The sequence below is a fragment of the Larimichthys crocea genome, chromosome I (assembly GCF_000972845.2).
Source record: "Larimichthys crocea isolate SSNF chromosome I, L_crocea_2.0, whole genome shotgun sequence".
Lineage (NCBI taxonomy): Eukaryota > Metazoa > Chordata > Actinopteri > Sciaenidae > Larimichthys > Larimichthys crocea.
In genome coordinates this window covers 6,314,748-6,386,836 of record NC_040011.1, presented here as the reverse complement: position 1 = coordinate 6,386,836, position 72,089 = coordinate 6,314,748, and the positions used below count along the sequence as shown (strand labels likewise).

The window sequence follows — 72,089 nt, the reverse complement described above, 5'->3', positions numbered from 1 at the left end:
CTCTCTCTGCAGGACCTTTTATATGTGGTCAAACCATCCATGAACAGTAAACACTACGTCCCTCTCCTCATGTGCTCTGTGGAGGGCGATTTACGCACAAATTCATCGAGCTTTGAGGTAATCTATCCGCTTGATCTTTAATCGAATCAAATCCGTACACTCTCACAGTTCCTATAATGTGGAAGTCAAAGGCTTAAACTAACCGAGGAGCTCTCCGGTTTCTGCGGATACCTCCAGTGGACGGTTTCTCCTCCATGCGTTTTGTCAGCGGTCCACCTCTTCATCTGTCATGTCATGTTTTCCCTACACAGCGGCGGCGCACAGGTGGCTCACATTATGGAGCTGAATTTATCCACTGCCAAAATGCAGGGTTTGTCCAAATCAGCTGACTGACCTCTAGAGATTTCAGTTGTTCTATATTGTTGTGGGTTTTTTTGGTGATATCCAGTTTCCATTTGTTTCTACAAACTGCAAAAATATCATGTCAGAAGTATTATTATTATTTATATGTTTATTATTACAGGAAAAAGAAATATGCAAGATGTTTCTTAAAAATCAACCACACATTTTTAACATTCAAGGAGTGATCTGCTCAATTGTGTCTTTATTTATAAGAAAATGATACTTATATAACAATATTGAAATACTACATCTAAGACTGAAGATTTAACAGAGTAGGCTATTTAACCCACAAAAACAGAGTATTGGATAATGTTTCTGACATTGTTAAGGAAACAAGGCTTCGACTGTAAAAGTGAGTCTATCATTCATCAAATTGTACTGAATAATTGCCTCTTATTAGGAAGCAATTTCACTAATTTACACTGTAGCGTACACTTTAGTTCACCAAGAGTATCTGAAAATAATCAAAGTGCATGTGTCCGTGTTATGTGTGTTCTACATGTCCGGGGAGACTGGTCACTGTAAATGGGGCAGAACCAAAAACCTCCTGAAAGTTGAACATTGTTTAAAACCCATGAGTGCTCACTTGGTATTGGGACATATCCTGGTTTTCCCTTGAAAGCTCCCTTGGCCTGCAGGAAACCCTGGTCTGCTTTGTGTTTTTGGATTCCACTGGTAATGGTGACTGTCATACTACTTTTACTCTGTGCCAGAGCTCTTAGTTCAGACTGTGGCATGCCTCAGTATAGGTCGAAGTGTGGTTACATTTTGCCGATCTAGTTCATACAACCTCTTTATAGAAAAAGGTAATGTTTCACACATGCAAATATGAAAGTAATGCTCAAATATGTGGGTGCATTGCATGAAAGAGAAAACATGCAGCAGACACACACACACTTTCCCTGATTATGCCCTCTGACCTTCTGCTCCCTGGCTCAGCTGCAGGAGGCCTCCACGCCCAGGGGAGAAGGTTCTGACTTCAGAGTGAGAGGCTGATCCTGCACAGCGTCTGCGAGGTAGGCTCCACATGTACACACTTCACAAGAAAAAGAGCACAAGGGGCCCCAGGCCAGCACTTTTCCATCCACTGTACGCGCTCTGGGCAATGATAAGCATGCTCTTATTCAAAAAGGCAAGCAGGGGATGATGAGGATGACAGCCTGCTCTCGACTCAAACTGATTAGACTTATTTTCCGATCATATTCCACTGCAAAACATAGAGCAGAAGTAATGTGAAACTTTGTGAGAGACCTTAAATGTAAAAAATGAAAATACATTCTTGCAAACTTTTTTCATTTAACTATATTTGGGTTGTAAAATCGTTCTAATTTTGAGCGTCTCACATTGAAGTAGAAATCCATTAATTAGATATTAAACTAACACAGCAAGGTCTGTGAAACCTTTTTGATATGGAAATATAAACTGTAATATCCGTAAGTTCCAGTAACCGTAATCTTCTAACCCCCATGGATGTGGGTAAGTGATTCATGTATGTCTCACCCAACGCTCAGAGTTAAGAGGAATTCTTGGTCCCTGTGGTTCTCTTGAGAACCCCCTGAGAGAGATGATGGGAGGCAGAGCCATAGAGGCAAAAGATGGCAGAATCAAGAGAGAGAGAGAGAGAGAAAGAGAGAGAGGGATGGCCTGCCTCTCAGATCAAAGATGCGCTCCAGCCATAATTCAGCAGAGCAGAATGACGCACCTCTGTCTTGTCTGACACCTTTAAAACCCGCTCCACATGGGTCCAGGGCATGGCCTTAATAAGCCCATATCCTCTGTGCTGTCACATCAGTGAAAACACATCCTTGTCGTATGCACGGCCTTCCTCCTTCACATCAACCTCGTAAACAGAGACAACTGCTCACGAGAGGAGAAGTGGGAGCGAGAGGTGTTGAGAGATAAAAAACAGGTTCAGAGAGAAAAAGAAAGGATACAGAGAGGGAAACAGAGGAAAGAGGCCAAATATATGGATGCGTGATGATTCTCTAGTCTTTGATCTGACAGCAAGGGCTATGGACGTGTGAGGAAAGTTATGGAAGAGATGATTTGTTAGACGCTGTGATGAGGGGAATTTTACTGTCCATGTGCCTGCCAGGATCAGTTACCTTTGACTTCAGCCTCCCCAAACACTTGTGAGGTTCACCCCAAATGATCTTGGCAAGAGGATCTAAAAGCCAAGACTTGTGTGTGTGTGTGTGCTTTTAAATGCATGTACAGTATACATTATCACCTGATTATTGTGTGCATCATACGTGCACTTGTATGTGTGTGTATCTGCGTGTGTGTATGTGTCAGAAAGTGGTTCAAGATGAACCAAAGATGTTGAGCAGAGGAAAGGCCCAGCTGGTTTTCATTGCACAGAATACAGTGTCTATTACCAGCAGTGCAATCGCTTTAAAGCTACTTGTAGCCCCACCGTTTCCATTAGAGGAACCATTTAAATATCTGTACTCCTACCCAGCTCTGTAATGCAAACAAGGAACACCTGATGATGTGCACTGAAGAAACTGGATTTACCAAACGTAACTGGGATCTGTACATGGGATCTCTGAGTGTACTGAATTACTGAATTAATAATAACTTTTATACTATAAAATAACAGGTTCAAAATTATTTGGATATTACACTGATTTGTAATCAGATAAATGGTGTCTCTCTCATTCTCACTCTGTACCTAAGTCACATACACCAACTATAATTTAAAAAACTGGATCATATTTTCATGGAAAAAATCTTTTCGGGTTTTTTCCTCTGATGTCCTCCGGCTGCTGCGCATCAACTCTCGTATACTGACAGAGTTTCCTGTTAAACAGTAAAGTAAACTGTTGCAAACTATAGTTGCTGTTAGCTAATGTTAGCTCAGTTTGTTAGCCGGGACTGCCTGGACTGTGGGCTCAGAGCACAGGGTGATTGTAAGTGTTTGTATCACAGGCGATTGGACAACCGGGAAGAGGAGGAGATTTTCAGGCCAGAGTGTAGCCGGTGTTGTGCCAGAACTGGAGTTTGGCAAGCGAGCAATGTAACTGGGCTCAGCAGCTTCTGTGGACATAATGACAGAGGTAAAAGACCGAAGAGGACATTAACTGAAGTAGTTAAGAAGTGAAGCCACCAGACAAGAGAAAATCGGGGGCTGACTTTTAGTCATTTGCGAAAATGTAAACTCAGAATCTGTTGCCTGACACCAATGTAACTTTTCAGTTTTTTAAAGTTATTTGCATTCATATGTAAGTATTTGATATCAAAAAACAAACAAAAGGCCAAACACAAATGTTGAAATCATAAATACTAAAAATAATTTGAGTCTATCATGAACTTACTTTTTACTGTTCTTCCAAGGGAAACTTTCCAAAGAACCAAAAGCTATGTTTTACTGTGCAGCTCTTTTCCTGTAAATGTGACTCACGTCATTTCATCACAGGAACTCACTTCCAAGACTTGATGACAATCTGAATTTAAACTGCTACAAGATACATATAAAAAAACTTTATTGATTGCCTAACTTCTAAAGAACATGACATCAACCAGAACAATGAAACGTTATTTTATCTTCTTGATAAATATAGATGTCATTCATGTTCTTCTTCAGCTGTTGCAATGTCCCAAAGCACACAGACAGAGGCTTTAATTCATCTGAAATGACAAAACTTAACATGATCTGGGACAGCCTGTACTTAGCAGAGGCCTCTAAAAGGAATTAAACAAGCATTAACAGTGAGAGGTACATATTGGACAATAAAGCCATAGGCACCTCCACTCTGAGAGTCATTCTTCAGTAACGCCGAGAGCCCATTCATTCATATATCTACACTTCTCCATTCTGCTGCTCCAGGGCTGATGACAAGGTGTTTCTGAAATCGCATTAGGGGCCCTTTCATAAAGGTTTCATTGGGGAGTGTGTAACAGCTTGAAGCATTTAGGCTTTGTTTAATACGATGCAGACTCACTGCTCGATGCTTTGTCTCCTGTGTGGAAAGGGGCCCGGGATGCCAGAGACCCCACTGTCAGACTTTGCTTTGATATCTTGAGATGGAGGGGCAAATAGGGCAAAATAACTCCCCCCTTTCGCCCCCCCGAAAAAAAATGCTCAATACCTGACTCTGCCCTGCTGCCCTATAGAGTTATGGCCATCCAATGAACAAGCCAAGCTTTGAAGTGCAGCACTCCAAGGCTTTATGCCCTATGGGAGATGTGCGTGGAGAAAAGAAATCATGATATACAGTACTGTGTCCATTTCAGGCACATGCTGTATCTGTTAGGGAGGGTAACCTTGGAACTAGGTTACCTTAAACATTAAACATTGATCAAAATAAAACTTAAAAAATATAAATACATGAAAAGTTATTCAATGTACAGAAATTTCACAGCCTTTATCCAAAGCCACTCATACTTTTTTACACATTGGGAAATGTGCATGAGGAAACTTGCTCTACCACCTAAACGGCCTGAACTACATATGTATACACACATTTATTGGTTGTGGTAGGTGCAGATCAGCACGCTGTTTATTTTACGAGTTTTGTCCAATAAGAGAGAGCACTATGCAAAAAGTAACAAACCTGAAATTCAACCAAAACTCAACTCAAATGCACTTCATTGACTTGACAGTTACGAAAAACAGTGTTGCCGACCAATTATGTTGGCTATAACACAATTATATTCATTATGCATGTACTACTTCCAGAATCTGAACTTTAACCAGGCCAAACAAGAGGGGGAGGAGGGGCCCCGTCATGTTGATAGGGTCAGAGTAAATTTGCTGAACAAATGACAGGGAAACTGTGCACTTGGGTGCTGATAGGAGAGCCTCCTGCACAAATAATGTAGCGTAATTAGTCCTGCACTTGTGACCCTGGTGCCAAGGTTAGCAGGGCGGTTGGTCCAGGTTCACAGTGCGATGTGTGAGCCAGGTGGCCCGACTAGATTGAGCTGCAGTGAGCTTAAACTCGGCTCAGGCAGTTTGGGGGAAGGCACTGCAGGAAGGCTGGACAAACAGTAGTGTTGTTTGTTCTGCTGATTGGCCTAGGAGAAGTAGGGTGAAGATCAGCGGATGTCAACACAGGGGTGGCATTTACAGTCCACTGTCACTCCCTCAATGTCACCTGTGTCACCAACAACATCCTCACCTCTGCTAAAGACTTAGTTTATTCTGAAGTTGCTGCATAATGAATCTCCTCTGTGTGGCCCAAACTAAAAGAATTACACATGAAGCTACATTATAATGCATGTTTCATTTCACTGGTTAACCCTAATAGCTCCCCCATCACACACTTCAACACCTCAGTAGTTAAAAAGCTAACACTGTTTACTTCTCTCCATGCAGTGTGTTTGCTCTGGCCACCAGGAGGGCTGCAGTTCTAATCTGAGGAGGAAATTATTCAATGTTCCAGTGCTCATCTGAGAAGGCTTCAAATGCATGGCCTCCCACTGCTCAGGACCATCGAGCACAGGCCCCTGGGACTCATTGCAAAGATGACACCACATTTCTCCTTCACACACTCTGATCTGAGTTATTAGCTCTGAGGCTAAAAGTGTGGTCCTGTGAAGAGGAGCTGTAATGAGAAAAACAGTTGAGCTATTTAACTAGAGTTTCACAGCTATTAAAGTGCCAACACAATGGGTCACCATGGTGATCAGTGCGAGGCTTCTGGGGAGTCAGCAATTTTTGTTTTTCGAGAGTGGTTTGTTTTTGTATTTAGGTTATGTGTGTTTTGTTTATGATACGAAAAGTTGGCTGCTACAGTTTCAGGTTCCGTAATCTCTATGAGCAGATATCTGCACATGAATGAAAGATTTGTAGGAAGGGGACCAAGATTTTGGCTTCCATTTGTAGTCCACGCGGTATTTAGCAATCACGTTTGAGCTGGTTTTGGTTGCAGCAGTCCAGTGTGGAGAGCTAAAGAGGTGGAACGCATCTGCATATGAATGCAGATATCGAATAAAAAGTTAAATCATCATCATGCAACAGATGAGATCGTATTTTGACCAGTGTGCTCTAGCAGAGTGTCTTCATCATCATTCTCACATATCGAGTTGCTAATTGGACTCAAGGAGAAGTCTTGGCCCGTTTTCCGGATATCCACTGGCTACACCAGAGGTCCTGAAACATTTAGTAGTGTTCTGCAAACTGAATTTTTAGGATGCCGAGCATATGACATACAGTAGTTATCACATTTTCATGAGTGTGTGGAACAGGGAATACTTCACTCGCATAATGTTTTGGTTGTCTCAGCTAGAACTCAACAGAATTGATTGCAAAATCTGCACTTCTTCAGTAGCTAATGTTGGTTTCGTAATTATCCTTACTCACTGCAGCACAAAATAAGGGCAAATACTTCTGGCCCATTTTTTGGGTGAGATAAATATGTAATAGTCTTACATGTCACATTTATCCTTTGCTGGAAGGCTGCTTTAAAAAAGGAGGGCATAAATTGAGAGCATACCCAGCATTCCATCACTGCACTCTACGATATGTGGGTTTTAATTTCATTGTCAGAAAAAAAACAGTTCAAACTTGTTAAATATTTTAGCACAAAATAGTCTAGTCTAACTTTGACAGGAAAGTAGATAGCAGAGGAAGAGCAATTGCACAATAAAAGCTGTGTGCAATATGAACACTGTTGCACAATTTAGAAATGTCTCAATTCTAAAAAAAAGAAAAAGGAAAAACGGCACTTTTTATGCAGGATGTGGTTAGCACTGTCACAGTTTAGGATGAACAAAACAAATTTGTTGCAGATAATATGTTTGTACACGAAGACTTTTGTTGTAATAAAAGAAGATTCAACGAGACGCAGATGAACACTGTCAGTATAAAGACAATCCCTCTGCACACAAGTGCTTACTGTACTTTTCAAGTATTGTTCTACATCAAGTAACCCCAGACCTTCCAAGATCTTTTTAGTCTGGCTTTCACTTGAACTATATCGTCTATTTATACACATGGATAGGATCCATTATTGAGCAAGACCTTTGCACTCAATCTAAAGTTGTCATGCTGGATGACAATGACAGCTGAATGCTTGAAATTTGCCCTAATTGTACTAAAGATCACACCATGGACATAGAGATTTACACGGTTGCTGCGGGGCTCGATATTTGTCTTTCTCACTCTGTCTGACCCCGGAGTGCGACATTGTATCTGTGTTATAGCAGACATTTCTTCGCTTTCAAACGATGTTTCTTCGCATAGCACACAAATGTTTGCCAACGCTGAGTCTACCTCAGATAACACTGCAGGCGGTGTATTTTCTGGTGATATTTATGAGATACTTAGGTATTTTTATACTAAGATATGTGTGGCCTAAACTCAGACCTCATACAAAACATCCATGTGACCACATGAGGGTTTTTTTTTTATACATTCTGGTATAAACTTTTAGCCACAGAGTCACATGACAGAGGATTTACTGACAATATGCCACATGTAAAAAAATGTTTGACCTTTCTGCAGGGCTGTGGCAGATCTCCTCCATCCAGAAACCTACATTGTTCCAACAGGATGTGATGCACTAATTATATTTACAAGTGCAAGGCCCAGACTCCAGAGTTAAACTAACATGATAAACACACCTGCCGGCTGATGGCAGAGCAGCCTCACAGTGTTTGTCAGTGTATGTCTGCCGGATGTTAAATCAATAAACTAGCTCAACGTAGAAAAGAAAGAAAAAAAAAAGAAGCCTGATTCAGTCCACAGGCTGGAAGAATGTTACTCATTCTGGCCCCCAAAATTTTCCTCTTGGCTGAATCATATCTCATCTGAATGGTATTCAGAGCTGTTTTTGGCGGGTCAAGATCTCGTGATCTATGGCTAGAGAACAGTGTCAAGTGACATTGAATTTCTAAACTTTATCTGTTCAGTGTTATGAATCCATAAATAGATACAAGTGACTAATTACATAGTTTGAAATAGTTTCTATAAATAAAAAATAATAACTTGCTTCCTCTATTATCTCTAAAATGCTTTAGTTATTATAATTTTATTTTTGTGTCAAGTACTTGATAAGTGCTTTTTTTCAGCTTTGAATCTGAAATATGTCTGAATATATATCAAAACATAACATAACACATTGAATGCATCAGAAACAACTACATGAACGAGAAGTCTGTGAAGTCTGTGTCCAGGTCATCTTTTGTTGTTGTTGTTCATTCTGGGGCGTATAGATTTGGTTGTAGATCTGTGAAGATGTTTCACCGCTCATCCGAGAGGCTTCTTCATTTCTCAGCTTCAGCTTGAAAGAACACATGAGTGAGCACCTGTTGGAACTCCCTAAATAGATTTAGCCAACCAAATCCACCAGGGGTCACTGAGCATCAGAGTGCCACAAAGGTCATGTCCACGACAATACTATACAACACTTAAATCAAGTTCTAAATTAAATTTCTTATGTTTTTTCTTAAATCATGTACTTCAGCACAGCCTCATAAACCACAGAAGTCAGTTGTAGATCCATGAAGACGTTTCACCTCCCATTCAAGAGGCGTCTTTAGTTCTGACACCAAGTCCAGTTGCAGCAGAACTCTTCTCAAAATACATCAAACAGGTATGCAGTATGCAGAAAGAGTCATGACAAGACTTGTAACACCTGTAAGAGCAGTGAATCACTGAAGTACTTGAACCCACACAAAGTAACCGACTGAAATGTTTCCAAATAGGACATTTTTTCTCAACAATATCTACTATTTTCCTGAGTGCTAATAAATCTTTGATGTTTATTTAATCCTATTTTACTGTAACTGTAAAATGTGTGGAATGTTGTTCTGGCACACAATTGCAAGTACATGAAAAAAGTTTGAATCTCATTAATTTAGTTTCCAGAATAACTAGAGACCCACTTTTAATTTACTGTGACCAAAACTCCCAAACCACAAATTCATCAACAATACATTGCCCACAAGCTACGTCCTATGTGTAGATCTCATAACGGGGTTGCTTCTTAATTGTTTCCTCAGGGCTCCATTAGCGGCACTAAAATCATACGTGTAAAGGAAGAATGGGCACGTTGTTGACTGCCTTCACCTGTTTTACACATCTGACTCAAACTTGGGGCAGCATCTGTGAACTGTTGAAAGAGAAAAGCTCAGGATATGAGAAACTACACCACTGACACAAATAAATCAGCCAGTGTGTTATTTTGTGGATTTACATTATTGGCCGATCCCCTGACTTTCATTCATCATCATCATCAGGTCAAAACTTTATGACTTGCAAAAAATGGTAATAATAAAATAACTAGCAAACGTTAGCATTATACCACACTAAGATGGTGCATGTATCCCTGCTAAACATCAACATATTAGCTCTGTCATACTGACATTAGCACCACAGTATATCTGTAGACGCTTATGTTACTTTCTTGTCTTGTTAACAGGCAACAGCAACTGACAAGTTAAAGACAATTTAAAAATGCATTCATTATTGAGTCAATTCTTCTCATGTTACAAATCAGTAATTCAGACCCTAACAGCAGTTTTGTGATGTCACTGCAAAGTACATGTCACTCAATGATACATTGTATCGAAAATTATATTTAAAAAAAATAGAATCAGGCTGTTTGATTTTTTTATTCTTATTATTTCCTTTTGAACTTATACATGAAAATCATTTGTCCTGTTTGAAAGTGACTTTGAGGGTTGGCAGGATTTTGTCCTTCGGCACAGCAGTAGTTTAAAGGTCCACTGTGTACTATTTAATGCCATCTTGTGGCAAACTTGCAGACTGCAACCGACTGAATACTGCTCGATTTACCCTTCTTTACTAAGTGGGAAGGAGAATTTACAGTGGCTGTGAAAATCCAGTGTTTGTCCATTCTGGTTAAACTGAACATGCAGATCTACCCCTCTGTAGATAAAAAGGGCTAATTTTAACAAAACGAACACATAACAATTCTTATTTATATTCTCATAATTCTCATATTTTACACTCATGAAAACATAGTTCTGAATATTATATTCAATTTCTGCCATATTCTGTCCCCCTAAATCTTACGCACTGGACCTTTAAGACTGTGAATAAATCTCACTGAGGAATGACACCTGTAACACTCCAGTGGTAAGCACTGCTCTGCAGCACCTGGTCTTACTGTCCTAAAGTGTTGACTACATTTATGTGTAATAAGAAATTGGTTAAACAAAGTCCTCTGGCATGAACACAAATATATATCCACCCAAATTTAAGTGTGAGTTTGAGTCATCTATGAAGCTAACAGAAATAAATCACGGACAATAGGTTAGGCCAAGAAAGAGGTGATGTATAGGTGTACAGGTGGTTGACTGACCCCAGTAACAGATTAAAGTTAATCACAATAAACACAGCAATTACATCACAGAATAAATAATCACATTTTTTTTACAAAGAAGTAATGCAAGAATCTTGTCATAAATAATTATAAATAAATAAATAAAAAAGAATAAATAACACAACAGATGATGGAGTGTTGCATGTGAAACAAACAGTATACACTACTAGCCTTATTGCCATCTTTGGAAACAGCAGCTGACATGCTAAAACACATTGCACTGTTCTGCTTCTCACGCCCATTGTCTCATTTACATGACCAAGGCTCTTTTTAACACATCGACTCGCAGACTAATGAGCGAGAGTCCAGAAAACACTTCAGCGCTACATGCAGAAGTATGAGCCCTTAGGGAGTCCATTCAGCCTCATGCCAGTGTGCCCCTCTTCTCTCTCTGTGACAAGTGCAATCTATTTGGGCAAACACTGCCAACCATCTTTCCCTCCCCAGCCCCAGAAACAATGGCTCTCAATTACCAGTCAACAATAAATTAGAATATTAAAAGCAGCAGAGGACGAGGGAGTGGATGGGGTTGAGAAAGCCTGAGGTGTGTGACCCTCTGAGAAGTCTGCAGATGTCGACCGGTTGGGGTCTGTCATGCCGGGCCGGCCAGCTTGTCTTTGACATGTAGAGAGAAAAGGGAGGGACAAACCTGAACCTCCTCCCCACTGCAGTCTCTACACTCAGGGTGCCCCATGTTCCTCAGTTAATCCCACTTTATCCAAGAGAGGCGAGCTGTCAGATCTGAGAAGGGGGAGACACGGGGGCAGAAGGAGACAAAAGCAGGACAAACACATAAGTTTTGAGACATTTTAATGACTGTTTAACAAGTCCTAGGTCTGGGGATAAAGAATGGGGGCACACTTACTGCTGAATAGGCGCATAAAGAGGCTTCAGAGCAGATTCCCACAGAATTAGTTAAATGCATGGAGGCAGAAAGAATACTTGTGTTTTGGTGAAATGAGGCTCATTTATGAGCGAAATGCTCGAGAGGACAACACACCTGGGGATAAAAGTGTGCGGCGAACACACAACAAGCTGCTTCAAATGACATTTGCTTTATGCCAATATGCTGGGATTACTGTGACAATAATTAGATTTCAATTACTCATTTAAAGCCTCTCTGCAAGTCTTATGATGCAGACTAAAAATGGATTATTTTACTGTGTGTTCATGGTATAAATGCAGGCTTGTGATGGATGTGATTATGTTCTCTGTCATAACATGTTAATGAGGTGTATTTGGGTAATCAACAGAAACTTAACCAAATCTATGAAGATCAGGTGTTTTATGTTTTGGGGTTTTATGACCTAACAATGTTTGATTCAGAACTCCTGTTCATGTTAATTAAATTGGAAATAAAACATGCATTGTATTGATAACATTTGATAAACAACAGGTCAAAACAGATGATCTAATATTCTTACAAAATATATTTTATATCAAACATTTAGCAAAAACCTGGATGAGTTTAGACTGATGCTGTATTTAAATAAAGGATAACTGATGATGTTATATGAATGTTCCTTTCAATTTGTTGGCTGAAGTCAGACTTACTCTGACCTCAGCAGCTTCATTAAGGACTAATCATAGTGATCAACTCACCACTTGTGTTCCAAATTGCGTTGGTCTGATTCTTGTAGCCATTCTTCATGCACTCGTCCACATAGGATTTGGGATCGCAGCCTGACATGAGGATCTCTCTCAGCAGGGCGATGTAAGCTATGGCCAGTCTCAACGTGTCTATCTTTGACAGCCTTTTCTCGTAGGGAAACGTTGGTACGTGACATCGCAGCTCCTCGAAGGCTGAATTGATGCTCAGCATCCTCTTCCTCTCCCGGATGTTGGCGGCATGCCGCTGCACCTTGTAGGGGTGATGGGTCACCAGCCGCCGCGCCCTGCGCTTGGTAACCTCCAGTGGTTCATCCACGGAGGAGCTTTCGCCTTCAGCGCAGACGCCAGCACCCGGAGACTGCACGTCGAGGTCGGTAAAGGTCAGCTGTGCGTCCGGGAACATGGACTGGCTGCCAAAAGAGGACCAGGGTGAGAGCTGGCCTGTGGCTGCTGTGTAGTCCAGCAGGAAGGTGTCCAGCTGGGTTTGAAGCTGAAAGTTTTGGTCCATCTGTCCCCAAAATGCAAAGTCTGTGGTGCCATCCTGGTCGAAATCAAAAAGTATGTCCTCCATATTTTGAAAAAGCAAAATGTAACAGGAGTGATGGATGAAGTCTCTGGAGGCAGACAACAACAGCGCGCAGGTTTCCGTTATTAAACTGGTAACTGCCTACCTGCACGTGTCTGGATCTCTGCTGTGTGACAGCCTCATGGGCACATCTCCTGGATTAAATACTTCCAGGGCCTCCATGTTTCTCGGCGGGTTGCTCTAGCCAATTCTAAGGGTTGAAAGGGGGCTCTTAAGAACACTTTACCCCTCCTTGTGGATCGTTCATTGCTTTAAAAACGCATTACAAAGGAATCAGTTGATCTCCGGACGACAAAAAGCGGAGAAAACACGTGTCCAATTATAAACTTCCTCCCAAGTAGTCCCGCTAATATTGACAAAAAAACACTCACAGTGTTTAGCATCAGTCATTGGAGGGCTTGTGCCGGGCGCAGCGGGCCATGCAAACCCGGTGGCCTCTGAAAGGGATTGTTTTATCTATTAAAGCTCAGCTGACAACAAACACTGCTGTCAGAAACACATGAAAGCTCTTTGTTAGTAGAAAATGTAACGAGATCTCAATGGGGAAGAAGCATTTTCTTATATTTTGCCTTTGGGTTTATTCTGGTCTAGACATATTTTTACGCACTGAAGTCAGATACCAAACAGACCTACAAGATGTAAAATATTCCAGCAGTATCACCACAACTCGTCCCACATAATTTGGGTCTAAGTCGCCACATTAATACGCTCCTAATTTGCAAATGATATGACTGACTAAATGTCAAACCATGGAGAGGACGCACGCTGTAATTACTCTGGGGTTAATCAAATACGCGAGCTCTTTTCTTCGAGGTTGGATGGAGGGCAGCTTGGGGATGAACTTTAATTCAAGAAGGCTGTATGTTTGCTAACACGTGGTTTTGATTTGACAAAGTCCTTCAGGATGTTAATTTAAAGGGAATCTGTTTGTTGCAGTAAACACAGGCGGTGTGAGGCCTTTGGCTTGGAGCAGCTGACTTAACCAAATTATCCGGACGGCTAACAGTGAGACAGGTGAAGCTTGTGACTGAATTAGTTGGTGACAGTGCCAAATATTTTTGCCTCATAGATAATAAAGACACGTGTTTCAGTTCATTGTAGAGTTGGAATGGGTGAAAATCGTTTTTATGTTGTTTCTATAATTCATTTCATTTTATTTTTTACTCCAGGATTTCAATAAAAAAGGCACCTTTCTAACATTTTGCTCCTATTTCATGCTGCTTTCCTTGAGGTATTAGATGTATCCGCGTCAAATAAGACGTGGAAATAATTTAATCCTCCTAAATAGTTACAGATTTGATTTCATGCTGAGTTTTTTTTAAGATGACGCACAGACAAGTTGTTTGCTTATATTGAAGAACCGATATGAAGTCCACAATTCGTTTGATTTCCCTGCAGGGACTTCCATTATTTGTTTCAGGAAACACATCAAAGTTACTGCTATCCCCCCCCCTCACATTAGTTAATGAACCCACAGCACCAGTGTTGATCTAACCATTTTCCATCCTACAGTTCAATTAACCCGTAAGTCTGATCCATCTTAAAAGACAACATTCAGATTAATGGCTGCGTTGTTATCGTGCACGGCATCTCGTTTAAAGAGTCGAGTGGAGTGTAAATTAGGCACGAACGAGAAAATATGTAACGTTTAAAACGATTTCGGATTAACACGACATCAAGTTCACTTTCTTTACATCTCCTATCCCAGATGTTCTCTGATAGTTGTTGGAGGTTTTACTGACTAACAAGCTGCTTTAAAAAGGCTTTAATGATACTGGATGCTTAAATCTCACATGTTTAACAAGTTATTATTATTATTAGTCTATGGACAAAGTCATGAAAGATTTGATACATTGATGGATACATTGTGCCATACCCCTTTCTCTCTTACTCTCAATCCTCAATTTTCATTTATTTTAAATAGTGTAGTATATCCTATATAATACATTCATATCTTTTCTACAGTGATACTTCTACAATGTTTGTATACGCTTGATACAACCTTTTCATAGTGTATAGTATATTGATACATGTTTATTATTTATTTATTTTATTAACTTATTCACTTTTTAAAGTTTTTTCTTTTTGGCTTATTTTTCATTTCCAGTGCTGTTACCGCAACTAATGCTCTTAATGCCGAGATGACCACATTTCATTGTACTGCTGACCTTGTGTTAACTTAAATATGACAAATAAACCTGAAAGTGAACTGAAGCGCCTGTGAGATATGACAAAAAGTTTGCATCTACCCCAGTCGGTAGGATTAAAGTTAAACTGAATTGAAACTGAATGAGAGCAGGTGTAAAATGAAAATGAAAGTGGGATATTTTCTGTGAGCTTTGGAGTAAGAAAAACATGTGAATTTATTATTTATTTATTTTTATTCTGGAAGGAACTGCCAGTCACAAAATAAAATGATCTCCATAAAACAAAACAAAGAAACTATTTTAAGACTTTATAGGCTCCGTGTTTCGCTCAGCTCATTACAGTCAGACTCATTCAGATTTGGCTCAGCAGCACACAATGTGTTTGCTTGGCTTCCTAATTACTGAAGAAGAGGAGCAGACAGCCGGCAGTGAAAGGTGCGGACCCTGTCATGACCTTCTGCCAGCCTGCCTGCGGCATCTCTCTCCCAGCTGACGGTCTTGGTTTGGTTTGGTTTTGAAGTGACGCGCCTGTCAGATTCAGATCCAACCTTATTGTTTATACAACAATCTAAGAGGGCTGAAGGGTTTGGAAAGAACGAACGATAGCAACCCTTCAGAAAATGTGAAATAAATAAAGAAGAAAATATAATAAGAATAATAAACTCAACACTGAGCTGGTTGCTTTGCAGATGAAAATTTGTTTTTTATATGCCCCGATTGAGACGTGAAAGCAGTTTTTCTGGCTTATAAACACTTGTTAAAAGCACAGTTCATTGACATTCAAGCCAGAATGTGTTCCTGCGACTGACTGTGACTGTGCTGTAAAATCCCGTCCAGGGCTTTCAGCCCAGAGAACCGGACAGCGTGGAAGAGTCAAGTGCGCCTTGGACGCAGGGCCACATGCTCGCAATTAGGACTGCGGTTTATAAAGCTGTTTCCCACCTGGGAGTTACTGTGCGGAAAACATGGAGGGTAATGAAACTGTGAATCAAATTCACATTAGAATTGATCCACACCTGCTTCTTTCATGTCCTTTATAATATTATGATTTTTAATCAGGGACATATTTGGTGGGGTTAGAGTGGGCACTGTTAGCTCTTGTGTCATTTCCTACAAATTACTGTGTTGCTCAACACAGAGGGAGTTTTCAGAATAGGTGCCAAAATGCTTTGTCCCTCCCTAATATTTCTCTTTCTTTATTTCTCATTCTTTCAACACTTTCACAATGCCTCTCCCACCCTCCTCTCTCTCTCTCTCTCTCTCTCACACACACACACACACACAGAGTGAAAGTTGTGACCAGCACACATGAGATGAAGCATCAATGCAGCAACAAAAAAAAGAAAGATTAACATTTCAGGGTTCTGCTCAGTGACGCACATCTTGTTTGTTTGGGTACGAGGCTGATAAACATCTTGGTTCTGAAAGCCTCTGGGATCTGTCTTGGCTGCTATGAGAGAATGGCATAGCAGCCAAGTGTAATCTTCAGCCTAGGCCACAAACTGCTCTTTGATCCGCGCTGGGACTGAGCCATTAGAGTGTCACGGCACACTGAAGCGATAGCTCAGAGCAGAAGTTACCCTTGACCACAGATTAGGATTGAGATAGCCTCAGGCCTTTTACCTTTAAAGGTAACTTACAGTCAGTAATAATGCAATGAACAGTATGTGCCCAGCTTCAAAGTGCACACCAGTCAACTGAATGAACACAATGCAGGAAATGCCTTGACCGATTGCATGCAAACCTCTCTTGTATGTGAAGTATTGCATTTTAGGGTAAAATTAATTTCCTATAAACTGTTATTACATATTTGGGGCAAAATCACATGATTGATTTGTGATCTTGTGCTGTGTGCCACCAAGGCAAGCTAAGGTAAAAACCTGCCAAAGAAATGAATCTGATTTTCAAAGTTAAGTAACAGTTTACTGGCTCCATGCCCATTCCTGTCTGCATTTCAGGCCCAGGTCTGGTCTGGAAAAAGCATCACGGTCGTAAAGTAGGCCTTAAGCAAACACCCCTACGGGGGCACCACCCCTCTCCCTGGACCAGCAAGAGCGTGAAGCTGGATCAGAGCCCCCTGGTTTGATAAAAACACATCGTTTTGCAGTGCGGGTGTGTATATGCTGCATGACAACAGGTGGTATTTAGATAATATGACATTATATGGGTGCACGTGTGTACAACACATCATAACCCTCCCCTTTACTCCACTATTATATTCATTAATCCCCAATCTGTGCTTTCATTTTGAGACTTTCAGTCTCTTTGGAATGTCTGAATAGCCACAGAGGACTGAGGAATGTGGAGACCATGATCATCAGTGGTGACACCTGTGGAGTACCAGCTGTCAATCACTGCAAAAGATTTCTAATTTTATTCATTCGAAATTATTCAAAAAAAGGTATAAAGGCATATTTCCAGAGCTCAAGGACGATAAAACTCACTCAACCCATAAAAAAGCCATTTTAACTTTCAGGTCCAAAAAGAAAAATGAAAAGAAAAGTTATTTCTATGTAAGCAAAATATATTAGGGACACAGATGAGGTCTAATAGGCCTTTTCCAACTGTGTGGGTACGCAGCAATATCAATGATGTTAAAACTTTCTTTTTCTAGTGAAATAATTGTCCCTACATGGGGGATGTCAAGTTCACACACATTTTTATAAAAAAGCATCAGCAGTATTTTACAACCAAATAAAGTCTGAGGTGGTCACTACCTAAATTGGACTAAGGATTCAGTTCATTTTGGCAGAGTACTAAACTCTGGTTGTAAAAGCTGGTTAAATCATAACATAGTATGCTGTAAGCCGTATCCCGTATTTTGAATATGGTGGAAATTAGAGGAAATCTGTGAACAGAGAAGGAAACAAATATGTTTTTAAAGGAGTATTCCCCTGGATACCACAGTTCCCATAATGCAACATGATAATGTCTTACATTAGACCATCCTTACCTCATCAATGCCCACATCTTTCTGCTGCCCAGACTGTGAGCTCAGAGCACTGGGGGACTGTTGTGGCGTTTTGGACCACAGGTGGTTTACAGGTCTGCGGTCACAGGCAAATGTGAACAGGGAGAGGAGACAGTGTTGTGCCAGAACCTGAGCTCAGGAAGTGGGCAATTTAACCAAGCTCAGCAACCTCTATGAACTTGATGACAGGGGAAAAAAGACCAAAGAGGGCACTGATAGAAGAAACTAAGAGAGTAAATCTGAGACTGACCTTTAGTCGTTAGCGAGAGCTTCATGGAATAGAAAGACAGATGTCGACCAACTAACAAGTAATATTAGCTGTGTCTTGTTTGCTTGATGTTTGGCTTGTCAACTTACTGGTTTCTGATCATTTAAAGTAATTTAATCAAACAAATACACGTGTACAGCTGTCCATTTTTACAACAGTCGTATTGCACTCTGAAATCAGAGGTACTAAATCGCAAAATTGATTTAGTATCAGTCACATGTTGAGCTATTTTAAATAAATTGGAGAGTGATTTGTCCACTTGTGGAACACAGTGACAGACTAGCATATGGAACACTCTTGCTGAAACCAGATGTGAATATGCTCCTCCTGCAACTCCATTTCCTTGGAACAAAACACTATCAGGTCCATGAAGACAGACACACACACACACACACACACACACACACACACACACACACACAGGGTTGATAGGAGATGGTCTTAACAGGCACAAGGGCGTCTTAGGTCAATGCAGAGACATGCCGCTGGACACACGGCCCTAAAGACCAGCTGCTGGCTTTGTTGTGCACCAGTTGTCTTTATCCCTCTTTGTCCTGACCCTGTTGTTCAGGTCAGCAAAGTGTTGCATGTTTTCTTATCATGATTAAGAGAAAGTGAAAGAAGCTTTTTTTCTGTTCAGGGTTCGAGTGGACTCTGCTCTGGATTTGATTTAGATCTGAAAAGAAACGCTGTCACTTAGGACATTCACACTTAGGACAATCCTCTGTTTTCAGCTGGTCGAGTAGTAGATAGGATATGGTTTCCAAAGCAAGGTGATGAAAGAAGACGGCCATGGCTGAATTGGTGTAAGAGCACGTTGGACACAGAGTTATGATGTTGAATGCTTAGAGACAAGAGAGGCAAAACAAAGAATGCAAACAGAGAGCATCTCTAATGTCACTCTATAGTTAACTGGTTGATTATCTGATAATCCAATTATCTCTTTTCTTCTCTTCAGATGAATGCTTTTTTCATTTGGTGACAGATGCTCTACGTCCATGATCCTTTCCTTAATGACAGGAGAAAGTGAGAACAGCCTTTGCTGTTAGGATTTATCCCTGCTCATGGTTAACTAGATAGTTTGATAGCTATCTAAAATGTCAAACGAATCTTTTAAGTATGATTGCAAGTAACAGTAATTACTAAAGTATATAATAGTGAATTTATTTAGAAATTTTTGCAGAGCAGCTCAGCACAAAGACTGTAAACAAGGAGAAACCACTATCCTGGCTCTGTCCAAAGGTAAGAAAAAACACCTACCAATGCCACTAAAGCTGCATAAAGACTGTGGTATTGATATTTTGATCTGATTTTGGATCAGAAAGTCAGTTGCAGTAGCATATTTCTGAATGTCAAACTATTATTTTAATTTGCAATTAAAGCTACACTGTGTAGAAATATGATTGTATTTTAAATGGTATATTTATAATATGTCAGTCCTGGTCTTAGACAGCTGTACAGCCTTTTATTTCACAAAACTGTTGCCAACAACTAATGGTCTCACATTTACCCCAGGCCTGTATAACCTTCTCTTCCTGGTGGTTTACAGCAGTATACTTTACTGTTCATCAGGAAAAATAAATTAAATAATAAATTAAATTATAGAGAGTTGAGGGAAAGCAGCTAAAGGACATCGGAGGAAAGCAGAAAACATTTTCTATATAAAATATGATCCAGTTTCATCAAAACCAGTGAAATAGTTGATGGCGTAACATGTAAAGTACTTCTTGTGGGTGATTGTACCCAGAGTACAAAGTTACATAATGTAGATACATTACATAATGTAGAGTGGGAATAACAGACACCATTCAACTGATTACATGTCAGTGTAGCATCAAAATGTATGTTATTTTATGATAGAAAATGTCAAAATGTTTCTTTAAATTGTGACAAAATAGACCCAGATGGATCTTTTTCTGGTCAGTGTGCTTCTGAGTATTATTCAATAGTTAGTACTATAGAATAGTACTATGAATGTTTTACATTCTGTATGGGTGAAGACAGAAGGACTTAAGAAGGGTTCAATACATGTTTTCTTCACTGAGCCAAGCTTGCAGCTCCACCAGAACTGCATTTCACATCCAAAATAATACTGCTGCGAAGCCAAAACATCAAAGAATGTGTTTGTCTTCGTCTGAATACTCGATGAACATGAGCAAGAATTCATTGCTTTTAAATGAGATGAGGTTTTGCACATTTTGGCCACAACCATAGAACACCCATTGTGTTAAAAAAAAAACTGTGACCATTTTAATGGTTTTATGAAAAAGCAAATGAGCTGACGTTTATGAGACAGAAAAGATTCATCTGAAAATGTAGAAAGACATTTCATTTGTGTGTCACTTCCATTCTAACAAAGAATCCAGTAATATAGCATTAATACATACATATATATAGTCCAGGAAAGTTATATTATGTGGCAAAGAGTTGCAGATTATGCAGGATTTAACTGGTATATGACAAAAACATCTCAACCAGGAGGAAATTCTTCACTTGCCAAGGATATAGAGAAAGGAAAGAGAGTGGGTGCATAAGGGATGAAGGTCAGGCTGTTAAACATATAGAGAGCAGGTCCCATCTGAAAGAGTAATGATCGCTCTATTATTTTCCCCCAAGTTGTTGCCACAATGGAGCCAAACCTGCATATTGGACAGGAATCACATCTGCACAGAGGAGATTAAACTGGTAGCTCAGTAGTCAAAGTTTGAAACATCAGAAGTCCACAGCAACTTGATCATAATGGTCGAACTCAAAGGTGAAACTAGAAACTGACAAGGGAACGATGAATAAATGATGAATGACTGTTTTTAAATTATCCACCTAATGCTGGAGAGACAGGGGGCTGGTGATCGAGTTTCATATTGCAGCAGAAGACGAGACATGAAGCTCATGACTGATTATCATCCAGCTTCAGCTCAGGCTCATGTGATTGCAATGTGAGATGCTGTGCAGGTGAGCATTTGTATATAACCAAATCTAAAGGTTGTAAATGGAAACACACGCTTAGTGCTCCCCTGCAAGGTGTTCTTTTCTGAAACGCTGAACCCTGAACCATCAGTAGAAATCACCTAGCTGTTCATTAGACAATGCCTCTAAATATTGTGGGTCCAAAGATAATGTGTAAAAAACATATTAAACATGCACAAACTAGCTGGAGTTTTGCTCAGATTTTATATATTGTAATAAAAAATTAAATTTCATGCATAATTCTTTTGCATTGTACAACACAAAATGTTAACTGAACATATACCAGTCATTTTCATGTGGTTTCTTTTATCCTACACAGACAACAGATGAGTGAAATTTGCTTCACAATATGATGTAAATGTTGTAGGCTTAGTCTTGTATGCTTTTTTTCTGACTGACAGCTTATCAAACACTGAAACCAACTCATCTGTTTACTGCTCATATATAGACACAAGCAGATCTCAATAATTCTTTCCCAACTTTGCTACGACTGTTTGACCTTGCCCTGATCTGCATTGCCATTCATTCAGACCTCAAGCTTGCAAGACACGCAAGCATTTTTAATCAACGGCAGTGAATTAATCCAACGTTAGAACAGAGCAAAGTCACACATTGCGGCTCACACCAAAAGCTTCAGCATCTGAGAACAATTAAACGTCTGGTTTCCATGAGAGGCTGATTTGCCAGTTGACAGTTGCAGTGGGGGGGGGCACTCACCCCCCGAGTACCCCACTGCCTGCACCAAATAATATCGCCAGACAACAAGCATTAGCAATGAGGCCTGAGCGATTTTAAATCACAAAGTCAAACAGAACAAAGTTGAAAATAAAAGCAGCAACACTGCAAATGTTCCGATCCATTTGCAGACGTATGCGGCGCATTCCTTGCTGGTACGCCATGCTCCCTCCCCCGTGGCGCCACCTCAAAGACCCCATGTTTATTCTAAAATGGCCATCAAAGAAAAAAGCTTTGACATTGTGTATGCGTTTGCATGCTTTCACTGCCTCATCTTGAAATGCAGGGTCAATTCTTCTCTTATTGTTTTAAAACTCAAAGAAATAATTTGGTATTTTTTGGGAAATGTTGCTGAGAGTTGGATGAATTGATCGATACCACTTTAATCTCTGTACAGTTAATGTGAAGCTACAGACCACAGGTAGTCAGCTTAATGCTAATTAGTGAGCGTTAGAGGTGCTAGTAGTCAAGTGTTACCTTTGGACAGAGCCAGGCTATGTTAAGTTAAGTTAACCAATGCATGAGCAAACGTGTATTTGCCAAAATGTTGTTTAGAATGTCCTGTGCATGTGAGATGCTTGTGAAGCTGCCAATGAAACGATACCCCTATGTAATGATACACCTCTTTTATTTGTAATATACATTTTATTTATTGTAAGATGTAACATTGCTGTCAGTATTCATTTAGTGTGGAAGGTTTCTGGTTCAAATCTCAGACCACCTTAGTTAAATCTGTTTTGTAAAAATGACACACCACTCTCTCTTCCCTATATAACCACCATCCAGGATCTGATGTGCAAGTCACTTAACCCCCAATTTCCCAAGTGGAGTTGCTCAACCGTCAGCAGTAGTACACTGTGGTCAGCTCCCAGGTGTGATTGCCTTTAACTGTGCAAATGTGAGGAGGGGTATTTCTGATAAGGAGAACATTTGTTTAGCAAATCCTGTGAGAGATTTAATTGCATTATGGTCCAGATCCAACTTTCAACTACTTTCCCAGAAAGCCTTCACTTAACTGACCATAACTGATCTCTAACCTCTCAGTTCTTGTGGTATGATGCTCTAATTTTACACTGCGAGAAAGAAGAAAGGAATCAGCACATCATGAGCTGAAGATGGTTGTGTTTTGCGTTTCATTATATTTATTTACACCAGTTAGAATGTCAAATATATGGCACTGAGCTGAGGTGTTTGTGAACTAAATTACCAATATGTTACAATCGCAAGTGTGAGGAGCTGAAGAAGTTGACTTCATTCAGGAGTAATTTTTCCATTTGAGACAATCCCACCACAGATACACACACACACACACATGCACGCACGCAACACCACTTCCACAATATGGTCATTTGGATTGGATTGAATGCCTCATGCTGTAGGTGTTGCCATTTTATAACTGGTTTAATTGCTGCCAAGAACTAAAACCCCTTATCCTTGAATAGGCCTAATCTTGGAACATTTCACACAGACAGTCCCGAGCAAAACCGAAACAAAGACAGAGAGAAGGAGGTGGGGTGAAGAAGAGAAGGAGTAAAGGCCGGAAAACAAAAAGGTTATAAGAAACAGATTGCTAAACATAAACACCAATCAGTTGACAGGAGCAGAAACAGGAAATTAGATTCCCAGGAGCTGGAAAATGCATCCATGAGAGAAGAATTGGTATCAATGATTCATTGTATTTCGTCTGCCACAGTTGGCTGATGAGGAAAAGGGGCGGAGGGAAGAATGAGAAGAAATTAAGTAAAAAAAGGAATTAAAGAAAGAAAGAGGGAGCCATCAAGACACAGAAAGGAAAAAATCAAAATGAAATGGAAGAAAGAAGACTTCCCTGGTGTGCCAGATACCACTGTAGCTTCTGTCTTGGCTTCACAAAAGTCGCTCCACCACTATTTTCCCCTTCATCCCCTGACTTACGTCCTTTTCTTCAATCAGTCTCTCTTATCAGTCACACTAGTGTTTCAACATGGCGGACTCTGTGGAAGAAGACATCTGTAGATATAACAGGCTCATTCTAAGTTATCAAAAGTATAACAATTCTTATTTTCAGGTGATTATACACTGGAGAGGCAGAGCGGATCGTCCACTAATCAGATGATCGGCAGTTTAATCCCCAGCTCCTCCAGTCTGCATGTCGAAGTGTCCTTGGGCAAGATACTGAACCTGAAATTGCTCCCGAAGGCTGCACTATCGGTGTGCGAATGTGTATGAATGGGTAATTAACCCTAATACCATCATCAATGTTTCTCAGACCTTAGAAAGCTTCTCAAAAGCCACAGAAGACATTAAGAACTATTAACACAGACTGAATGGAACTCCTCATTGCGAGTAAACTGTACTTTATGTGTAAAATTGGTGGAGTACCCCTTTAAATATTAGAGTGGAGGAAGAAACCTAAAAAACAAACAATAGTTTTTTAAATCATTTGAAAAACTTGCCACTAAGCAACATATGTTGCAGAGATTTAATTTACACATCCAACAGCCAGTTACTGTAGCTTAGCTTTGCTTAGCTTATCTTAGCATAAAGACTGTTTTAAGACTTAAAAAATCCACTTATCAGCACTAACTAACACTTTAGAAAGTCACTTCCCTCAGCTAAGACATAGTGTGACACATAACTTCCCGTAAAACAACTTGACAGTCTTACACTTTGGATTTTGTACAGATTAAACAAACAAGATATAACATGTTAATTAGTTAATTACTCTTGAGGTGCTGCCAGGTGGATTTCGTTTCCCCGTGTTTCCAGTCTTTTTGCTAAGCTAAATTAACCAGCGTCATATGGAATGGATGGATATAGTAATTGTATCAATGTTGCCATATAAATCTCAGCAAGAAAACAAATAAGTGTGTTTCCCAAATACTTGAACTATTCCTTTAAAGTGTCAGCATTTTCCCTTGCTTGCCAAGACACTTAATTTTCAAGTCAAAGCACTTGAGAACCAAGTTATAGCTTTTCATCAAAAAGAAGTGCTTTTATATTTTCCAGAATATTGTGTTGATACTATAATAATATGTTATTGCAACAGTGACAGAAGCTCCTCTAAGCCCCTTGTCTCCTCCTTCTGTCTTGTGGGAGAAATGTAATTCTGATGCTCTTGTGGAAATGAGCAAAACATTTTGGAAGACAGCAAAGCCACTGTGATCAATACTGTCAGTGGATTTCCTGCTGAGTCACCTGAAACACTGGAGCCATCTAGCCAATTTGATGAGTCATTGCATTTTTGAAGCAAAAGTCACGACCTGTCACACAGTGAATTAAAGTGGATACCCAAACATCACAATTATTGGATTAACATCAAAAACAATGTAAGTCAGCTAAAGCAAAAATGGTCAAAACAAACTTTTTAAATGTTGTGTGTGGCTCATAAGGAAAACCACAACAACAAAAAATGTATTTTCAGTCACTTCAGATTATTTGAAGTGAAATATTTTTGGTAAGAGTTTCCCAGTCCCATAAGCTAACCACTGAAAACACAAAGTTTAATAATACAACATGAAGCTCTTGTTTGACAATAAAACCACTGTGTCTCCTGCTTGAAATATAACAAATGTAACAAGCTTGGAAAGAGTCCTGCAGGGGCCCAGTAAAAATGGATTAGTCCTACTGTTTTAGAGAAGTCAGGTTAATACATTTAAGATAATATACCACATAGCTTTGTTCAATAGAGGGAACAAAAGCACAGGAGTCATAAGGTGGCCCAGCATTTAAGCCAGGGTTGTGACCTGCTTTCCTTCAAGGCCTGATCTCACAGCTGCTCCCTCATGGGCAGGAGGAAGCTCGGCCTTACAACCTGGAGACTAGCATGAGGGGACGAGGCCAAACTGGCAAGAGTCGCAGTGTTTTGGGGGCAATGAAAAATAATTTCCTCCTGAAGATGGGCCCCAGGGGATCCAGCTTGGCCTAAAGCTGAGGAGTGTAAGCCATGCAGGAGGAATTCCAAGGCGGGGTGACTGAGAACGTCAAGGGGAAATGTCAAAGACAGACAGCGGCATCAGGCTGCTGTAGCCTGGGCCTGTTTACTCAATACCTGATTAAACTGCACTATGAAGGAATTCATCATCCAGAGTGGAGCATTAAGTCACTAATGTGCAGTGCAGAAATATCAAGGGAGATAAATTTGTTTGAAAGACACTTTTTAGAATATATTATGCAATAGACATACTTTCTTAATTCCACTTAATTTCTTAACAGAATACACCTTTTCTTCTGTGACCCACTGAATTCAGTTATATTTATGGGTAACATGATAGTGTATGTGAAACAGATATTATGGAGCTCAGTGGCAGAAAAAAAAGATCATGCATACCATAGATCATCTTATCTTGTCCACTGGAAAGACACCTTAGAGGGGGGTGCAGTGCATTTTCTCCCTTAGAATGACACCTGAGAGTGCACTATATCACATTTTCTTCACTGAACGACACCGTAAAGAGCACTGCATGAGACTGCATTGAATTTTCTCCATTTTAATAGCTACTATAAGTGCACTTTGACATGTTTAGTCCACTGGAAGGGTGCTCTAAAGAGTGCTGCATTGCATTTTCTCCACTAGAAAGGCCTTAGAGGGCACTATAACATTTTCTCCACTAGAAGGATACCCTATTGGGGACTGCATAATCCTTCCTTTTAAGGCCCCCTTTTAGTGAACTACACTTCTTGTAGCTTGTAGCTGCTGGTATTGTATGAAATCTCTCAAACATTCTGCAATCAAAAAAACACATGAAATCCTAAAGGCATGCCCTGTGCATGCTTTGTGTATTCCTACTTTGCCTATTCTTGTGCTTAAATCTGGAAAGTAATTGCTACATTTTTTAAACAATAGATAGTGATCTGGCACTGCTTTGTCTCTCTAGTTTCAGGGGACCATGTGGCATCGAACTATAAAAAGACATTTTGAATTGAAGTAACAAAAGGCAAATACCGAAATTACCAGTTGTGTGTTTTTTTTCAATTTTAATAGCACCATGGCAAAAATTAGACTAAGTGACTTTGGCAGATTCTTCACTGACGCGCTGTTCCGGTATTCTTCCCTTGTTAAATCAGCCAGACCTTTGGAAGCTTGGAAAAAAGACCATTATGGAAAATTCCCCTTTTTCTAAACGTCTGTTTCTTTGTTTTATGAGGAGACGATGATTGGTATTTTTACAGGGCATCCAATGGTGTTCTTTAAGGACAGTGATTGCAGCTGTAGGCCTTATTATGCCTAAAACTAAGGAAATATGACAAAGAGATAAGATTCAGAGGGCAAATTAAAATATATATTACTGACATTAGTTGAATTCACATCATCTACTCAACTGACAGGGAAACACAGGTCATGACCCTTACAGAAGCCAGCGCTCTACTGTACTTGTGTATAAAGTTTTCCACTTTCCCAGGCGCTTGTTTCAATATCCAGACTTCAAAGAGCACTTGAAAAGGTAGAGATATCAACCCCAACCCCATATCTATTCCCCATTTACACAAGGGGAAAGTGGAGCAATGTGGTTCATATTATTTGATAAGCATCCCATATTCTCAAAGGTATTTTAATGACCTGCGGCTAGTGCTTTCATGGTCCTGGAGCTAACTCTCCAATGACACTTATGGAGCCTACACATGGAAGGGTCTTGAGTGAAAAGGGTTCGCTAGATCTTTATGACACAATGACACCCAGCGTGTAGACATTGTTCTGTATGATGGAGAACAAGATCAGCTTTCCTTTCTCCCAAACCACTGGTATTCATTATGTGTCTTCTTTTTCCATCTGTCCGTTTATTTTTCGCTGTCTGGAGATGTCAGGGCAAGCGTGTGTTCTTCCCCCTGCCGTGACTGTACAAGTGTGTACTGATGGCCGTCAGGAGGGACACATTGTGTATTGTTTTAGGGCGTGTGGTGTGCCAGCTGTCATGGATGGCCTTGGCCAAGGTTTTCCTCAGGCCTCTGTGTTTCTCAGTCATTACAAGTGCAGTCTGTGAGGTCTTTGGCAGCCATGTCAAACCATACACTGATAAGTTTAGACCGAAAACAGGTTGGGTTTTTTTCACAACATCAGCATAAAGATTCATCAGATGCCTGACGTTGGCCACCCAAGCACTGCTGTCAGTATAGTTAGGAGTGAGTCACTGAAATAACTGTCTTTAAAAGCTGTCTTAGATGTATAGATCACTCATATACTTACTTTGGTTTTGTGTAGATATTACATTTCTTTATCTGACAATGGACATGTTTTTCTACAGAGATCATACATTGTGATTGCTAGCAGATTGTTGCAGTCCTTAAAGCCGAGTGATCGAAAATAACATCCAGCAGCTTTCAATCTAACAATTATCCCAAATTTTTGTCATCACCCTTGACCTACAGCAAAGTGATTGTGCAAATACCCAGCAGCACAAATGGGATATGAACGATAAAATTTACCATAAAACAAATTTATCAAGCAATTTGCAATCTACGGAGCATTAACGTGAAATTTCACGGCAGTGTTGTCAGGCTTGGACAAAATGTCTTGCCACTTTCCAGTCTCCTGTCCTGTCCTCTCGTCAGCATACAGCTGCATTGTTTGCCTTCATCAAGCTACACCGCAAAAGCCAAGTCTCACCCTTCAGGGGTTGGAGTTCGGCCTCATTTACCGACATCAGAGTTTGTTTGTGTGGATGAGTTATGGACTTACTCTGCTGGTATGTTCTTTTGTGGTGATTACAAAGGCCCATACAGTGACTGGGAAGCTTCCACTAAACTGTCACACAGCAACTTCTTTGTTTCACAAAGACTTTCAGGAGGTGGCTCTTTACACAGCAAACACCCCGGTTTCCAAATAGCCCTACATAGCCCTCAAACTGTAAACCTGCCAATCCCTCTGGACCCCCTGGCATCTCAACAGAGTCAAACAAAAAGGCCTGAATCCAAACATGAGGGTTTTACTGATGGATCTGGAATATGTATTTCTCACTCTTGTTCATAGTGTGTATATTTTTGGGGAATAATACTTCTGAGAATCCACATTTTCCTTTCCTCTGGGGGAGTGCAAGGCCGGGGAAGCAGGGGGTGGAGGGGGTATGCTAGTCATGTTGTGGTTTTTCAGGCAAAATCCTGATTTTCTTTGATCTGTTTCGAAACACAGTGTGGAGTCCAAGTGACAGTGCCCGGTCTGAGCAGCTACGCTGGTTTGATTTTGCCCCGTGTCTTTCCATAATTTCTTTTCGTCTTTTATGAAAATATGTGTTGTGGATTTCCAAGCTGTAACATATTGTAAATTGAGTGTAAAATGACAGAACCTTGTGAATTATGAGGATCGATGCATCATGATCTAAATATGCAGTTCATGCAGAGTGCAGATTTGGCTTTTGCTCTGTTTTTTTTGTTTGCTGAAATCTTTGTTCCAGCCTGAGGGAGATGAAACAGGGAGGAGCACAGGGTAGGAATAGCAGTGCTGGAGTATTTACCACAATATTTGAGATTTATATTAATAAACTAGTGTGCTCATTTCAGGTTTAGAAAATGTAGAAATGTCCTGGTGATGAGTCGCTGGTTCTACAAAACTTGTGTCTTTAATTTACTTAAATCTCACTCTATGCTTTAACAATAGACGATAAAAAGAACTTCCTGCAAATAAAAAACTTGTGATTTGGTTAATCCTGCTTGATTGCCAGATGTGTAGAGTTTAACAAATGAGAACACAACAGGTGCCATGCAGTAACCACAGAAGAGTGGTTTTAAATCCAAAGATCTTTATGTTTTTTCGGACTGATTCTATGATTTTGAAATAATCAACCTCATTTATATGGTATCCAAAATCGGTCTATTCATCAGTGAGTACACTGCATGTTTTAATTTATAGGAACATAAGCTTTATTTTTACAGACTTTCACACAATGTTTAACTCATGTCACTAGACCATAAAAATGTTTTGAAATATTGTTTTTTAGGGTATTAAAGGGTATTTACTGGTATACCAGTAGAAACCTTCAATGAAAAGTAAACTATATACATATATTATAGTTTTATGTCTTACTTTTTTTTTTTTGCTGTACTTGCATGTTTAACCATGAACTGTTCCATAGTAAAAGTTTGAGTGATTATTACGACATATTTGTAAAATATTACTGCCTATAGTTTGTTGAATTGAAAAAAATGATGATTTGTAAGATTATGATTAATCAAAACATGAAAATAAACTCCCTGACTAACTGGTTTGTTTTGTTCTTTTTCTACAAACAAAGCAAAACAAAAAAAAAAATCTGTGAAGTAGGAAGTTAAAATATAAAAGGAAGTATGACTTGTCAGAGGAATGGATAAGTCTGTAGAAACCAGTGTGATCGACATACGGAAGAGTGATAGACACAAAGAAGCTGGAACAGACGTGCAGAGCATTAATCAAACAGCAACACGTGTGATGGCTGTCTCTATGAGATACAGAGTTCATGGCTCTGTCTTTTTTCCCATCCTCTCCTCTTGTCTTTCCTTTTATCCCTTTCCTCCCTTTCTCTGCATCGCCCTGTCTGTCTTGTCTTTGACTTTCTTTGTTTCATGCAAGAGCCGCCATGTCCAGAAGGAATAGATTTGCAGGACTGCTTTGATCCTGTTGTTATGATTCTTTCATTTGCCTCAGCCACATCCTTCTCTCCGCTGCAGTCACCCCACAAGATGCTTTGAATTAGGCCGGAGGATGGGATGGTAGGAGAGGAGAGGAAGAGGAGGAGGGGAGTTAGGGGTGAGTGATGCTCAAGTCGAGTCCTGAAGAGGAGACCTGGTGGTTCTCAGTGTGAGGTGAGGAGTCGGCTTATAAGGAATCCAGTTCAAATGATCTTCTGCCTTCTCTTCTTTGTTCTCATTGTCTTACCAGGTTTTACCAAGTTTTTTGTGTTCCGTAAACATCAACTAAATTGCCTCAAGACATATTTGTTAATATCTGCTGATCCACTTCCCAAATTAATTTACCATGTACATCAGTAAATAAGCAAAGAGAAGTAACATGCTGTGTGATGAGACTTAGCCATTGCGTTGTTTGGATTAACAACATCTGACCTGAAAAGTTTAAATCTGTGAAGAAAACTGGTAATTACTGTGGTGATGTAATGATGTTCTGCTCTTTTGTGGTCACATCCTTCAATGGTACCAGCCTTCCCTTCCATTAACCTAGTGGAGTCAAACAAGAACACAACTTTGTTTTGTGTGTACATACATGCAGTAGGTGTGTGTGCGTATACCTGTACTTTGAGTTTTGTAACATGTTTGTGGAGTGCAGTCTATTCCTATTGTATGTAAGTAATGTTTACTGGTTTGCAGTTCCAGGTCATGCATGCAGTGCAGGGTGAATATTAATCCTCATGTGCATGAGAGTCTTTTTAATCCTTCCTGCATGTGCAGGGTTCTCCTTGGGTGCAGATGAATTTTTAACTAGCTAGTCTCTTTCTCTTATATATATACAAACTCACCTGCTGTGCACTGATCTTTTCATGAGGCTATGATTTATGACACTGTTAAAAGCACTGGACCATCCAGTGTCCTGGTTGATCCAGAATGATTTAGATTTGCTTGAGTAAAATGTGTCTGCCCTGTTCTGAAAATAAAAAGATGATATACATGACTGCAAGCTTGTGCTGATACAAATATTACACAATGCATATCTAAAGGAAAACATAGATCAAGTGCATATACAGCCATGACACATATATACTGTGTAAAACATCTGGAATGACCAGGCAACCCAACATAAATTTGGCATTGCAAAGGTGAAGTTGTATTCAAATGAAAAACTGAACCTAAGTAAACAACTCATTGTGTCATTGGGAGGTTAAGACACAATGTGAGAGAAGCAGTCCGAGTGTGAAGGGATCCTGGGGACATTAAGTTAAGCTGTTGTCAACAGAGACCCCAGATATGCTTGTTGCCATGAGGGGGTGTTTGATTTCTTCTCTGGATACAGACAACACAGCAAGTATAAAACAACAAACCACAGCATAATGAGGTTTTACAGCTATGATGAGCACTGATGACTGTTTTGCCATGCTATGTGGTAAAGGTTTTTTTTTTTTTTTTAAATGGTCTCTAGCTTTATACAGATTTTTTTGCTGTAGTTGTTGTTCTTGTTATATTTGTAGAGGACGTTTTGTATTCAGTGATGTGTTTGTTTTATCCAAGCAGTAATACACATTTTCACAGTAAGTATGTTGCATACAGAATGAAGAGGGATATCACATCTAAGACTGTGACGTGTCATTTTTACTTTAATTACAACTAAACTTAACTTAACTAAACTAAACTAAACTAAACTAAACTAAACTAAACTAAACTAAACTTTAACTTAACTTAACTTAACTTAACTTAACTTAACTTAACTTAACTTTAACTTTAACTTTAACTTTAACTTTAACTTTAACTTTAACTTTTAACTTTAACTTTAACTTTAACTTTAACTTTAACTTTAACTTAACTTAACTTAACTTAACTTAACTTAACTTAACTTAACTTAACTCAACTCAACTCAACTCAACTCAACTCAACTCAAAAGCAGTGGCAGGGTAGCTATGTGTCAAAACATTTAATATTTAATATCTACATCTAAATAGGAGATCCTGAATAAAAAGCAAATGACCCAATACTGCCATGTGATGGCACCAGTATCACTTACAGAAGAAGGATTTGTGTTTCTATGAAGAGAAGAGAAGCAGAACTTGAGTTAAAGAAGACATTTTAAAAGCTCAATATCACACCATAATTTCTTAAGAAGTGTGTTCACACTTCAAATATAAGATATTTCCTCACAATTAATGGTACTAACATTCATGGATGCTATTCCTCTATGTGCACACCTCTAATTAGGGTTACAGCGGCATACAAAACACATTCATTTTATAGGCTTTTAAGTAGCCAACATCACTAATGTAATGCTACTACTGAACAGTTTTGCTGCTCTTAATTTTTAAAATAAAGAGTTAACAACACAGTTCAATTACAGCAGATTACATACAGAAACCAATTATACTGAGCGATCACTTCCCATGTCAGAACAAATACCTTATTGTAATATTGTTGTCATTTAATTACATCCGTGTGAAAAATATCATCCATCTAGAACAATCATTTCTAAATATATTTGGCAAGCACTATTTCACTCAATTGTGGTGGTGGCGTAAGTGGAAAGGAGAGGACGTGTGCATGGGCTTAGACCTGCACCCACATATGGGACACATTTGTCAGAGTAAACACAAGTACACGCATGCACACACACATACGCATGCTTGGCAGGACTACTGGACACGGGTAAAAAAAAGAAGTTTGCCACGTTGCATGTGAAACACCCACACAAAGACCAAAACATAAAATACCCTCATCCCCCTACAAACAATCTATATAGACCCACACAAACCCCAAGCCCTTCATATGTCTGTATATACATATACATACACACATATTCACCCTATCAATTCATGGCACATGCAAGCACATCATACCCTTTCATCCGAGAAATGTGGCGACCATTACCATAGGATGTGGATGTGAGCTGTGATAAATAAAACAGGATCAGAATCTGAAACGTTTATGCAGTGCAATAAAAAACAAACCCGAGCAGGCCTGTTTCCTATAGCCCTCCTCCAACAGAGACCAAATTAAATACACAAAAACAATTAGCAGCAACTCATGCACTAGAAAGACTGATTATGAAACATGCACACACACCCAGACCCACACATATGAACACCTGCAGCAGCCCCCAAAACACATACCCCTACAGGCAAATCACTTTTATAGATTTAAATATAGGGGTTTGTACCTGCTGTCCCTTTTCTTATGCTCCTTTTCTTTAGTCCTACTGGAGTCATTGTAGCTGCTTTTTGTTTCTTCAAGAGAAGCTGATTTTATTCTAGGAAAGAATTTAAAAGCATCATCCACAGATCCTGCAGCTGCACAGCCTTTACTTTTATTTATCTTTGTCAAAACTGCTGACAGCAGTCAACCAGATCAAATGTCATGACATTTGTTGGTCTATTTTTCTTGCCCTGTAGATAACTTGGCAAAGTGGCATAAATTCCACTCAACCCCTGATAAGCATACATGTGGCTGAACAATTTGCATTTGTTAGAGATGTCGTGTTGCTAATTTTGTGACTGGGCTTTGATGGTAAAATAAGTAAGTTACTTACAAATGGAACTAAATCCTGTAGCACATTCTCCAGGAGTTTTCAAACACATGTAGCAGGAAATAATGATCGAATGATTTAAAAAAATTCTCATCCAAAACACGTCTAGAGCACAGAAGAGTTGAGAATATACCTTAAAGCATACTGGATGCTCCATCCATCCATCCAACCAACCAAGGTGGGGCTGGACCTATCCCAGCTGACTTTGGGCGAGAGGCGGGTTACACCCTGGATAAGTTGTCAGCTTATCGCAAGGCAATACTGGATGTCCCTTGTAAGGTAATTAACAGGAACTTGAATTTAGTCTTGCATAGTAAATACTAGATAATCCATTCCATACTTGATTGTAAATAGAAATATAACACTATCTCACTTACTTTGATATATAGTTTTTGCACATTAAGGGCCCCAATGTTCCTGTCTGCTGCAAACCTATTTTTAATATTAAAGCATGGTTGCAAACTAAAGATCATAAGTGTTTGCATTTCCATCCTTTAACTTTCAGCTTAATAAATGCTTGTCTGTTTGCCGTTTGGTGGTGGCTCTCTACATATTTTTAGTTGCACAGCAGCCACGAGGCCCTGAGGCTCCCACTTGTGCTCTTGAAGTACCACCTGTCCACCTGTCACTGACTCACTGAGGCTTTAACAAACTTCAGGACTCTCCCACCGAGCGGGCGTGCCAGTGGGTGAGAAAATAAGAGAGGAGGCATACTGCGGTCAACAGAGCGTCCTTCGGTACCTCCTCCAGTGGCTTGATTAAAGAGATGGGTTGTGCTAATGGCTGCCTCGCTCTCAGACCACAGGAGAGGACACAGATCATAGATAATTCAGACCAGAGAGGAGCAGAGCGGGAGAACTTGTCTAAATCTATCCTTTAGGTCTTTTGGGTTTGGTCTCCCCTCATTCAGATAGAGTCAGCAGTGCATGCACTGGTCTTTTACATAACACTAAGCTATACTTTCTATACTTCACCACAACAAACTCTTCTGACTGGTGCGTTACTACACTCATGTTTCCAGTGTTGATGTCCTGCAACAGGTAACCTCACCTCCCCTGAGATTTCCAAGCAAGACTTAAATATACACAAAGAAGATCAACATAAATGTTCATTTCTCTGTAGGGTTGTGTTATCAGACACTTACAATAACAATCTGAGCCTCTCAGTGGCAAAAACAAGCACTTTTAATGGACAGATTTTGATTTGAGCTCTCGGGTTCTGGCTCTAGTCACAGTGTCACATGTTTTTGTGTTTGATCAATAAAAAGTCACTCCTCTGTTTCCATGCTGACCTCACACATTAGGAATTTTCACTCTTACATCATGAGTTAAATATCTTTCGAGCCTTTCATTAAGTCATAAATTTCAGGAAGGAAATAAATACTTTGTTACATTTATATAATGCTATAGAAATTATTTCAGAACTATTATTGTTCATATCCACGTTATCATGCATCAATTAAAAGAAGTTTAGTATAGGCCATTTTTCTAGTGGACATTTTGACACAGTGACAAAGCAATAAAAAGCACAGGTGTTACTAATAAAAGTAATAATGGCTGAATTCTATTTAGGTTAGCCAGTTCCAGAGCTTGGTATTGCACATGCAGGCTCAACAAAGACGCTTCTTTGGATGCTTAAGACCAGAACCATTGCCGATATTAGTAGCTTCACCCGTGCTTTTTTCTGCTGTGATGAGTAAAAATACATCCACCCATTATCTGTAACCGCTTATCCTTATCAGGCCTGTGGGAGGATGGATCAGATCCCAGCTGGCACTGGGTCAGAGGCGTGTTACACCTTGGACAGCTTGCCAGTTCATAACAGAGCAAACACATGGAGACAAACAACCACCATTCACATTCACATTCACATCTCTGGGTATTTTAAATTTGCCAATTAACATGTTAGTAATAGGTTAATAAGAGTTAAAATGTCTGCTGTGTAAAGGGCTGACACCAAGTGGTAACCTCTCTGGGTATGAAATGAAGGCAATGCAAAAGTCCAAAAACAGCCACTTGAGGCTGGCTACAGAACAAGTCAGTCTCCATGAGCCCCCATATTCAAATGTCCAACTTCACAACAGAAATAAACATGTTTACAGCCTGGTACAAAATGTAAAATGTTTTGGTCTCTAGATAATTTGCTTGTTCATGACAACTGTGAATTTTTATGTAACTCACCAATTATAAGTGGCTTGTTTGTGCAATCAGACCTAATTCAGCTTGCGTCAGCTCCACCCACACTCGGCGCCTTTGCCCATTGTTGGTTTAGCCGTGAAGTGGCAGAGGCACGACTGCCAGATCCATCACACTTTATACTGTCTATGGTTTATACCAGTACCCTAAAACTGAAATAGCTGAATGGAATTCAGCCATCAATACTAAGTCAATCAATATTATTTACACCTGTGTTTTTGTTCTACTGTGACATTTAAAATCTATTCATCTAATTTATCTGGAAGATAAAATATGTATTACTATAACACTGTATTGTTTACTTTAATTTTATTTAGCAGTGATTGGGATCAGGAGTTCATTAAGCACTGGATTTTAATATACAGTATATGAGTATAGGTGACTGAAATTTACTATTTAGAATTTTGCAGATTTAAATACCTGCAAAAAGCAGGGCTGTATGACTTGCCTTTGGCAGTCCACCTTTACTGTAACATCAGATTTAACCCTAATTTCATAACAGTTACATCAGATCCTATCAGTAAAAACGCTGCCCCCCTGCCTTCAAACACTCAAATATCCTCTCACGTTAGTCTCAGTGGAATGTCGCAGTGCAAGAGATGACTTCTTGAAACATAAATCAAGTCGCTCTCCTCCTCCCCATGCACACAAAGACACACACATACACACACACACGTTTTCTGGGACTCTAGAAAAAGCATCGGAAACCAAAGGAGCCGCACACTCCTCCATGGAATTCACTGAGGACAGGATGTTGGCTTCACGGTCACGCAATGCTGCACTGATCCCAGCCTACACTCTTTATTCCCATTACACATTATAACATCATGTATCTGTATCGAGTGCTGAACGCTGCCAGAATGGATCAAGACCTTGTTACTGCAATCTGCATTATAAGTGAGGGTGCAGTCATGTCAGCAGAATTATAAAAACAATACTTATTGTGTTTCCTAGTTTATTATATAATTCACAATGGTCATTTAGTTTCCTGTTTTTAGCCCCATGCAACTGTCCATCTAAAATATTTTTTTATAAACATTTAGAAGGATTTGGGGAAATTAAAAAGACGAAGAGGCTTTTAGACGATCTTGAGATCGTGAAAGAAGTTGTGTGTGTGAGTTTACAACTGTTACTTTTCACTGTTTTTAGGATTGCAGTACAAACACACATAAACACAGCAGATATACTGGACAATGAGTCCTTTTAAAATCAGGTGACATTATTATACATTAAACAGTGATTAAGCTTGATCTGACAAATTCCACGTGTCATTTGCATCAGGGATGTTCACAAAACAGTGATGTGTTCGCTGGAAACAAGTGAAAATGTCTCACACCACATGAAAAATGTTTCACTTATCTAAGTGAAACCAGATTTTATGTTTCAGCGACAGAGTGAAGGGCTCATTTTCTGAAGTGTGTAGAGCTCAGTTTTACTGTTGCCAAAACCATTTCCCTAAATGTCTTTTTTAACTCTTCTTGCTCTTTCTACATGATCTGGGAACCTGCTTATCAGTGGAGGAAATGGTTGATTTGATGTGGTGTTCCACTGCGGCCGTGCAGCTGAACCTGTACAGAGGGACAAACATTCACATACAGTATGGAGACTTCTATTTAGGCACCAGCATGACTTTTTAAAATGATACTTAGTGTTCATTAGGTTTCTTTTTAAGTATTTGTTGATCCCTCCATTACAGTAATAAACAAATGTTCTGAGAGCTGCTCATGTTAAAGTGAGCAGTTATGGGGAAATCAATTTTATCAGCTCATTTGTTTAATTATTATTTACGCAGTGGTTGTTCTGTGGTCAGTACCAAAATTAGACAGTAAATCTGGAAAGAAGTGAATTGTGGCTCGTGATTTAAAACATTACGGTTGCTTGCTACTTTTCTCAAAATACTATACAGCCATTTTAGAAAATGATCATCATATTATGATGAATGCTTATTATTTCCAAAATAATTCTGGTGATGTTATTTATGGTATCGCTCTTCCTGAGTAAAGGAACTTCTGACAGCAACTCAGAGAGAGAGAGAGAGAGAGAGAGAGAAGAGGGAAGGGGGGGGGGGGGGGGGGGGGGGCGGTTAATGGCAGCGTATAATGTGTGTTTCAGTAGAGATCTGATCCCAAGCCAGCGGAGTAAAAGTCTCCGTATGCTTCAAACTGCTGGTCAGCAGTAGTGGAGGAAGTATTAAGCTCCTCTACTTAAGTAAAAAGTCACTGTCACAAGTAAAAGTTCTGAATTAAAAACATTACTTAGATAAAGGTATATTTAGGAAAATGTACTTAAAGTTAAAAGTATTTGATGCAAAAAAATAAATACCCCCTGTGACTGCATAGATTCATCATTATTATAAGTAATGATAATTAGTATCACTTATGCATTAACTTAAAAGCAGAATTTTACTGTTGGATGTTGGTGGAACTCATTTTTAATAATTTTTTATAGGACTACAAAACTACAAACAAACAAAAAAATAGTGAGAAATGTCACTCATCCAAAAAATCATCTAGAGCCCAAAGTGACACCTTCACAATATTTATTTTGTTTTGTCTAAATCTCAAAGTGATTGGAATTATTAAAATAAAAGGAAAAGCAGCAAATCATTTTCACTTTTATAAAGATGAAATGTTTTACTGGAAACAATCAAAAAAGGAATTTTCTGTTAATCAATTAATCTGTTAACTGATTAATCAGCTTATTCTTTTAGCTCATAATATTTACTTCATATGTTTGTGTGCAAAGATAACACTAATAACTGCTGTGTGAGTGAAAATACACAGGAAGAGGTGACAGTAAAAAGAAGTTTAAGGGAATCAAAGCAAAAAAGAAAACCACAGATAGACGCCAGCTGATGACAAGCCTTTGTTCTGATATACTTTGCAACAGCGTTGCACAACGATTTATCACACGTTCATCACACAACCTGGCATGCCTCAAATTGATATTACACAATCTGACCCAGATTGCAACCAAGACCCTTCCCATTTAAAGGTGTCTTAAGGATTTACACAACTTCTGCCATTTTTCATGTGAACACACCACGAATGCCTACGAGGAGTGACTGCCTGAAAGTGTTTGTCATTGTCTCCATCTGTCAGTTCATCACTTGGAGACGACAAAGAACCACAAATAGTTCTTGCAGAGAAATCGAGGAGGCAGTGAGATGCCACCATGAGGAGGCTTGTGGCAGCAAGCTTGTTTTTTTGCCCTGTACTCTGATGCTTAAATATTACCCACGCCTTTGGATTCGGTGTAAGGTGTTATTATTTTAGTTAATACATTATGCCTTTGTGCATATTACCAAACTAATTTGCAAAGTGCCACAAACTAATAACCATACCATGAATTGGGTGCCTCCGAACAGTCTCTGGCCACTGGGCACTTGTCCACTTTGCACAGTTATCACAGTAATCTAGCCATGGGTCTAAATGGGTTTGAGTGTCAAAATGAACATGTGAGTGATAAGAGAGTAAATCTGAGTAAATCGCACTCAACAAACCTTTCGTTCTCATTATTGTAATATTTAGATTTTCTGTTCTGTCAAACTACACTCCTGATGCACAGTAAAGAAAGTGCGTCACTGCCAGCTCCCGCACACCAAGTGATCAAGTGATGTTGTTCTGCATCTGACATCTCCTCTCTCAGGGGAGGCAGGCCCCGTTTTCCATGCCCGCAGGTTCCAGCTCTGGTGTGGGATTCCCAAGGCCTCAAGAAAGTGCAGTTTACAACATTCCCACAGTGGCGGCCACTGAATGACTCTCTTCCTCTTCTCCCCTCTTCTGTTTAAGTAGGGTTTCTTTTTGTCCATGTTGTCAGGCAGTGGTTTGGAAAGCTGCCCAATGGTTCCTGGTTCGTTTTGTGAGGGACACAAGAAGGAGGAAGAAGAGGAGGAGGCCCACAGTCTTCCAACCCCACCGTCCCCGACAGCTCTACAGCTTTGTTCCCCATCCAAGACGCTCCTTCCCACTCCTAACCACGGGATCTTCTCAGTGGCGGAAAATTCTTCCCATGAGTGGTCCAGCTCTACGGAAGTAATTAAACATGGGTAGTTTGGTGTAATGGACATTGTCATGCTGCCATTAACTGATCCCCCAGGCTCATAAACTCAGATACACAGCATAATGTCAGGACTGATTATCAAAAAAGGACTGTTTGTTCCTAAACTTTCTGTTTTGACATGTAGCAGAGCAACAATCTGTCACTTTTTCATGTTTTTTTTTTCCAATAACAGAACAAAAGAGTCCTCCATGCTAGTAGTTCCATGAGGTTGCACTTGGTCTAAGCTTTGCTTAGGGTTGATATGAAAGTCCTAACATGCCTATGTCCAGCAAGTATCAAGTTTCCAGTGTTACCCATCTTACTGGCTGACTGGAATGTCATTAGTTTAACAGGTATTTGGTCGTAAACCAAAGACTTTCGGTTATATTTGATGTGATTATGGTGCAGGATTGAAATGAAAGAGATTACCAAACTTATTACATTTAAACCTGAGTGGAACGTGGATAGCTGTAGCAAATCCCATGGCAGTCCAGCCAATCGATGCCATCCCTGGAGCCATATGCTGCTAGCATGACTGCAAATATATACACATCAGAAGCATAAATGTACTTCTATCTCGGTGTCTTCTTACATGTAGAGCTGCTTGATTAGATGTTGAACCAGCATAATTTTCATCAAGCTCTGATTCCAGTGGACATTGCTCTCTGCTCATAATGACTTGATGATGCTTCATAAAGCTTCATCAGCCATCCCTAAAATGAAGTATTATAACAGGGCAGCAAGAACAAAACCAGACAGTCAAAATGGGTCTGTTTTCCACACTAGGCTCACAGTCCACCATCTCATTTCCCATTATCAATATTAGTTCAATGCAATATGCCATTTTTTTGTCTGAGACACAGATTAAACTTCACACCGACTACAACTTCTACAACTTCATTGTTCTTGAAAGTCAGAGCACACAAGTAGCCTTAACTCACCAGAATGAAACATCTCTCAAATGAGAGGGAGCTCATTAAGTTTACTGTAAGAGCAAAGTTACAGACTGTGACAGTAATTACAGAAGCAATCACTTTACATCCTTCCTGCCCTCGCCACATTTCACGACTACCGGGTCTCCTTTGGAAAACAGTCAAATTAAGACTCATTAAGTCCCTCTGAGGTTTCTAATTAAAACACACTTTTATAAGTTAAGATTCTTTCAATATTTCCAACCATATGCTCCTTAATTATATCAATAAAACTGAAGGAATTGCTTGTGTGTGTGTTGTGCTAAACACTGATTGAGTTGCTTTATAGAGCAAGAGGGCCTTAATAAAGGAAAAGTGCTTCCGGGCGTGCAATTGTGATTCACATGTGCTGAGTTATTGTATGACACAAACATGAAAAATGATTAATATTTTCATCCACACCCAGGCTTTCCTGTGAGCTGAAATGCTTTTCTTGGACCGTTAAACAACTAAGTCATTTTCATGTCATCTCTGTGAGTCACATTGAAATCCACTGCTCTTGCTGTAGTCTGAACTGAATAAATCTCGTCTCCATTGTGTCAGGATACCTGTGTGTGCGTGTGTGTGTCAGCAGTAAACACACAGTGATGTGGTCATTGGAGGAAACTAAGTTTCCGGAAAGCCTGAAGAATGAGATCATTCAAATTAAAGCGCGTGGCAATTACCAAATGCTAACAGGCTACTCACCAGTGCAAGTGCAGGAGAGCAGTCTGCCTGATAGAGATTTAAACAGAGTGATTGTGGTGGAGCTACTTAACAACTTATAGGTGATTTTTGAGCTAAACAAGCTAATTTCTCCTCTCTCTTTTACACCAGCAGAGTCTATATTCGTTAAGCAAACACCACAATTCATGTGCATACACACACGCCAGCAGTATTTTATATAAAAACACCAGATCCATGGAAACAACCTTTAATCCATGTCTAAAAGCTGTGGTCGCCTCATGAAGCGAGCTGCACTGCTTTTAACATCCCTTTGCATGCTGAAGCGGAACACTGTGGTGATATTAGCAGAGGCTGTTGAGATTTTGATTGCAGTTTGTGGCACAAATAAACTTTGGAATGAACAACATCATTCAGCTTTTCCGAGCTTACAGGGATTTTCTAAAGAAATAAACCGTTTACCATCTCTGTTTCCCTTTTGTTGCAATGGCATGACCAAAGAAAATCACTTAAGTGTTTAAATACTGTTAATGTTGATCATGATTCGATGTTTTCATGTACAAAGCAGTGGGCAATAAAATATCATTTCCTCATGTTTAACATTTAGCCTTCAAAAGACTAGTGAGTTTAATGTGACTTCATTTTTCTTTCAAGAGCTGGTTTGATATCTCTCTCTTCTCTAATAACTCTTTAATGAATCAATGCCTTGTGAACATAGCAGGGCGCCTTCCTAAATAAATTGTAACGAAAAATAAGTTTGACTTGAAAGAGAAAAGTCACTCGCAATGGAAAGTCCCCACAGGAAGATAGTGGTTTACCAAACTGTCCAATCTATGCTTCACTCTGCACTTGTGCAAAGGGGCTCCTTCTGTGTCTGTGTGAGTTCTGTTAATGAAAAACTTTCTGAAAGGATGAGGAGCTTGAGAACACACGTTGAGGTCCACAGCTGAATCCTCTATAGCACAGAGGATAGACAGAGAGAACTGGAAAGAAGAAGAAAAAGAAGAGGTAAGAGGAGAGAGAGACAAAGGCAGAGATGGGAAAGAAAGAGAAACAAGAGGAAAGAGAGATATTGGGAGACATCAGGATATCTGCCATGCTTGAAAGGAAGAGAGTGCCATCTAGAGACCTTGTGTGATGGTTGTGCACACAAACCTATTTCCAAGGAGAGGTGAAAGATTCAAATCCTTTACTGAAGTAAAAGCACTATCAATTGCTTTAAGTATCAAAAGTAAAAGTTAGCTAGTGTTAGTGTTTTCTATGATATATAGTTTGTCTAGATTATTATCACTACTGCATCAATATGTATGCTATATTTTACTGCTGTCGATGTTTAAGGTTGAGCTCATTTTAGTTACTTTATATACTGTTTGGTAGTTTAATCTACAGCAATGCATCATATTCTATGAGATCGTCATATGGTTTGAGCATGACTGTCCTGTGACGACCTGTTTTCAGCTTTGTCACAGTGTATTTTCCAGCTGATCTAAGAGGGTTTTTGAATTATTTATTTAACTTAAGAAGTAGGAGAATTTTCTCAACACATAACACATCACCCTTCAATTTACATGGTTTTCACTGGAAAAGTTGTGATCTGAAAAGTAGCTACTGAAGCTGTCAGACAAATGTAGTGGAGTAAAAAGTGAAATATTTCCTTTTTGCATGAAATGGAAATACTCAAGTCAAGTTCAAGTACCTAAATAATACTTTTACTAATTGATGCTTGAGTAACTTATCCCATTTTTTGTTCATTTAAAATAATAAACAATCAAGCCTTTATTTCATTAATTGAGACTTTAACTGTCCAACTAGAGCCTAAATACAGTTTCAAGGGGTTTTCTGCTCTGAAAGGAAAATCATCCTTATAAACATGTTAATTCCGCCCAAGGCTTTTTCACAGAGCGACCCAATCTGTCTTCTCAAGTCTTTAGCAGAACTTTTTGGATCGAGAGCCCTCTTCTCCCTCGGCCCTTGTGCTTCCTGCTGCTTCCACTCGGGGTTCCCAGGCTCTGCATTTTCCACAGGGCCAGTTGGGTTTTCACCAAATTGTGGTTTTCTCAAACTTCATGACATCTTGACTCATTTATCAGCTTCTCAACAACAATAAACGTCCCTATGCAGCTCTCTGTCACCCTTGTATTAAACTCTATTACTCCCTCTGGAGGATTTCACAGATAACAAGACAACAGGGAAAACTAGACAACAAGGCTGCAGGCGTATGAGAGGAAAGAGATAAGAGATCCATCCCCTGAGTGATCAGTTTAGTTTGCAACACATTGAAACTGTTCAACAAGTGCCCATATCAGCTGGGTTTAAATATTGTATCAGGGCATGCAAATATGTAGTGACTGAAAAATTTGAGAGAAGGCAGCACTATTTAAAATCAAAATCATGCTGATGCGACTCTTAAGTGTAATCAGGTGACTGGTTCCCACTCCACACCCATACACCTGTTCTTGAATGATGTAACTTTCCTGTAAACTGTTATAAATTATAGCTGCTGTGAGCTAATGCTAGCTCAGTTTGTTAGCTGGGCTGCCCAGACTGTGAGGTCAGGCACTGGGGCAGTATTAGTGTTTGTATGTTTTGGACCACCAGGAAGAGATGGTTTCCAGGCCTGGTGTTGTGCCAGAACCGGAGCTGGGCAAGCGAACAATGTAACCGGGCTCAGCAGCCTTTATGGACATAATGACAGAGGCAAAAAGACCAAAGGAGACATTAATGGAAGAAGCTATGAAGAAAAAAGGAGAGTGACTAAGAAGCTGCCAGACAAGAGTAAATCTTCTTGCAGTTGGACTAGTAAGTAAATAATATTACTTACTAGTCCAACTGCAAGAAGATTTACTATACCCATTGCTATGTCTTGTGTTGTTGCACTTCTTTGATGTTTGGCTGCAAAGTTGTCGACTTGTTGTCGTTAGTTTTTTGATCATAACATTACAGTTAAAGTGGTATTACAGGTAAACAGGGGGTACTCAATCACAAAAATACCAATTTCTATGTAGTGTTACTATGCACCTGTAAAAATGATACATACTGTACTGTATGTGAGGGGAATTTCCCTAAAGAGCTGATTTACTAATAGTGTGCTGAAGCTGTGCTGGATCAAAAACCCACACCATTTGCCGGTTGTGTTGCCATGGTATTGACAGAGGAGTGATTTTCTTTCATTAGATTTAACCAAACCTAAACTCCAGAGATTCTGCCCATGACACTGTTTCAGATATGTGGACTAGAACAGATGTTGGAAGGAGTTATGAGGAAAGGAGATGGAATAATTATCTCATGGTCACTGAAGGAGATGGCTAACAGCACAGGAAGCATGGAAAGTGATCTTACTTTTGAAGAATTGCTATGCTTTCTGGTGGTGTGGAAACCCTCCCATGTGGTTTGAGATGATAAAAAACATAAAGGAGAGAATCTAGAATTATTGTACATTTACTGTATGCAAATAAAGCTGTACAAAGCAAATTGCACTGATTTCATGTCAAACCAGGAAACGAAACAAAGCTCTGCAACAGATATGCACATTATACACTTCAGTAGTTTCAGTCATATGTTGTTAAATAAGCTTGAACAGTCCATTTTTTACAAAGACGCCTTCATAGTTTTTGATTAATTAATAATTATACCCAAATCTGAACCCTTTCTCTTGCTAACAGTGCTTTAGTTCAGAACCAGGAACTTAAATTGCTCATTTTATGCTTAAATCTAAAGCTAATTTTCCTAGACAAGAATTTGATATTTATTATTTCTGGTCTGAATAACCTTTGAGGCCATTTTCCAAAACTCAATATTAAGGCATATGGTTAAAGAAGAATGTACGGTTAAAGAAAAAATCTAAACACACAATGACAGTGTTAGTTTGCTAACCCACTGTCCATCGCTCACGTTGCCAGCCAAAATAAAGTGCTTAATGTATCAAAATAGTAGTATTAGGAAACAAATCTAATCCTTTTTTTATCCGTTCTCTTGACTCTACTGATCACTTATAATATAAGTATAAACTTGTAATAACAACAAGAATACTGGGTTGCTGCACTCTGCATTCACTCTGGCTGAGAGTTGGTAAAAGGCCTAAAATCCAACTTTACATAAAACAGATACAGTATGTGAGCAATTCAAGGAGTTGGATCTGGACAGTGTCTCTCTGAACGGGATATTTAATACAGGGCATGATTAAGTCATTGCTTCAATCCAAATGATATTCTCACTTTGGTTATGAAGCTAATAAGTGATACTAAAGTAGCAATGCGACACATGCTGGTGACTTCAGGAAGTCAAAGCAAACATTTAGGATGCACATATACTAATGTAATAAATTATTACAGTGACAGAGTATTACATAACTTCAAAAATATTTGGAAAAAATATAGAATTAACTGGTTATTATTAGAAAATAATAAGCAAATAGCTAATAGTGTTCACAAAATGCTCTATCCTGGGGAGTGGTGTTGGATAAGCTCTGCAGAAATAGAGAAGATGGACGGTTGTCAGTTTTGGTGAAGCAGGAAGTTCTTGATGGGTTGTGGTAGCGGTAACGAGGGTATATGGTTTAGACGAGTTTTGCCCATCGCTCTGCGGATCCTGATGCGACAAAGGTGTGTCAGCCTACGAGGGCATCCTGAGAGGAGAAAAAGCAAACCAGACTTCAGATCCAGCTACACCAGGAAAGCAGTGTAACCATTTATTTTTCACATTATCACTCCATCTGAATTCTTCACGTTATGAGTCGTGTCAGCCCTGCTTTTAATTTACCATAAAATTTAGAAACTATGGTGAGACATAATGCAAACAAGTAACCGATCATTGTTCGAGAAAGGGTTTTATACAGACTTAGAGGTAGTTTAGGACAAATCCCAACAGGCACCACACAGTAATTTCTCATATGTTACAAAAATGATATCAGTCAAAATGTTTAGATGTGAAAACGGCCCATATGGCACATCTATAGTAGTTATTCAAAGAAGGACAGCTTTACTTGTTTATTTCGTCAAAGAAGGTCAACATAATATAATAACACAGCAACATTAATGTTCATAATATATCAGTCCATCTGTACTCACTCCTTGCCTCCAGGAAGACTTTGAGCGCCTCCGGGTCCACCTTCCTCCGATTAGGAGCCTCAAGCTCTGACTCGTCCCAGGGCACCAGGGCGGGATTGGCCCCGTGGTCCAGCAGCAGGTAGATAAAGGCCACCTCACATCCATGTCGCAGGACAGCATCCAGCAGGCAGGAGGCCAGGCCACGGGTCAGAGCCTCTTGGCAGACAGGCCCTGTGTAGTTGAAATCAGGCTGAGCGCCGGCCTGGAGCAGCAGCCGGAAACAGTGGAGGTGATGGTAGGCAGCGCTGATGTAGAGAGGACACACCACCAGAGTGTTGAGGGTGCGTGCACTTAAGAGGAGCCGGGGCCCCAGTTGGTGGTCCATGTCTACATCTGCATTGAACCTGGACAGAGGGAATCATGCATACAGTTGAAAACTTAATTAAGAAATGAACAAAATACATATACTAATTGATTGCAGAGAAAAGTCTGTAAATAGGGTATTTGTAAAGATCAAAGATTTTTGTTAAATTGACAATTTTTCAGTCTGCTGTTTTTTCCTGTCAAATATTCATGTGTCAATGTGATTTTTGTCCCATGAGGGCTGCTGTTGTTGACTGGTGGGACCCTGTGATTGAAAATATTTCTTTCTGTGCATTTTGTGAAAGATGGAGGAAGCTGTTTCTTAAAGTCGGGAAGTAATAAAACTGCTGCCTGAAGCAGTGGAAAGCATTGCATTGCAAAGCTAGCAGAAGATCAATGCACTGACCCTTAGACAATCCACAAGGTACACAAAAAAATAAAAACTAATAATGTAAAAAATAAACAAAGAAACAGACATATTGGCATGCTGAGCATTAACCTTTAGACTGGTTACTATGAGAAGCGATAAAACAAACCTTATTACCAGTACGCTCTGTGAAGATACACATTCAAACCGTACATGAGAAGTGAGAAAATCCTGGTTGCTCTCCTGAACTCACCTGATGAGCTCCTGCAGTATGTCCAGCCTTCCCACCCGCGCGGCGTGGTACAGCGGGGTGCTGCGGTGGTGCCGACTTCCGTTAGGATCGGCTCCGGCTTCGAGGAGGATCTGGACACAGTCCAGGTGACCATTAACCACAGCTACATAGAGGGCTGTTTGACCTTTTACATCAACCAGGTCCACCTCGGCTCCCTGGGCGATCAAATAGGCCACGCAGGCAGCGTGACCTGCTGTGGCTGCGATCCGCAGAGGGGTACAGGGCAGGCAGCCACAACACCACACAGACTTCTCATTGATACGCCTAGCACCCAAAGAGAGAGAGGAGTGGTTGCAGGATTTGAAGTGAAGTTTTCAATTTGTTTTTTTTTTAATAAAAATATTTCACACCTTATTTCTTTTTATATTTATATGCCTTATATACATCACTCATCCATTTCAATAACCATAACCGGTTATCCTTATCAGGGCCATCATGGGCTGGAGTCTATCCCAGCTGACACTGGACAAAAGGTAGAGGACACACTGGAAAGTTTGCTAGTTCATCACAGGCCTGGCACATAGAGAGAAACAACCATTCACGCTCACATCCACACCAAATTTAAAACTGTGGGAGGAAGCCGGAGTACCCAGAGAGAGCCCATGCAGACATGGGAGAACATACAAACTCCACAAAGAAAGATCCCAGCCGCCTGAGGGATTTGAGCCAAAAACCTTCTTGCTGTGAGGTGACAGCGCTAACCACCATATTGCACATCATATATATTTTATTTTAATTGACTTTTATCTCCTATGTTGGGTATATCTTTCTGTAAAGAAGAATTTCACAGGAGTGTACTTGTACAAAAAGAGTGACAATAAAACTCAAATAAAAACAAAAAACTGTGTAATCACCATAAATTAAATACTCACCGCAAAGTCTATCCAAAATATAATGCCTACCTCACCACTACTGCCTCATTCATGTTGGGATAAGCAGGGCAGGGTGAAAAGTAAAAAGTATTTTACTGAAATAACAGCATGTTGTAAACCATGTGGAACAGAGATGAACTGGCCAAAGTCAGTAATAATAAGCTGCCTGGGTTTTAGGATTGGGAGCAAGTAGCGGTTAAATGAGTGCTGACCAGTCCTGCCTGGACAGTATGCCAATAACCTAGTAGTTAAAGTTAGATAGTAAAAGTATCTGGTATATAGGATTTGTTATGCAATATAAGACTGTTTAATGGTAAAGATATGTAAAGACATACTCTGTACAGCATTTGTTCTCACTCAGCAAACCCACACAGCACAGAAACCACAAAACCACTTAGTGCCACACGTGAATGTTCTGGACAAAACCTGCCAGATCCAGAGATTTCATAGAGGGACAAAGACTGTTCTACAGCAACACAATGCAATAAATGGTGCAAGAGATAATGTTTGCATCAGAATATATAGCTAATGTCATCACGTATGAAGGTAACTTTTCATGAAACCCCTTTTTGTGTCACATACTGTATAGGGTTATTCAATAATCTGAGAAAACTAGACATACAGCAGAGAGGTTGAAACATCATCTTTAAATGATCTACTATTGTCTCTCTGGATGTCTCATCTCTTCACCTGCAATTCTATCTATCAAATAAAATCTTAATATATTAAAGCAGCTTTTTAACTGGTCATGAAACAGTTCCTATTTAATACTAATGACGCTATATGCAAATTAAACCATTGGTGAGAAATTATGCCTGTTCCCGGGGTAATTTCTTGTTCCTAGAATGCAGATGGGAAGACACTCAATTATAGCAAACAAACATTCTTGATGTCAAACCCAAGAAGTTTAGGGTTAAAGGTAGGGTGGTCATTATAGGGTTTGTTATGATTGGATGATTCCATTGCTATCCTAGGGAAAAACATATTGCACCCAGCATCCAATTCCTTGTGAAATCAGATGAATCATTTTATAGCAATGAAAGTTTTCTTTTAGCTGCTTTAATATTATTACTCCCTCCCACCGTTTGAAGCTGTCTTCCTGCAGTAGGTTCCTCAGGGTGTCCAGATCTCCGACATAGGCTGCATTGTGGAGCCGCATGTCGTCCTGCTCCAGAGGTTTGTCGCAGAACTGTTCCTGGAGCCATTCCTTCAGGTTACGGCCTGGTCAGGACATAATACACACAGTCTGCAACGCATACTCACATCTTTAAAAACGCTGATGTATGCTTGGCCTGAATAATTGACTGATCCTCAGCACATATCTCCAAGAATTGATTTGAGAATCCTGCATTTGAGATAACTACATTTCCAATGCATACTTTGTTACATAACTGTACAGGTGTCCTTGCTCAATGTGAGAAGAATCAGTAATTCTGAGTCATGTTTTGTGGGGAGCTCCTGAAACTCTTGTGGACAGCTGGCGGGTCACAAAAGCAGGGCTATAGTGTTAAATTCAGTGGTAACCAAGTACTTTTACTCAAGTACATTCCATGAGTGATTTTTATTTTCAGGTGATTATACACTAATGAAAACATAGCTATGAATATTATATTCCATTTCTTTCATATTCTGCTATATTATTTCCTACATCTGACACACTGAACCTTTGAATAAAATAACTGAATACTTCCTCCACCACCCAATTAAACAATTGCATTTTATTGTGCAGGTGTTACTATTATTGTGTCCACTTCTTGTAGAAAATATACATGAGCTGGTCCGAATCGTCCATAATGACTCTCTCATTTGTAGGCCATAAGAATAAAACACAGGTGTTGGAAAGACATTTTTATACCTCTGTAATATGTACTGAACCCATGGGCCACACCTTATTACACAAGAGTCAACAACAACAACAACAACACATCTGTATTGTTGATGTCATACTCAGTGGAGTACATTCTGACCTTTTACGCACACACTGCACATGGAGGATACATGTTCCCCTGACAGGCCTGATGAATCATCACAGTTCATTCATCTGCGGTTTCCTACCTGCAGCGGTGGCACCGGGCAGATCAGACACAGTGATGAGCGGAGGGAAGTTAATACTGGGCGGTTCGTCCACATCAGCTTCTGGACCTTCGGCCATGCTCTTGAAATGTCACACCGTCCACCTGAACAGATACTTCGGCTTTTTGACCAACAGTGGTTTCTACCAAATGACCGGAATCCAACGATGTGAATCAGACAAGACACATCAAAATAAACAAACGTGACTGTGTCGGTGACGCTCGGCACGCTGCGCTACTTCCTGACAGCGCGCAGGGCGGATTTAAAGGGAAAGCGTCGCTTTAAATGCATGAAGCACTTTAAACTGTTTGGATACAAACTGTTTTTTAACATCTTATGAAAGGCAGATCTATTATTTACACGTTTGAATTCAAAAACATTTTTGAAAAATGTATTGTGTATTAAAAGTAAGAGAAGAAAAATACTGCATGGGGCAAAAAGTAAAAGTAGAAATACTAGTACTCATGTTTATTTATTTAGTATTTAAATGTCAGTTTAAATTGAGTGGAATCATTGTTTAAAAAATTGGAAAATGTAACACACAAAGGATCTCTGCATTATAGTAATCCTTAGTTGAATATTGTGGCAGTTATGTAGTTTAACTTCAAAACTGATACTTAAAGGTCCAGTGTGTAAAATTTAAGGGGCTCTATTTACAGTGTTTCCATTAGCTGTAATAACCTGAAAATAAGAATGGTTATGGTTTGTTGACTTAGAATGAGCCTTTTATATCTACAGACAGTAGCCCAGATTGGACAAACTAAACACTGGCTCTACTTTTTTATGTGTTTTGCAGGCGCTGTAGTTTCTCCTTGACGCTAGGAAGGAGAGGCTGAAGGGGTTTGCGGTCAGCAATTGCACTGCTAGATGCTGTTTAATGGTCCTTTCAGTTTTGTTAAAAAATACAATTATTTATAATTCTGAGGCCCATTATGATGTATGTGGTATTGCTATGAGTCAAGCCCACCTCCTGGGAGGTCATATTTCACATTTTCTGGTGTTTTATTTAAAGTTTTTATATCCAGGAAAATATATTATGGTTTTAAGTAACAAAATATATCTTACATCCTTCTGGCAGAGACTTTATAGTTGTGAAATCACAACCTTACAAAAGTCCTGAAGGCTTGTTTAAAGGCACTTAAAGGTTTCTGAATGTGGGCTGTGTGCATTATTTTTCTGTGGATTGAACAATTTGATACTTATTTATATCACACCTAAACATAAACAAAATATGAAACTTTCTACAACATGGAACCTTTGAAAAAGGTCAAAGAGCTGTAACAAAAGGGCTTGGACACAAGGATTAGTCAGTGTGGGTAACTGTAAGATGCAATAAAACATTTTTAGGTGAGTAACATTGACCAGAGCAAGGCATGCAGCCATGGCTCTATGATGCCTGATGACAGATGAACCTTGACACCCGACACTGAGGGCCTGGCTGGTGCTCTAAAAATAAATGAACAGGTCAGCAGTGCCCTGTGTCACCAAAAGTGTACACGTCGCTTACAGACTTCAAGCTCTGTAAAGACAATATATTGATTCAGCTGTATTTATAAACAGATTCCAGCCGAGCTAGAAGTAATTTGAAGTTATGTTATTGATCATGATTATTTTTCATAGTAAGTAGGCAGCCAGACTCCAACCAATGCTATGACCAAACCTGGGAACAGAGTATGCAGATAATAGTACTTTAACTGAAGCTGAATATAAGAGGGTTTTATCCACACAAAGTGTAGTTAATGTTTAAGATTAAACTTTGATTGGGCCTTTCAAGTATGGCCAAGATAAAGATTAGTGAGTAAATGTGGGCAACAAAAGTCCAAGTGAAAGGTGTAGTCACTCATTAGCATGATCAATTGTGAAATTCAAAGGGCAAAAATCAACGGAGGCTTAGGAATAGAGGAATAGTAAAGCAGCAGTCAGGTCTGAAGTCACTTCTTTGAGGAACCTCACAGATAAAAGCAAAACGCAGATGGACAATGGAGCTTTCCTTGGACTATGCCTGTTTTTTAATCCACCTGTTGAGACTGGGGCCAGCGTCTTTGCTTAAAAGCAGGTGTCCGTTCCGCCTGCAAGGGGCCTTCAGCTAAATCTCCAACTTGCATCACAAATGCTTCAATCAAAATCTTGCTTAATAGCTGTTAAAGGACTCCTTCCTAATGAGCTCTGTGTGTTGCAGCTGGTTCATAGTTTTCTGCAAACGTTACTTGAGGGTTTTAAAAGGAACGTTAAATGTTTTACTTCTGTCATGTCAGACATGGCTTCAAAAGAAACCGTGTTTCATTGAGAGTGTGACTCGGCCGTGCCAGACACCACAAGGACTTCACATGAACTTGTCAAAATCACAAACCGGGGTCATTTGTCATTTTGTTCATAGCGTAACTCGAGCAATCCAGACCTCTCATTAAGTTTCCATTATAAGACTAACTAACTTTGAGCCTGTTGCCTTCTCTTGACTCTTCACTACTCACCATCAAATCTTAAAAAAAGAGGAGACAAATATTTATTGCAATGTAACCATTTATTTCACTCCACTACAAAATTATATATATTTTTAACTATGATACAATCTCCACATATACATAATGTACAGTTTAAAAAGGAACAGAAGATATTATACAAATAGTTTACAGTGTAAATAGTCCTTTCTTTTAAGATGTGAACACGCAGGTTCTTACTTTTCCAGGAGTTTTTGCTTGTAAGACTTGAAAAAAATTGACTTTTTAATAGGTTCCAGTACATTTCATGGACTAAATATAATACTGATATGAACATGGAGTAAAATCAGACTAAATCAAAGTACATTTCGACTGCTGAATCCTCATAGCAAATAACAAAAAGATCAGTAAAATGAGAAGCATTATATTTCCTATTAAAGCAATGCAGTGTGCCCCTTTTTGAATGATCATCTCTGTGTCATGTTGCTGTCCACGTACAGTCTAAGGCTGTCTGTTCTACTACAGTACATCAAGCTTTATTTATTTTTCACCACTGCCAAAGTGCCAATGACATTAGTAATGTCACAGAACTCATTCATGTTCTTCGCACAGATGTTGTCGGACCCATCTTATAAATAAGCCATCGGTCTGAAGAGGCAATGGAAGTGCAAATCCGTGTTTGGGTGAAAATTGTTTTGGAGGTCTATGCAGCAAAGAGATCTAGTTGGAGTATGTATGTTCATCACATTCACATCCAGAAAAGAACATTATTTTAAATCATGGATTACATTCATCAATCCAACCAGGATGTGTTTTCTAATTATTTATCACTGGCAGTCTACAGTATAACTTCTGGGAGACAAATCTGCAGTATAACTAAAAAAAAGGTAGCAGTTGCACTCATACAAGTAGACACAACAATGTAAAATTACATTGGTACTAAAGTGTGGTAACTGCATTTTCATTCATGGTGAGACAGGCCACTATGCAAGGAATCATAACTCATTTACTCCTTATTTGTATTTCATGTGTGAGATATTATTGAAATTTTATGGAAAAACCAGGACTATCACCTCTCTGCTATCCAACATTTAACTACAATCAGCCTAGTATTGCTTCATTTTTATTTTTTTTGTAAATTATAAAGACTTGAAAGTTCAAACAGAAAGTTGCCATCTGACCAAACATTGTCTCCATCCCAAAAAAGAAACAGTTTGGCAAATCCTACAGTACAAATAGAGTGGAAGGACCTCCACGATGGCAGCTATAATGCATGCTCACTGCAAGAAGAATGGATATACACTTCATTTTCTGTGCTGTGCCTGTTATGTTTTATAGGAAATAAAAGAAAGAATTGTAACACTGCTTTGTTGCTATGTTGTCAAGCAACTTGCACCTCCCTTAGTCACTCAGCAGTGGTGTTTAAAAAATTACATACAGATCAGTTTAGTGTTGTTGTTTTTTTGTTTGTTTGTTTGTTTACAAGATACGATTGTTTAAGCAAAGGAATAGGTTACTGAGAACAGTCCGACTTTTTTCTTTTTCAGGGAGGGCAAAAAGAAAAGGCTTAAAAACAAACAGAGATTTCGTCTAAAAATGTATTTGAACTTGCCATCTATATAATATTTAATTATTGTTGTATAGCTAATCCAGTCACACTAGAACAGATGAAATAATCATCATGGAAAACAGCAAATGAACCAGATAACAAGCCTGCTTACTACTCCGCTCAAACTGCACAGCCTATGTCCAATGTCCTCACTAACTCAATTTAGTGAGGTAATGAAGAAAAGAAATATATGTGCCACACTCTTAACAACTTTGTTTTTTGTTTTTTAACTAAGCCAACTACAAAAATAATATAGATATAGATTATTATCTTTATTTGGTGTAGTGACTGCTGAATGTACAGCAAATCAAACTTTCATGTTAGTTATTTTTAATTTTGGAATATACGCAGCTTTTCATAAGCCGTCTCATTCCACAAAGGCACCATACAGAAAAGGGGTAAAAGATGTGATAAGGTTAGTGCAGAGCAGGAAGATATTTTTCATTTTTTCATCAGTCAAAGCAGACCTGCAAACCATCATGTGGAGCTTTTACTTACCAACATCTGACTGATTGTGTCTGTTTGGGTCCATCTCCTTTTCTGACAAAAACCCTAAAAGTGCAGTTTTTGGTCCTAACTCATATCATCTCCAAGGAAAATGGTCTTACCATTATTCTGAATGACAAACACTTCATCCGTAGATCTTCAGTGCATTTTAGGAAAGTTTTTTTCTTGTGCACCTTGTTTCTCATTTCAGGTTCTGGAGGAGAAGTTGATCCCAGTCACCATCTTCTGGATCTTCTCTTCATTCTTCAGTATGTTGGACTTTATTGCACAAATCTTGTCCTGCTGATCCTTGATCAGCTGTTCCAGCTCAACTAGCTCTACCTTAAGAGGCTCCACTGCCCTGTCTGTCGCTCTGCAGCACATAAAACAAAACACAAAAGGGATGATTAAAGATTCGCTTCTTGTGTTCACAGTGACCAGCTAAAAAAAAAAAAGCTAGCACTATTGCATGAGAACTGGTGTCTGTACATAACTTCAAGCGTGTTGTGTCTGTGCCAACCCCACCTCTGCTCTTGCAGCAAGGCCTGTGCGTGCTCTTTATTCTCCCGCCGCCAGGTGTTCAGTTCAGCCTGCATGGCGTCCATGTCCTCCTGTATGTAGTCCATGATCTTACCCAAAGGCAGCGTGCTGCGGCACACTGTCTGGATGGATGAGCGGAGCCGCTCTATCTCCCGTGTCACCATGTCCCGCTCTTTCTTCCGGGCCGCTTCAGACACCACGTTCTGGAAGTGGAGGTGGTGAATATCATGGGTGAGGTTTGGGGGGGGGATACGTTTTTGGTGCCATCTACTTACAAAGAACATGAACATTGAATAAAATAATTCAAGAAGTGTACATGTTGGTATTTAAGGAATGATGAATTTAATAAGCAGGGTCTTTTAGATCAAAGTCTTAATGGTCATAGAAAGAAACATAGATATTTTATATGCATGATTTAAACTAAATACTGAATCAAACAGCTGTATGAACACACTCAAAAAAATCACTTGTGTGTCCCTAGACCAAAACATAATAAACCCTCTTTAGGAATTCTACCTTTGCCAGCAAAGTCTCATATGCCCAGAACCAAAGCAAGGCTGCATTTAGTGGTTTAGGATTTCAAGGCTAAAAATGTTAGGCAGGAATTCTACCAACCTAGCTGTATATATAAAGATCAAACGTGCGGCTGAATTGTGTTGGCCAAAGTAGGGGGACTGGTTGATGAAGGCCTCCAGTGTATGGTGTGTGTGGTTGGGGGGGGTTCCACTATATTCCAATTACACTCAATCCCTCAATGGCGAAAAGGAGGGGAAGGTATCAGGAAGGACCTCCCTTGGCAGGGAGCAAACCCAAGGATGTTTGCTCAGCTGGGCTTCGCAAGGCCTGTGTGTGTGTGTGTGTGTGTGTGTGTGGTGTGTGTGCGTGTATGTGTGTGTGCGTGTATGTGTGTGTGAGATGCGAAAACACTCAGTATTGCAACCCTAAAGCCACACACACACAAACACCAAAGCTGAGGTTCAGTCGAAGCATACAGTGGACACACGCAGCCCCCACACGCACTCTGGGTCTTAAAGTCTTGTTTATTTTAGTAACAGGCTGTGGCAGTGGGTTATTTTACTACAGTATTGAGTAACAACTACTACACTTATGCCTCCTTTCAAGTTCAACTCTTGGCCCAGTTTCTATTTGGTTCCACAGATGGGAGCACCTGCCTTCATGAGGCAGCAGAAATCATATTTGCGACAGTGTGTCAATTAAATGACAGCTTCCTCTTCAAAACACACAATCTGTCACAGATCCCGCTCGGGGGCGCATGTAGCATTTGCCCTATCAAGACATCTCTTAAAACAAAACAAACCATTCGGTAATTATGACTGGAAAAAGCAACTTTACTAGACAAGACCACACTGCAGAAATTGCGTTAAGTGTCATTGTTTGCCATGAATTCTTTTTAGGAAATACACATTTCTGACAAGCTCACTTTTGTTACCCGTTTGTGGTGGCTCAGGAGTGTGAGGGCTGAAATGCTTTGGCCCAGCAGTCCCCTAACAAGGTGGGTGGCTTTCCACTGGGTGCTGTGAACCCTGCAGCTAGACAAACACTCTACGGCTCATTCGGCCTGCCTGGCTGAGGTTTGGTCTGCACGGCTCAGACAGGACCCATGGCTTCATTCCATTTGCCGTCCCCTTGCTACCTCGGCCGCCCCTCCCCTTCTCTGTTGGAAAATAAAAAACTTGGCGTGAAAACATGACCCCTGGTTCGTGTGCACTCTGTCCGGGTGGATATAAATCACAGCTTTATGGAGGTCTCTGTCGGGGTCTACGAGACCTGTGTGCTCCTAGTTTTCCTTTTTCTCACCCAGATCACAGAACAATATTTAGACGTGGTGAGAACAGAGGAGTAGGAGGGGGGCAGGTTTTCCCATTATCTCAGACAGTGATGAAAGCCCCAGGCAATGGGGAAGACACAGCCTCTGGCTGGTGCTAGAATGGGCAGGTGGACTAATATGAGGCAAATCGTGATGCTTTCATCTTGTAAAAGTACATAAATAAGTACTTTCATTTTCTTTTCATCAGCATCTATATTGTTGAGTTAAAGTCTTTCATTTGAACTAGAAACTCTCTGCTTGGGTCTCCTTCAAAGAAGCGACAATGGAATGAAATTCTCATGTATGTACTGTAACACCATGAGATACATTACAATTTGAAATTCACTCAGCCATCACATGGCTAATCAGCCTAATTAGGAAATCTGTGCGAAAATGTTATTTATGGACTGCTTATAGGGATTTTCTGAGGCAAGAGGAAATTCTTCAAAGTATCCTCTGACAAGAAAAATGGTGAGCACGCATACAGCCTGTCAGCAGTAGATCAACCTCTAGGGTATCATTAGCTGGAAAAACAATCATTTAGACACTAGATGACTAATTGATGGCAAAAGATCAGCTTCCTAAGGAAAGAAGAAGCTTCATTCAATCATTACTCTTCATTAATTAGATTCACTTTGGTCCAAGCTGGAGGATGAGAGTGCTGAAACCTCTCATTAAAGCTTCCCACAATTGAGTTTAATCAAGTTAAATTGTGACACAGCAAGACTAGGATTTATCAGTGGGGATTATAGATCATTGAAGAACACCCAGAACAACATTTGAAGACACTGATGCACATCCTGATGTTTTAGAAAATGTGTTCCTGTAGAATGTTGAACAGGTGAGTCAGGGAGTGAGACATAGGATGAGAATGAGCTCTGGATGTTATTTATGGGCTTCCTCACTATTTTTCATGGAAGGCCATTCAAAAGTCTAGCTAGATCATAAAAATAGCTGGGAGTCAGTGAAGTGAAGAGAAAAGCCAGCAAGGTTACAGGATGTTGTTGCTAGGCCACTGGGGAGACAACTGAGATCACCACCCTGGGTTACAGGGTGAACTGAAAGGAAACTTTGAAAGGGACTACTGCCTACACTGCAGTAACTGAAAATGGAAAATGCTTTTTAAAAACAAGATACGATTTCTGATCACGTTTTGTCAAGGTTTGAGATAACAGATTGTGGGTGCTTGCTTCAGGCAGGTACTCCTCATGAACCTGACCAAATTCCTCAATCAAGTCAATATGATCTCTGCAAAAGTAATATGACTAATGGAATGCCACGGGGTCATTTCCTTATGTTTCCACAAAAAACGCTGGATGTTTATGAAGACACAGAGGTCTGCAGAGAGGAGTATTTATTTTCTTGACAATTCTGCAGAGAGTATTCTGGCCCTTCTCCTCCGTGACTCTCACTCAACAGCCATCCATTTGTATGCCACAGGGTTTATTTATACATTACAAACCTTCATCAAGGCTAATTTGATGGGGGTAAAGAAAAGGGGGGGAAAAAAAAAAAAAGAGTACACAAAAATTCTTATGAAAACGCAGCTGCTGCAAGGGGCAGATTCTGTCTAAATAAAAAGAGAAGTATCTTGGAATAATATACAATACTGCCAAAGGGGTCACAAGGAAGGTCATCCCCATAAATATACAGCAAATTCTTCAGTCTCACACACACTGCGGTGGGACATGGCAAAATACAATCATCTGACTGTTTAAGAATTCCCTTTATTTACATCAGTGCAGCAGAGGCGCAGCTGGGCACTGGAATGAACAACAGCGAAATGAATTCAGAAACGAGGAAGAACATAAATTAGAATGGGGATAACAGATTATAGGCTGAATTTTCATAAAATATACAAAATGATCTAAAGGACAACATTTCTGCACTAAACATGTTGTTTAATATTGAATCAGGGTGATTTGTGACTTATTCGGACACAGTGTTTGGATAAACTTTGGTGTTTAAGAAAATGAATTGCGGCAGCTGAAATTTCAAACCTGTCATACCACGTAGAACGAGGAAGCTCAATATTTACATTTTTGTCCCTGCATGTTTTACCATGATTACAAGAAAAAAACATGACTCCATTAAGCTGACTTCTCCACTCTTTCATGTCTGGAAGGAAGTCATTATAGTTCTTTATACAGCTGACGAGGCAAGGCCAATAATGATGGAGGGGTGGACTGAACCGTTCCTATGTGCAGACATACCTGCTCTAAGCTCCCCATGCACACCAGGATACCCTGAAATGAAGGTTTGAAAGCTGAGGAGGCTGCATTAGGAAAATTAGGAAAATTAGGAGCTCTACAAGGCTATGCTCATGTTACACAAAGAGCTCTGCTGTTATGGATGTTTGTTTGGCCTTATAATCGTGTTTAGATCAGCTCCTTTATGACAAATGTTTTGTAAAAACTCATGTAAGGTTGGTGTTGAACACGGGACTGAAATTCCTTTCAGGCTAATTCAGTTTACTGGTGGCTACACTGAGTCAACTTCAGGTGTGAGTTACGAAGGATGATGTCTGAGGCCGCAGTTAGGAGGGGATATATCAGGGGCCTTTCTGCATGAGTGGCAGTCCAAAAACAGTGCATCCATCAGAGTCAGGGTGGTCAGCTAGGAAGGGATGCCGGGAGAGTATGCTTCAGTGGCGAGGACCACCCAAAGCAGACAGCGTAAGCCACCTCACGCTATTGGAGTACAGACCAAACTGTAAGCTTCACACTGATTCACACTCCAAATAATGATGAAAGACGTCTCGCTCTCTGGCTGATAAATAAGCTGACAGAGGGAACTGCATGAGCAACAGCAGTAATGCGTCACATTGAAAAAGCTGGTTTATCATGTCTGTTAGGATATTAATAATATTATTATAGTGATTTTTAAATTGAGAACATTTAGACAAAAAAAATGTTTTTTAAAAATAAGTTCACAAATTAGGAAGACGTGCAAAAACCCAGAATTTTTTTTTAAAAAAGCTCTGTTCAGTTCCCAAGGTGGTAAATACTGTACACAGAACAAAGAAGTCTGTAATCCAAAAAATTTAAGCATAAGATATTGAGCAGCCCCAGAAAACAAGCTCATTTTGCTCCAGACATCTTGATGTGTGTATCAAGTATGTGTGGTCTGTTAGAGGCCATACTTGCTCGCCTGGTTATTAGGCATTCAGCTTCACTGAAGTTGGAACATTTCTGTGGTTACAAGGCAGTGCAATTACACCTCTCTGCCCCATTTGTTTATACCTTTCTTTTGATAATAACCAGTGTTTCACTGTGGTTAAAAACACTTGCCCTAGAGAGCAAACTTTCCAGAAAGAATGGCTGATAGGACTGATGGAGGTTTAACATGAGCTCTGAGTCACTGTTAAAGATGTGTTGGACACAAATAGGCTGATACTGCCCTCTAGTGGAGACTACAATTGCTACTACAACTGTACATACCTGTTCTTTAGATTTTGGGGAGGATGGGGATGATTCATAGTCTTTCTTGGTCTCAAGGATCTTTTTCACAAGGCCACCTAAAGTGAGAGAAACAATGACAGGAAAAGTGAAATATCCATTTCCTCCAACCACCAGGTTGATAAATTCAACAAGAAGAAAATCAGGAGAACATGTGGCATTATTGCAAAAGAGAAAAAACAAGACATATATGACCATGTACCATGTTTGTCTTCACTGTTGAGTTCTTGTGGAGGCTCCTGTGATAGGAAAAATAGAAGATAAATATCAGCGGCTAATGTTTGCCAATACTGTTTGAAAAACTGGCTGTTCAAGTCACTTACCACCTCCATCTCAGCAACATCTGAAGCTGGAGGGACTGCCTCCTCCACAACAAATTGCTCATCTTCATCCTCCTCGTCCTCAGACAGCTTCTTCCCATCCATGATGACAGGCGCTGAGGGCTTGGCACTAGACAGCCTGAAAGAACGGCAATGACTGTGTCTTGACACCTCCAATTTAATTGTTGACTTGCTCCACTGATAAATAGTTGCAAACTCTATCTTCTAGTCTGAACTGAGCAGTGATTCATCTGTCTTGCTGCCAGGAACAAGGCTTGCGTTCAGACCAACAATGTGTTCACAAAGAAGAGGAGGCGTTCACTTTTTCTAGTACACATTTAAGTAATGACAGTAGTGAATATGTGTGGCGAATCACCTCTCAGCTGGGGTTACGTCAGTGTAACTTTCCTGTCTCTTGACTCGTGGAGGCGCTGGGCGTGCACTGCTTGGTCTTGGTATTCGCCTGTTGCTGTGAAAGAAACACATAAATAAATATATTACTGTAATAAGCTGTGAAACAATTTGAGAACTGAATTATTAGAATTTTTGATTTTGTTTCACAAGCTTTGCTGTTTTCTTCTTGACTTCTTTTACAAGCCAAATTCTCTATCAACATGTCTCTGTATCTTGCTAGATGTCTATATTGAGACATCGATTCACATTTTAGGATTATTGTGAACAAACACTCAGCTACAAATATGTAGCCACACCAGTCAAGATAAAGAGACTTGGGGTTTAATTGAGGGTTAGTCTTTTTAAGTTGTACGGTGTAACCATTCTACCACAAAATAACAGATTCAACTTAATTGTGATTCTACTTTGACATGCAGTCAGGTGAATTGTGTCATTCCCACTCTGAGGACTCTACACCTACACAACTTTTAGGTAGGGCTCCGGGTACGATCACCCATGGGAAGTACACTTTGCAGCACTAAATCACACTCACGCTCAAATCACAAATAAGGAAGTGTGTTTATATTGGTCCGACAGGCCTTTTGGACAGCATTCCCACATGCCCCAGGCCGAGGGGTGTGAAGGGTGTGGCTACTATGTCTTGTGTTGTTGAACTTGCATATTTACAACAGCGGCACTTTAAAACTGATGATGCTAAATCGCAAAAATACCAATTTCGACATAATGTCACTTTATTAAGTCCAGTATGTGTAATCTACTGGAAGTGGTCCTGAATCAGGCCTGGGAACAAACCAAAGTTTCAAAAGCACAACTACCATACAATACAATAAATAAAGAAAGCAATATAATATGATACAATGCAATACAATAACATTCGTACAAGATTTGTACATGTTTGACACATAAAGGTAGTTTGTAACTGAAGAGTAATGTTTGACTAGTCTGGTGTACAGTGCCTCAGCAAAGTGTTTGCTAAAGAAGTGCAGGTTCAGTGCTGACTGTACAGACCTGGAGGCCACGTCGGATGGCACTGAGGAGCCTGCAGTATCTCCATTTTCCTGGGGGGCAGGCCTCTGGGCTAAGTGAGCCTCTCCCTCTGTGAAAAGACAACAATGACCTATAGTAAGCTCAGTATAATGGAGCAGGGATTACACCTGCACTTAGTGTGGGCAACACTGACAATTTAGTACACGCCTTTCAAGACATGCCAATGTCCTTTAATCCAGTTTTAAATTCTACCACTCTGACAAAGCTACAACCCTCATGTACTTTAAAATCTGAGCAGGAGATTTGGGATTGATGTGATTTTATTTCTACTGTGGCTCAGAGGCAGAGCGGGTCGTCCACTAATCAGATGATCTGCGGTTCGATCCCCGGCTCCTCCAGTCTGCATGTCGAAGTGTCCTTGGGCAAGATACTGAACCCCAAATTGCCCCTAAAGGCTGTGCCATCGGTGTGTGAATGTGTATCAATGGTTAGATCCTCAAACTGATGAGCAGTTGGCACCTTGAATGGTAACCAATGCGATTAGTGTATGAATGTGAGTGAATGGGGTGGAAGAGATATGTAGTGTAAAGCGCTTTGAGTGATCGAAAGACTAGAACGGCACTATACAAGTACAGTCCATTTACCATTTTAATGTCGTAAATTCAAAAAAGCACTCTGATATTTTGGGGAAGACACTTTGAGTCAGATTAGAAAATCACCAACTTCATGCCTTCACAGTACTGAGGTCATAGAGCACAAAGTCAAATGTCATAACAAAAACAAAGTTTATTTTCTTATATATGAGAGCAAATGAATTCAATGCACTCCTCCTCTATTCTTGAAACTTACCACAACAACAATCTTTAAAATGCAATTTAGAGTGAGTGCACAAAGTTGATCCCATTTCCACACAAAACATTCTTGTGTAAAGCTTAATTTTTTTTGCATGCAACTGCACAAGAGAGATGAGATAGAGTTACAATTACCTCCCTCACTGTCAGATTCATCTGTTGAGAACAGAAGACAAGGTACAGTTAGTTTGCTTTCTTTACAACTATGGAAATCATTATGTAACATGCCAAGTATGTGGTATAAAAAACATGAACCAAAGGCAGTGTATCTTTCTTAATTCTTAATTAAAATCTTAATGTCACTTCTATGAAGTTTTTATTGCTTCTATGATCTTGATGAGTCAGTCTGGATGTACTAAAAAGGCCCTTTATTAAAGAATGAGCTCTTTGAAACATATGTATTAAATATGACTCGTTGTTACAGGTGACTAAAACAGTCAGTTGGGAAGGGTGGTGGTGATTACCTTGACCTCCAATTTTGGGTCTCCGCCTCTGCCCTTTGGCAGATGATGGCCGGGGTATTCTAGCTGGACTATCAGACTGTGCAGGGAGGAAAGGCAAGCAGGAAAAAAGGTACATGTTTAGGACAATAAGCAATGAAAAGCAAGACATTACTCATTTTAGGAACACTGAGGTATGGTAATGTCCTATTCAGCACCAATAAACATGTCAAATTTTCACTATTAATGAGAGTGGTTGAATGTTCAATAAACAGTTTTCAAATACGAAACATAGTGGATCAGATATTGGGAAAAGTACACTATGATTTAAACTCGTCAAATACACCCTCAAGTGGCATACCATACTATAAATTAGGGGTGCTAACAGTTAGATTAGTTTATCTATTAATTTGTTTCATCTTCCCAGTTAAACTTACTAATTGTTTTGTAAATAAAACGTTCATCATTAAAATACCAATTTTCTGTTCAGTTAATCGTTTAAACTTTGAAATGGCTCTCATATCTGAACCAGAAAGTTAGTCAAAAGGCCGTTTTACAGCTGACTTATGGAGCTCAAACATATGTCCTCTGTCATAAATAAATGTCATGGCACACCAGCGAGATTCAGGCTAAGCATAGCAAAAGTTACACTGAGCCATCTCTGCTGAAGTACAGTAAATTCTTACCTGGTTCTCAACTGCTTCTGCCGGCTGCATAGGCAAAGAACACAGCATTACACCATACACTAAATGGTCACCTTTATGACTTATGCAGATAATAAGAGGAAACAAGACCTCACATATCTGTTAAACCCTACAGGCCAAATTAGCACTAAACCAAGCCAGCCAGCCACCCGAGGCCATTGCAACAGTCACTACATTCTAACACCCAAATGTCTGTAATACACATGTCTAAATTTCTACTCATTCTGCAAGGTTGAATACCTCTTCAGGTGATGGAAGATCCTTGCAAAAAATCAGAGGCACAACAATCAAAAATGATTTTTAAAAAAGTGTATAAAATGTCATGTGCAATTCAACATGTAAAATCGGTGACTGACTTCACCTACAGCAAACTCTGCCACGGCATGATTTCAGATGAGAAAATCAAGTGTTTATGATCATAGACACGATGCGAATATTCTGCCAAAAGATAGAACTTACCACTGGCACAGGTTTGGCTGTTTTGCTAGGCTCTTCAGAGCTGGGTTTCTGCTGTGGTTCCTCTGATACTCTGGCCTAAGAACATATTATATCATATTATGTTATTAAATGTAATTACTTACAAAATAATGTAAATAGATAATTTCATGTCTTACTAAAACTTAAGATGTGTGTGGTATAAAATGGCATACCTTGCTATTGCCACTCTCTCCACTTTTGTTCCTCTCTTCCCCCGCTTTGTGTCGCTCTCTCTCTTTGTCTCTGTCTCTTCGTTTGTCCTTGTCTCTTTCCCTGTCTTTGTGAGAATCCCTATCTCTTGTTTTTTCTCTGTCTTTGTCTCTCTCCTTGTCTTTTTCCCTTTCCCTATCCCTCTCTCTGTCCTTCTCCTTGTCTTTGGCTCGTCCTTTGTCTTTGTCCTTGTCTCGCTCACGGTCACGGCTCTTGTCTTTCTCAAGGTCTTTAGCACGGTGGTCTTGTTCAGTGCGGTGGTGCTTGTCAGAGCGCTCCCTGTCGCGGTGGTCCTCTTTCTCCCCATCTCTGCGTTGGCTCTCCTGCTCTTTGGGCTGGTCTGGGTCCTTCTGATCCCGGCTCCCGCTGCGCTCTGTAATCTTTTTCTTCTCCTGGAATAGTGCAAACAACTCATATGATGAGGATTAAACACCAGCAATGAATACATAATGGGAAAATAAGCATTTGATCAGCTCAAACAAAGCCATTAGCTTGCAAGGCTAAATGCTAACAAACTAATAGCAGTGACAAGTTTCATGATTAGAGTGGGCTAGACTTGCACCTCTCTATCCAGGTGACGTTCACGTCCCTCTCTATTTTCCTTGTCCTGTGACCTGGAGGTAGTGGCCTTGGTCTTCATGTCTACCTTTTCTCCTGCAAGCACTCTCTTCACTGCATCATCACTGGACAGCTGAAGATCAAGTTCAGGAGAAACATTCAATGTAAAACTGTTGTTTGAACATTCAATACAGAAAAAAATGTTTTAAACTCGAACTCCACATTTCAGTTTTCACCCCACCTCCAGGGTTTAATTAAAGTATTTCACAATTCTCCCTCAGGTAGCAAGACAATTTTCCCAAGACACACACACACACACACACACACACACACACACACACACACACACACACAGTGTTTTCAGTTCCTCCAGGCATACAGACCTTGTTGAGGCAGCACTTGGCCATGGCCTGCAGCAGCTCATTGGTTTTCTCAGGCTCATGGCCGGCAACAATGCGCGCTGGCTTTGCCGCCAGGGTTTCGCCACTCACCAGCATCACAACATCTATCGCTTTCTGGAGGAAGAGTATCTTAGAATCCTTATCCTACAGAGGAAAAAGACGCTGTGAGGAACAGGAAAACTAAAAGTTTTATTTTATTATTTTCCCAACACAGTTTAGAGAGATTAAACCATTGAGATAAGCAAAACATTGCAGAGGCCGACACAGCTGCTAACATGCTACAGTTCTACATATTGTGCATAGTCATGAATAGCTGTTGAGTAGCGAACATGGTCCATCTTAGTACAGTCTGTACCGACTTTCTCACTATAATTTATAGGTTAATTGATGGCTGTTAACTGCCCATACGTGTGTGAATGATTGTTTGTCTCTATGTTTTAGCCCTGTAATCAACTGCCGACCCATCCAGAGTGTACCATGCCTCTCACCCAGCTGAGATTGGCTCCAACTCTGATAAGGATAAGCAGTTGCGGAAATAAATGATGAATGAATGTGTAAATCTTTCTCAGGGGGACAATGAGTAACATGCTGGCTTGTGTAAGGCAACAGGAAAGAGGAAATGGAAAACCTGGATTTATAACAAGGAAACAAATATCCAGCACTCCTTTGATTTACTTCTTTCATCCTTGTGTGCATGTAAACAAAACAGACCCTATTCCAGACAAATGACCCGGCTAAGCAGTGCTTCTAGTCTATCAGCCTGCTGCAGCTGAGAGGCCTGCCAACTGCGTAACATAAGGACTTGTAACTGGCGCAACCACCTGGCCCTTCTGTGTAAGGCTGGCCTTTGCATTGTTGATCCCCTTATAACATTCTATTCAGTAAAATGCTCTTGCATAGATTCTCTCTAGACAATAATTAAAATGCCTATAGTTTAAAAAAGCACACTTAATTAAACAACTAACATTTTACAATCATCGTTTTATTATTATTACCACTGAGAATATGGGAGCTTTAAGTGGACTTGTGCTCACCATGAGCAATCTCAACTATGAAAAAGAAAAAATGCATCATTACTTTAAAGACAGTAAATGAATGAATGAATCAAATACAAGAGCAAACAAATCGCTTTTCAAACAAATTATCATCACAGGTGTTGATGTGTTGATCTGCTGTAATATCAAAGCATTTACAATTAATATGTTTAAGAAAGCTAAGTGTTCAATATATAAAACTATTTGTGGGCAGCTCTCTCTACTCAATATATACTTACACTTTTCACCTTCTAGAAAAAGCCTATGATAAAAGTGCACACATAAATAATGTTGAATTCCAAAATACAACAACAAACTGTTCATTCACAATAACCTGCTTGTTGTACGGCAGTTTGGAACACTGGCAATTACCAAAGCCTAGCATCTTCCTATCCAGTATTAATTTGGGGTCTGCTCTAAAACAGCAGACTTGAGTTCTGACACCTCTTAGTCATGTCTTCTCGCTCAGCGTGTCACACAAGCAGCGTGTAGGGTTACCCCCACACACACACACACACAGACTACCTCCCATGTAACGCACAGGTGATCTCATACAAAGGTAAGGCTGCTGTTTGGTACAGAGATAAATGAACATGAGGGAAACACTTCTAACTAAAGAATAGTGATACAGTTTTGTCTCAGGAGGGCAGAGGGTACTAAAAAAAATCTGGTGGACAGAGTGTGGTCAACTTACCTTAACGTTATCTGACTTCATTTCATTTTCTCCATACAGGCCTTTCATAAAACCTGTGGTCCTTATAACCTGAAAGTGGTGAGACATAAACACACTCAGCTGTCAGATCATTTACAATATTAGGTGTGTCATATAAATGTATGCAGTTATTCCCCAGCATCTGCTTTAAAGTGGCTGCCTATGGGGAAAATTCATTTGTCTGACAGCCCATCCCTGCAGACAACACGCTGCTAATCAGAGGAACGTAGTCACACACGCCGACACATTCCCCTCTATCAAATATACATGAATCTACAGTGAAATATTAGACTACTCAACGGGTGGAGAGTGGAAATTAGATCTCACTTCTGCTGAGAAAAGTGAAACAGATTTGACTGTGCTTGACACCCTGTGTCAAATGGTTTTGTTGTGTGCAACAAGTTAGTAAAAAATCATATATATATATATATATATAGGATTTGTTCTTGTTCTGACATCAAATATATATCTATTGACTACTGGGTACAACCGTTCCCAAATGGTGTACGCCCTTTATGTTGTACACCAACTACATGAAAACACTTGCTTGTGATTAGTAGGTAGTCCCAGTTTGTACTGAGAGTTTGACTCGTGTATTTGTGTCTGTATCTGTAACTTTTAGCAGCTTTATACGAGACAAACACAACGACGTTTGTACATATACACAGCCCAGATGTGATCTCCTGACGAGTCCGAAGAACTGAGACAAATTTAACCAACTTAGCACTCACGACACGACCGTCTGGTTCTGGTTATGTAATAGTGAACAACTTGGTTTGTTGTCTCCTGCGTTGCCTCGGGTCGTGCCTAGCAACAACACGACGCTACAGGCTTTGCTACCGAGCTAACTCGCTAACCCACTATATTAATAACGACATTGGATCGCTTAGCGAGTGTTGGCGACTGCTTCCTCTGGTTGATGATACACGTTTTGACTGCTTGAGCAACCGGACTGTTTGATAGCTTCAGAAAAACTGAAGTTACTGCGAAGTTCATGTTAGCTAACGTATTCGGTTAGCTTCGTCCATGCTAATGTTGGTGTATTAGCCAGCTAACATGTATGTGCTCTTATGTGACACGGGTCAGTTCACCCTTTCACAAATATGGGCAAAATATATTCACGTTAAACGTTAAACAAGCTTTGTAACGTCGCTGTAATGTTCGCGCACCAGCCTTACCTCGCTGAAGATGTCGTGTAGGTATCGAAACGGCGGCTTGCTTAGCAGTTTCTCCGTGAGAGGCGGTTTCTTTATGACTTTACCCAGCGTGTCCTGGGTCTTCTTTACCACTGTCCCGTTCATGGCAGCAGGAGAAAGTAAAGCTAAGTTAGTTGAGTCGCAGAAGACACAGCAGAAAGTCGCAGGGAGTGAACAATCTTTGTGGCTCTGTCGCCCGGTTGCTATGTCAATATTCTGCAATCCCACGGTGCATCATTAATGAACACTGCGCGTGCGCTGAGGGCTTAAGGTTGCTAAGCACTGCTTGTGACCATAGCAACAGCTAACATGTGTAGAAAAGCTGTAGAGGGAGAGACTCTATTGAAAGAGTGCATCTTGAATTGTCCAAAAACATACTCTGAGTCAACAGAAACTGCCCAAACCACGGCTGCAGAGCAGAACTAGGCCAATCCCCCCTGTTAATTAAAATTAAAAAGAGATCTATCAAATTTTGGAACCATTTGATAGAGTCTGATTTAAACTCATATCAGCACAGGGCATATATAAAACAGCAGGGCTGTCTGAACCCAGAAAGAATACCTGGAATGGGACAAATGAGGAAGTCAGATTGACAAATCACAAATAAAACGAATCGACAAAGATAATAAACAGAAATATTTCAGTGGAAAGCAGAAACTCAATCGATACACTATGTGTAAAAAAAACGTGGAAAATATAGACTCAGTGACCATAAACTTGCCATTGAAACTGGTCGCCATAAAAAAGAATGGGTAGAAAGAACAGAAAGAATTTGTATCCACCGTGACACAGGGGAAGTAGAGACAGAAACTCACTTTCTCACAAATTGCCCCAAATACAAAGAAATTAGAGAAGAATTATTTCCCAAATTTAAAGAAAAAATCCCCGACTTCCTCACCCTCCAACAAAACGAAATCATTTCAGTCCTTCTGGGAGAAGACGGCTCTGCTGTAGAACTAGCACCAGATTACATCACTGCATGTCACACATTAAGAAATGTTTCAGTGTAGGACTATTCATCTTTTTATATGTACTTTATTAATACCATCTATACTTTCATTATCACTTATTGTTTTATTGTTTATTATTTTACACACAAACACACACACACACACACACACAGAAACATACACACGCACACACAATTCTTTTCTTATTTTATTTCTCTTAAGTTTTATTCTATTTGTTATGCTTTAGCAACATTGTCTTTGACATTCATGCAAATAAAGCAAATTTAAATTTGAATTTGAATTTGAGAGAGAGAGAGAGAGAGAGAGAGAGAGAGAGAGAGATGTATTTAAAATTAAATACAGAAATGGGCCAAAAGTCTAAAATCAATCACAGGACTCAAATTGCGTTCCATAACTTGTGTTTATTATTTCATTATACAGCTGTGCTCCTGGGATAGAGAGTGGAGTTCTGCCACATCGGCTAAGACACATAGGGAAGGGAAAGCAAGGGTAAAAACTCAAGCAACACCTACTGCATTAAGAACAGCATCCTTCCAGACCGACATGTTTTGCCAGAAAGTGCTGCAAACTATAGCTGCTGTTAGCTAATGTTATCTTAGTTTGTTAGCACAGCGTGGGAGAATGCTGACAGGGAGCCAAGCCAGTGTTGTGCCAGAACCAGAGCTCGGCAAGTGGGCAATCTAATCGGCCTCAATGAACATAATGACAGAGGCTAAAAGACAGAGGAAGAGGACATGGAGGAAGCTAAGAAGAGAAAATGAGAAAGTTGTTTTTTGATGAGATACTTGTTCACTATCTGGCGACTGGTCCAATATATTTTTGAATAATTTGTGCAGCTATGTCTGTGTTTCTCTTGGACTTGAATTTCTCTCTCTTATCCGTCAAACTGACAAATGCAGCAAAGAGGATTTGGCTCAGACCACAATTTACTTCACAATCAGATAGCCCAAAGAAATCACAAGAAGGAGCTGGGATTATTTTTGTACCAGCATAGGCAGTGCCTGCTGTGTTTGAGGATGTCACCCTTCAGTGAAGGAGCAGGTAGTCAAAAGCCTTAGGGGGGACCTCAAGGTGCTGAGACAGTTCTAAGAATAGATTGTATATCAGGTGAGTGGATGAATCCACCTTTCACTCTACCTTGCTACACTACCTACACAAGAAAAACTGGTTAACTTTGATTGCATGAAGCAAGGGTCTTCAAAAAGTGCCACCTTCTATATGCCCTCTCTTTTATGTCTTGTGTTAAATAAATTCAAACTCAAACATAGAAAACTTAATAAGCTGGCCATGATTAAACAACAACTTTTTTTCACACGTGATGAGACAAAGAATCTGACATTTGCTGAGGAACTGAAACAAAAGAAAGTGAAGTCAAGAGGTGTGTAACAAGCCACTCAAATAATAATTGTGCTGTCTTTTGGAGTCATTCAGTTAATCTAATTGAATCACAGAGCAGTTTGCCCTATT

General features: G+C 39.8%; 3 protein-coding genes across 6 annotated transcripts; all 3 read right to left on the bottom strand.

The window, feature by feature from the left end:
- Positions 1 to 9,953: 9,953 nt before the first annotated feature.
- LOC109140798 (pancreas transcription factor 1 subunit alpha) lies at positions 9,954 to 13,325 on the bottom strand. Its single transcript, XM_019268604.2, has 2 exons — positions 12,300 to 13,325; positions 9,954 to 11,438 (listed from the first exon to the last, which is right to left on the bottom strand). Exons 1-2 carry the CDS (start codon positions 12,877 to 12,879, stop codon positions 11,401 to 11,403), a joined length of 618 nt encoding a protein of 205 aa, XP_019124149.1. The 5' UTR covers positions 12,880 to 13,325; the 3' UTR covers positions 9,954 to 11,400.
- Positions 13,326 to 45,398: 32,073 nt separating this feature from the next.
- Positions 45,399 to 51,235, bottom strand: asb1 (ankyrin repeat and SOCS box containing 1). Its single transcript, XM_010739889.3, has 5 exons — positions 50,971 to 51,235; positions 49,998 to 50,136; positions 48,005 to 48,307; positions 47,043 to 47,425; positions 45,399 to 46,600 (listed from the first exon to the last, which is right to left on the bottom strand). The coding sequence occupies exons 1-5, from the start codon at positions 51,065 to 51,067 to the stop codon at positions 46,470 to 46,472; spliced, it is 1,053 nt and encodes a 350-aa protein (XP_010738191.3). The 5' UTR covers positions 51,068 to 51,235; the 3' UTR covers positions 45,399 to 46,469.
- Positions 51,236 to 54,083: 2,848 nt separating this feature from the next.
- traf3ip1 (TNF receptor-associated factor 3 interacting protein 1) lies at positions 54,084 to 69,906 on the bottom strand. Of its 4 annotated transcripts, XM_027283484.1 has the most exons (16): positions 69,634 to 69,906; positions 68,438 to 68,506; positions 66,692 to 66,853; positions 66,313 to 66,441; positions 65,714 to 66,142; positions 65,523 to 65,597; positions 65,046 to 65,069; positions 64,384 to 64,459; positions 64,055 to 64,075; positions 63,090 to 63,177; positions 62,044 to 62,136; positions 61,671 to 61,806; positions 61,550 to 61,586; positions 61,330 to 61,406; positions 56,047 to 56,264; positions 54,084 to 55,894 (listed from the first exon to the last, which is right to left on the bottom strand). In XM_027283484.1, the coding sequence occupies exons 1-16, from the start codon at positions 69,754 to 69,756 to the stop codon at positions 55,729 to 55,731; spliced, it is 1,923 nt and encodes a 640-aa protein (XP_027139285.1). In that variant the 5' UTR covers positions 69,757 to 69,906; the 3' UTR covers positions 54,084 to 55,728. The 4 variants fall into 4 exon arrangements, with proteins under 4 accessions (XP_027139285.1, XP_027139294.1, XP_027139297.1 ...); XM_027283493.1 differs by lacking the exon at positions 65,046 to 65,069; XM_027283496.1 differs by lacking the exons at positions 54,084 to 55,894; positions 56,047 to 56,264 and adding an exon at positions 56,290 to 57,736.
- Between the last annotated feature and the right edge of the window lie 2,183 nt (positions 69,907 to 72,089).

Coding starts and splice junctions, on each gene's coding strand:
- LOC109140798 (XM_019268604.2), bottom strand. CDS start 12,879: ATGGAGGACATACTTTTTGATTTCGACCAGGATGGCACCACAGACTTT. Junction 11,439..12,299: donor CGCAATTTGGAACACAAGTG/GTGAGTTGATCA, acceptor CCCCCTTCTCAG/ATCTGACAGCTCGCCTCTCT.
- asb1 (XM_010739889.3), bottom strand. CDS start 51,067: ATGGCCGAAGGTCCAGAAGCTGATGTGGACGAACCGCCCAGTATTAAC. Junction 50,137..50,970: donor GCCCGGTGCCACCGCTGCAG/GTAGGAAACCGC, acceptor TGTCCTGACCAG/GCCGTAACCTGAAGGAATGG. Junction 48,308..49,997: donor CAGGAAGACAGCTTCAAACG/GTGGGAGGGAGT, acceptor TTTGGGTGCTAG/GCGTATCAATGAGAAGTCTG.
- traf3ip1 (XM_027283484.1), bottom strand. CDS start 69,756: ATGAACGGGACAGTGGTAAAGAAGACCCAGGACACGCTGGGTAAAGTC. Junction 64,076..64,383: donor ACCCAAAATTGGAGGTCAAG/GTAATCACCACC, acceptor TGTTCTCAACAG/ATGAATCTGACAGTGAGGGA. Junction 63,178..64,054: donor TGAATCTGACAGTGAGGGAG/GTAATTGTAACT, acceptor GTCTTTTCACAG/AGGGAGAGGCTCACTTAGCC.